We start from the raw sequence: 68,721 nt of genomic DNA, 5'->3' as shown, positions 1-68,721 counted from the left end.
TGTGTGTGTGTGTGTGTGTGTGTGTGTGTGTGTGTGTGTGTGTGTGTTTTTAACATGGAGTTTTGCTCTTGCTGCCCAGGCTGGAGTGCAATGGCATGATCTTGGTTCACTACAACATCCGCCTCCCGCATTTAAACGATTCTCCCGCCTCAGCATCCTGATTGGTTGAGATTACAGCATGCGCCACCATGCCTGGCTAATTTTTGTATTTTTAGTAGAGATGGCATTTCACCATGTCATCCAGGCTGGTCAGAAACTCCTGACCTCAAGTGATCCACCTGCCTCAGCCTCCTAAAGTGCTTGGGTTTAAGGCGTGAGCCACTGCGTCCGGCCTCGATCTGTTTTCTGTCCTTCTCTACCCAACTCTGTGCACTGAGAGGTTGACCTCTGTGAGCCACTTTAACCAGGCTCCATGCCCACTGATGCTGCGTTGCAATGGCAGTGGCAGATGAGAGTGCCAGAGGAGAGAGAGACCAAGCTGTGCATTTCTGGGCCACTCCTGTCCGGGCCACAGTTTGGCACTGGCTGCTTTCCTCATTCTGTAGCAGTAGCCCTTGTTAGTTCTGTTCTACAGCTATAGTTCTTGTCAGGTCTCAATGACTTTATGTTAAAGGCCTCCATCACCATCCTGGTCGTTTTCCCTTAACTCTGCCTTCTATTTACTAATAGCCCTTTCTCGAAGCTGTCGTCAGTCACCTACTTAAATGAGTGATCTTTTTCTTGCCACGAGATTCTGACAATAACAGTCAAGGCCAGGCTCTTCAACTCAGGATAGGGAACCTCCTGCTCATCATCTCATATGCTGATGTATCAAGAGCTGATTATCCATGGCCTGTGTGCATGTGTACAGAGAAGAACAGATCCACACAGCTCCTCTGGGTTCTGGTCGCTGCCAGAGCAACCAGGAGGGAATAGAAATTTCTTTGTCTTTTAGGTTATGAAAATTTCATCTTTGTCTTGCCCACGTGACAAGTCCTTTGAACTTAAAACGTTGTTTACTCTGTTAGCATTATAGTAAGCAAAGCCCATTTACCATAGTCTTCTAGTGGTATAATGATTATAGTCCATTACTAGGCTATAAGCTTGCTTTACCTATCCTTTCAGCAAATATATAGTGCATACATACTGTGTGCCAGACACATTTTAAGTTCTGAAAACACAGAATGGAGCAAAGCAAAGCAAAGACTGTGCCATTGCAGAGATTATAAACTCGCTGAATACAGTTTTGTAGGCAGCAGTGTTTGCTGCTCTCTTCTCTCTGGTACTGTGAGCACTGTGGTAGAAGCTCATTGAATAAATATTAAATGAATGAAGATGAGGACTGGAAAAATTAGGAAAATATAGGCAGCTTACACTTACACAGCATTTCCCTACAGTTAGCTCAGTGCATTTTAGTCCCTACGTGTGTGTGTGTGGGATTTGCAGTATTTGCCTTCCTCACCCCAAACTATCTAACACTGAGAGACCTGTGAACACTCAGTCACGGTTTTGCTAGGCTCCTCTCAGTTCTATGTCAAATATCTGAAACAGTCAGGATGCCAGTCTAACTGTAGTTGATCCAGAATCTGCCCCAAGGCCCCTTCTGGGAAACATCCCATATCTCTTGTTCCACTTCACTGGATGTTTGTTGGGGCAAGTTCTGTTGAGATGCCTGGGCTCATTAGCCTTCCACATGTCAGTCATTTCTCCACTCTCTTCAGCCTCCTCTTCCGCTACGATTCTCTCCATCCTTTTCTCTGGCCCACGTCTTTTTCTTTTTTCACCTTAGCTCTCTTTCCTTCTTAGATGATTGGCCCAATGTGTGTTAATTGAACCTGGTCCATCATGCTATTAGTAGTTACTGGGAGTCCTGTTGACAGATAGGTGATGTGTCAAAAGGCCAATTTTGTAAGATGGAAACTGAAGGAAACCTAAAACAACAGAGTGGGGAATGAGAAGCAAAGTCATTTATTCCAGATACAACTCATTCCCGGTAGGTCTCTGCTATGGCATTTCCTCTTCACACTCATTTTTTTTTTTTTTCGGCTTAAGGTCAAATTTAAAAATGTGCATGCTGACACTCGCATTTGTACCTTCTCTCTGTTGAATGGCTGCTGTGTGGTCAGGGTTTTCCAGCTTTTTGTAATTTTGTGTAAAAATGCACTGTGCCGTGGAATGGAAAGAGCTGTAGGGAAAAAAATCTTGCTCACAGTACAGCTGAACTCAAAGGAATGCTTCAGGCTGTAAAAAATGGCTTCCCGTTCCCTGGGCCCAGCCTATGAGCACTCACACCTTAGAAAAGGTAATCTGGAAAAAGTGAGGTTCGGGAAGGACAGGGATTTTCACATTGCAGCAGAGGATAGCCATAGTTTCTCTTGAGGTTTAATTGTACGTGGGTGGTGCACGATCGTAAGTGCTCATAAATTGTGTACCCTGATATTGAATTCAGCCCCCTCTATATGTGTCAGTGTGAGCTGAGCTGAAGCCAGTAGAATAGGCCAAAATATACTAGAATGGCAGCCAAACTGACGACAGAGGGCTTGAGAAGTCAGCTACGGAGACCAGTGAACCCAGTTATTAAAGTAATAGATTTCTTGTCCTGAGCCTCTACACAGATGCTATATTTCCCCTTTTGGGGTGGAATAGAAAATAAGACTTTACTGCTGGAGAAATTGACTATAGTCTTTAGTTGAAAAAGTAGCATTTGGTAACTTGGAGAACTATTCAGACATTTTAGTTAAAGCTTGTTGCATGGCATTCATAGGACATTCACACCATATTGCAAGAAACCACAGACAGTGGTTTTTTCCTTGACTAGAAACAGCATTATTCATTTTTAGTAGATTGAAGAAAAAACCTTGATTAAAAAAAAAAAACCCTCTGTGAACTAGAAGTGGAGAAAAAAAGGCCCCTCAAACCCTAAAAAGGGAAGTAGTAAGGTGCTAGGCAAATATTCCCCACTACTGCCTACTAACTTTTTCTAGGTGGCAACTTTGATTAGAGTTCAGTAGACAGTGTGTGTTCTTGTGTGTTTTGTTTACATGTGAAGCTTTTTTGAGATTGGAAAGCATAAAGGGAATTAGAGAATAATTGGATTTGTGGGTTGGGCAAATAAAATGGAGATAGTTTGGTTGTAGTTGAGATTTTTCTCTTTATGCCTGATACAATATTTGTTTAGTAAGTGATGCAAAATGTATTGAGGGACAGTTGCCTAGAAATATTCTTGTAAGGATGTAACCACACGTTTTGGAGGTGCTTGTTAGTTCTGGGACAAAGATTTTTAAATGAAACATTCTTAACCTTCTGGGAAATGGTCAAATTGGGCAGGTAACTAAGTCCCATGGAGGTGATAGTTTCCCTGCTGGGCTTCAGTTCAAGGGCTTGTGTGTGGGGTTGGTAGGCGGACTCTTTTGAATACAAAATTATTTGGTGCCATTTAAAATGTTCCCTGGCTAAGTACTCAGGGAAATTATCATAAGCAGTGTTGTTGTTGTTATTGTTTTGTTTTAATGGGGAAAGTGCAAGATGCTTTAGGAAATAGTAAAACAGCTGACATACTTGTGTCATTCAGGGGAACTGAGAATGAGACCCTTGTTTTTGGAAGTTAAGGTGTGTGTATAATCTTATTAGTGAGAGCGTCCTTCTTGCTCATCTAGATCAATGGAATCAGGAGACAAGGCAAGGCCAGGCATGATGGCAACAACAGTGAAGACCCCAGGATGGGGAAGCTGAGATCTGCAAACAGAAAATATTAACAGGTACCAAAGAGAGCTTGTAAATCACTGTCAGAGGAAGGAAGGAAGAAGAAGCAGCGATAGGTTTCAGATAGGCCGTTGGTCCTGCAGCTAGAATATAGTAGGTACTCAGTAAGTATTAGTCAAAAAAATGAAAATGAGTAAAACTAAAAGGTGAGTGGGGGCAGACCAGTGTCACATTATCTCTAAAGGTCTCCAGATAGATTTTTGGGAAAGCAAGTTGATTTTCTTGCTTTTCTTTTCTTTTTTTTTTTTTGAGTCTAACAAAAATGACAGTCAAATTCTTGGTCTTAGATTGGGTACTAGTGATGCCAGTAAGGGTATGAAATTGCTTAGTGTTCAGGATCTAGGTAGAACTTTCAGGGACTGTAGACCTTAGGCAGTAAAGTAGTGTGCTGTACTGGGGACGACAGCAGGGACCTGGGGATGAGGAAGCAGAGACAGATCAGCGGCTCAGGCATGCTGCTCGCTGCTCTGTGGAAGCTCCGTTGCCTAAAAAGGACTCCCAAGGAATTGTTCTTCCATTAACAGGCAGTCCAGAGTGGCCACTCTGCCTGCCCCAGGCTGAAAATATGCTTGGCTTCATAGCATTTTGATGAAAAAAGATAACTTGAATTTCCAAAGCATGAAACATTTTTATTCTTCTGAAAGTGATGCTTTTGCAGAATAAACTGCTTTAGGGTAGTGATTCTGAAATATTAAAAGAAAAAGAATTCTGTATTCCTAGTATTGCCATAAATTGTATTTAGGATAATGTTACTTAAATGTGTACGTACAAATATAAAACTAGAAATAAACTCTTTATGCTTATAAATGTTATACACTTATACAACCAAATTTAATGTCAAATTAAATTCAGACGCATTGAATTTGACATGTCTGTACTTCATTACTATGTGCTATGTGATGACTCAATTTTCCCATTACTTTCCACTATTTTAACTTCTAACAAACTTCGCATGGTGTGCTGTGAAGTCACTGGCTCTTCAGCTGGCTTTAGTGCAACATTTATGAGTTGTAGCCACTTGTCCTTTTCTCAATCATCCACGGTAATTAATTTAGCACATAATGTCAGATAAATAAGAACTGAAAGCCTTATTTGATTAAAATGTCTCAATTATGAATGGCCAATGCCAGTTTTAACTTTCTGACAAAATAATTTATCAAGAATAAAAATGGTGTGTAGGATAATTATTACCATTCGGACATTAGGACATCCATTTATCAGAAATCAGATAGGTTTCTCTATACATTGCAGTTAAACGCTACAACTCAGGTGGTCTTGGTGCTAATGTCGTAAATAGAATTTCACCAAAGACAATGAATAAGTGGCAGTATGGTTTTCAGGTGATTGAGAGTATGCTAATGTTAATTTTCAATTTTAAAGTTTTTACTGAATATATTTCAAATATAGGAGAATATGGAAAAAAAAAACATATGTACACCAAATAAGTTATAAGATGATTTTGCAGTTATTTGCTTCAGATGTCTTTTTAATTGTCATCCTCATTGTTTTATTTTTAAAATTTGTATGGAGAAAAATACTTATTTTTTGTTGCACAACTCTGAATTTTAACACATGCATAGATTTGTGTAGCCACCACTAGAGAAAAGCAGTTTCATCACTCCCTCCAAATTCCTTTGTGCCGCCCTTTAGTAGTCAAACTTCCCCTTACCTCAACATCTGGCTACTACTGATTTATTCTTTGGCCCCATAGCTCTGCCTTTTCCAGAATGTTATGTAAAAGGAATTTTAAGATAGGTAACTTTTGGAGACTCACTTCTTTTACTCTATATAATGCATGTTGTGTCTATCAGTACGTCTGTGTGTGTGTGTGTGTGTGTGTGTGTGTGTGTGTGTGTGGAATGTGTTCCATTGTATGGATGCACCATTCCTTTCGCTCACTGAAGGACACTTGATTTGTTTTTGGCAGATATGAATAATGTTGCTGTAAATATTTGTATACAGGTTTTACGTAGAAATAAGTTTTAATTTACACAGTATAAATGACTAGAAGTGAGATTGCTGGGTCATATCATAAGCATGTGTTTAACTTTGTAACAACTATCAGATGCATTTTCAGAATGTCTGTACCATCTTGCATTCCCAGTGGCAGCGTACAAGAGTTCTAGTTGCTTCCTTTCCTCATCAGCATGTGGTATTGTCAGATTAAAAAAAAATTTTTTTAACCATTCTAAGAGGCATAGGAAGTACCTCATTGTGATTTTACCATTTATTTCACTAATAAATGGTGTTGCATATTCACTCGGAGTTTATTCGACATTCATATATCTTCTTTGGTGAGGTGCTCAATGAAATTTTTAATCTATATATATCCCAATTTTAATATATATATATATGGGATGTTTGCTTTCTTTTACTTTTAAAGTTTTATTTTATAATTGACAATAATTGTACATATTTATGAGGTACAGTGCCATGTTTCAATACGTGTACACATTGTATGAGGAACGTTTGCTTTCTTGTTGAATTTTGAGAGTTCATTATACACTTTTGATACAAGTTCTTTTTTGTTTGATTTTAGTTTTTAAATTGTTTCTGGGTACATAGTTGGTACATAGATTTACGAGGTACATGAGACATTTTGATAAAGGCATGCAATGTGAAATAACACATCATGGAGAATGGGGTTTCTATCCCCTCAAGAATTTATCCTTGGGTTACAAATAATCCAATTATTTTCTTTTAGTTATTTTAAAATGTATTATTAAGTTATTATTGACTATAGTCACCCTGTTATGCTATCAAATAGTAGGTCTTATTTATTCTATTTTTTGTACCCATACAAGTTCTTTTTTGGGTTTGTGTTTTGCAAATACTTTCCTTAGCCTCTGGTGTCTTTTCACTTAGAGGTTTTTTTTTCCTTTTTTTTCTCCAAAGAAATAAAATATTGCAGAAGTAGTTATTTTCCATTCCTCCTCTTGTTTTCCCTCTTTCATTAAACTGTAAAAATGTGGGTATTTATCATTTCTGTGTGTGCTTTTTATGTTTACAACAGATTGATGCATCTATCCTGACTTATTGTTTAATAAGTACTTATTGAACCCCTGCTATGCGTTAGTCACCATTCTAGTGATTGAAGGAAAAATAGACCAGAACTGATGAAAATTTTAGTCCTTGTAGAGCTTAAATTCAAGTGGAGAGACATAAAAACATATTAAATATATTGGTTTTATTACCTGATAACTACTAAAGAGAAAGATAAAATGGGAAAAGGAAATTCAGCATATAATTTAATATTTTTGTTCTTGGCCAGAGAGGGCTTCACTGAGAAGGTGACACTGGGCTGAAGCTCTGGATGAGGGAGCAGATCTCTGGAGGAAGAGCAGTTTAGGCAGGGCTCACAGCAATGCAAAGGCTCTGAGCTTGGAGCATTCCTGGTGTGTTTGAGAAGCAAGAAGAAAGGTCTATGTGGCTGGACTGGAGTGCCCCTGGGGAAAATGTTAGGAGAGAAAATCAGAGGAGTCATGTGCGTATATGTGTGTGAATGTGGAGGCAGTGGTGTGCTGCCCTGCAGCGGGCTTCTCTGGGGGTTAAAAGCCCTGATTTGTAGCATTTCGCCAGTTTCTGTGGTGTAAATGCTCCCACCATAGCCAGTTTCACACTACCATCCTGGTGCATTGAATGTGGAGTTGGAAGGAGATCCCCAACAGCACAAGATTTCATGGCATTTCCCCCACACAACGACAATAGACAGGAGTAACCTCAAAAGCCTAAAGAATAGCACAATGTGTTAAAATAATTAAAGAGGAATAAGATATGAGTATTTCTTTTAAATATAACCTACTCAGTTGTAAGTAGATGTAATTTAACGTTTTAAATTGCCATGTTTAATAACTGGCTTACAAAATTCCTGAAAATTTAACAATTGGTTCTTGGAAGCTGATGTGAACTGGCTGTAGCATTCCGTTGTGTGAAAGGCAACTGGTCGTGTGAGGCCTCTTAGTCTATTGAAGAAATCTTTTCTTTGTTCTCTGATATGGGAAACCATTAATAGTTTTAAGCAGAGAAGTGTCATCATCATTTAAGAAAGATCACTCTAGATGCTGTGCTGACGAAGGCCGTGGGAAGGCAAGGTTAGATCAAAGGAGAACTACCATAAAGTTGTTGGAGGAATATTGTCAAAGGTAATCATGGCTGAAGCCAGGGTGGTGGTAGTAGGGGTAGTGAGGAGTTAGAGGGTTTTTTGCCAACAAATTGGATGTGTGACAAGAAAGTAAGAGGGAAGACAAGGATGATTCCAAAGTTTTGGGAATGAGCAGTTGGGGGGAAAAAGGGAACTGTCGTTTATTGAGATGTAGAGACATTGCGGGGAACAGTTTTTGGGGAAAGGTCAGAAACTCAGTTTTTGATATGTTAGTTTGAGATACCTATTAGACATTCAAATAGAGATGTCAAGTAGATGGCTGGATACAGGAATCTAGAATTTATGTTTGGGCTAGAAATTAGGGATTGATCAGTCTGTAGTGACAGACATGAGTCTGGATGATACTTTCAAGGAAGTCTGTGTAGATGAAAAGAAAGGAGGCTAGGGGCTGGGCCCTGAGGAAATCCATCATTTGAGGGGGAAGATGAGACTAGCAGTAAAGGACTCCGAGAAGTATTAGCCAGCAGGGTAGGAATACAACCAAGAGAGTTGTGTGAGGTCCTGGAAAACCAGTACAGGGGAGTTGGGGAGTTGGGGAGAGACAGCATGGGGAGAAATGCCAGATATAGGCGATGGGGAGGAAGGCAGCAAATCACACTGCCACGTGTGTACCTATGCAACAGTCTTGCATGTTCTTCACATATACCCCAAAACCTAAAATGCAATTAAAAAAAAAAAAAAAGGAAATGCTTCCAGGAGCAGGATGTGACCAACTATGTGTTTCTGAGAGAATAAAAAAAAATGAGATTTAAGAACTGACCACTTTTTTGGCAACGAGTAGGTCATTAGTGAAATTAATAAGAGTACTTCAGATGGGGTCATGGGGGTGACTGAAGTTGAGTAAAAAATGGAAGAAGAAAAGTGGTAGCAATAGACAGTGAATATATACAGTTCTTTTGAGGAGTTTTGTCTTTAGAGGAAAGTGAAAAAGAACACTAGCTAGAAAGCAGTAGAATGAAAAGAGTTTTTTTTAAAAAAAAATTGGAAGCAATAAATAAAAGCATAATTGTCTGGAGATAGGAAAGATCCAGTAGTGAGGAAATAATGGACGATGAAATAGAAATGCTGCTCCTGAATAGGTGAGGAGAAATAGATAAGTGTGTGTGGTAATGAAAATGTCAGTTAATTCTGAGTGGATTCTGAATAGACTCTTCTATCTTCTTATACCAGGGAACCGTTCCCTGCTTCAGGAAATCACTTTGCTGTTTTTCACATCAATATGAATTCGTCGTCAACCCATGATTTAACACCACTGGCAGGTTGTTGTGTTTCTTTAGTCAGCTCGCTCCTCTATTCCCTACAGACGTTTCACGCTGTCCCACTTGCCTTCAGTCTGACTAGTTCTACTGACCAAGGTCGACAGATGACCTACTGCAGAAAGAGACACAATCAGAAGTGAATACCACCAAATTTCTGTGGCTAAATCTATAAACCAGACCTTAATCTACAAGCCTGTTTTCTTACTGCTGGCACCCACAAGCTCCTTTTTCCTGTTATAATGGAAAAGTTGTTCCTCCTTCTCTCCAAGGCGAATGCCCCCATCGGTCTCCCGTCATTGTCCCCTTCCTCAGTCATCGTCCTGTGAATTGTGCCCTTTCTTTCTTGTATTTGTAACGTGTCTTCTTCTGCTGACCCCTTCTTATGAGAGTCTAGACACACTCAGGCCTCTCCCAACTTGTTTCTTATTGGCTGGATAAAGACTTGTCTTTTTGATCATACTTAAATGAGATCTTTTTTTCCCAACCTTGGGATCTTGATCTCTATTTTTATCTAGGATCAGGGCAGACCAGTAGTGACTTTTGGATATGATATCTAACACGTGCCTTTGTCTTTAGGCAGTGCTCCATTGGATTAGTTGAAATTAAAGGTTTCTAAATTGTGCATAGTATAGGAAGGTCTGTAGTACTGTCTTCCACCATGGGAGATCCATTTCAGTGTTTACTTGCTGTACAAGTAAATTTTCCAAAATTTGATCTGAATTCTTCAGTTCAGTTTGGATTAAAGCACAGCTTTTTTTTTTCAGTTCCAGGACAAATAGGGAATGGTCTGCTTCTTTTCTTTGTCCAAAGACTCTTCTAAGTCGTGAATAATTCACAAATCAACTTTAGCCTTCTTGTGGACAAAGTTTAAAAAGTGTCCATTGGAATAAGCCTCCTTTCCTAAGATGAGTTTTCTACTGAGGAGTCAAGCTATGCAAGATAAAAAATGCATGATGCTTAGGAAATTTGAAGTTTTCTTTCCATTTTAAAAAATGTACATAAAAAATAACTTCAATCTAAGTCATGTTTCAACTATGTCCCGAAAGACTGAGAAGTGTTGTTTTCATGGAAAATTACTTACTACAGAAAAGATGCTGTAGCTATATTATAATTTGTGGTAGGCAGAGATGCTTCCCAAGGGCTCTTTAATTTAAGACTGCAATAATGGATAAAACTCTGATATCTGAGATCACATTCTCTAGAGTGTGAGCTTCATTTCCAAGGTTCATAGACTTCCTCTAATTCTGCTGCCAGAACTATTTCAATGGATGCTTTGGAGTTCTAACTGTAGAGGAGTGAGGCAGGAAGAGACAGAGAGGCATGTAGGGGAGTGGGTGGCGGGGAGATTTAAAGCCATATCTGTAACTGCCCTTTTCTGTTACCTGACCCCTCGTTTCTTTTCTTTAATTCAGTCAACTTCAACAGGCCCCAGACACCCTGAACACAAGGTAGAGCCTAAACAAAACATTTTCTGTGTTCAGGAAGCTACCAAAATAGCTTCTGCAAGTTCTATAAAGGGCATTTAGTAAAACACAAGGTAAACAGGCACATAATGAAAGGCTGATGGTGGCTGTGCTGATGAAAAGGACAGAAAGAAAGCGGCAAGTTTCTCCTGGTCAAAATTCAGCTTTGAAGATTGGACTTCTATGTATGAAGCAGCCAGTAGGTGATGAAAAAGACAGAAAGGATACAAAGAAAGGAACACGTTCTTCCTGGTCAAGATTCAGCTTCAAAAAATGATCTTGTGTACAAATCAGCTTTTCAATAAAAGAAGATTGGACCAATGCACCTTTCAACATTAATTCTCTGGGATTCTCATGCATAGGTGAACCCTACGTAAAAGAAGTAATGATGGAAATAAACATAAATAGAATTGATCCATTAGCAGGTGAATTTCACCTTTGTCTGCTGGGTTCTGTGCTCAGCGAGTTCTCTTTTTACCCATATTTAAAACATTGTTTACAAATTTTCAGTGCTCTTTAACTCGTATAGCAAATTACATATGCTCTTTGAAAGAGAGTGTAAGCTGAAGTGATGTGTAAGTTAAAGCCCTTACCTTCTTCCTTCAATGTCTTGGCATTGGCATCTAAAATGAGATAATACTCTTGTTTGGGTCACTGGTGGCAGCTGTAACCGTGGCCCCAATTCTAACAAATTCACCATTGAGTATTAGATCTCTGTTAATCCCACAAGGTGGAAACTGCATCGTTTAGACAGAAGAGAGCATCTGTATAGAGAAGAGTATGTAATATTCTCTGTATCTAGAAAGTGTTTTCTGAATATTTAGGCGTGCGCATGAGCACACACACAGGCCCACGTATACTTTCATGTACATACAGTCAGATGAACAGGTGCCACTGGAGGGGAGATGAGATGCACAGCCACTAAATGTGACATGAAAGTCAAGATGTGATGGGAATGCCAAGAAGAAAATATAAATGGGAATGCGTGGGTTTTTGATTATTTTTTTCTGCTTTTAGAGTCCAGGGCTTCGCCTGGGTGGGGACCCTGCTTTATTCCACTGTCCTTTCTGATCCTTCTTCTCTGCTATGAGTCATCATTTGGCTTGAGACACTGCAAGGACTTTACAAAGTTCTTTACTTAGCAAATTCAGAATATGAAGGTCGTACGTATAGGCACATTCTAACTACATAGCTCAGCTGGAATCCAACACAACCAGTTTAATTCATAAGCCATGCTTCTCAGAACTGACAGACTTCACCTTTCCTTTCATTCTACAGTCTCTTTTAGACTGGATAGGTTATACCATGCTAAATCTCCACCTCTAAATCTCAAAAGCTTAAAATAGCACATTGTATTTTTTGCTCATACCACATGTCCACCAGGGAATGGCAAAAAGACTGCTCATTGTAGCTACTTGGAATCTAGCTCATGGAAGCTAAACCAAACACAGGCCTTTATGATGCCAAAGTCAGGCAAACAAGTACATGGGGAGCTATATCCTGCTGTCTGGAGACGACTCATTTCACTTGCACTCATGTATCTTTGGCTGAAGCGTGTCACAGAGCCAAGCCTAATGTTCAAGAAGCAAGCACAGTCCTCACCCAGGGTTGGGCAGCTGTTGTTGGTAAACAGCCATACTCAACACTGTTTTTCAGTGGTGGGGCTCATCTCGCTAATTAATCCTCCACCCCTTCTGTCTTTGTTCAGGAACTTCTCTAACCCTCCAAATCTCTTTTCAGGAAACTACATTTAGAATCTCTAAACCATTTTGTTTCTAGCAAAGTTTTGCTTCAATAACCTCCCAAGAGGCCAGAAATACAGACACTCAGACACCAGTAAGAAATAGGGCCTCTTGGAGAGTACCATAAATAAAAATTTATCCTATCTTTTAATGAACTGTATCCAATTTGATCCATATTAGAGTGTCTGGGCATCTTAGTGTTTCTTTCGCAAATGTCATTTTGAATGGATGAAACAACGCCGGAGCATTCTTACCTAAAAATGAGTTTTTATTACACACACAAGAATAAATTTCTCTGACGTGCATATGTATTCACCAGTACTCCTGACATCTGATTTCTGGGATGAGTAGTAATTCTTGTAGTAATTTTTCTCCTACATTCTTGATATTCTGATATGGAAAGGAAACCTGGGATAGAAAATGTTTTCATCAGTTTTCTGTTAAAACTTTTTCTATCTCAGTCTTTCTTTCCATATCAGAATGTCAAGAATATAAGAGAAAAATGAGGGGTAGCACCATATTTACAAGAATCTCCTGGGTGTATATTTTTTTATTCTATTATTTCTATTTCTAGTGTCCCAGAAAGTGCATTAGTTTCCAATATTTATAGGAGGGAGTGGCAGTTCTCTCTTTTCTGGATATGCAAAGTTGAAGCTCATGATTGAGCATGCTCTGTGGGGGGTGTGTACAGCTGTATTGTACAGGTAGGGGTAGCATCTGGTTCAGAAGTTCGAGTGGAAAGCCTCTGAAAAAGTCAAACCAACTGCAGAACCCATGCCCACAGGGAGGTAATGTTACTTGTGCATACAGCTGAGGAAATACGCCCACCAGAATTCTTCTGTGTTTGACACAGATCAGATTATCTTCTTTGTGGACTCCTATGGTTAGGACGGAGAGGCGGTGACCAAAATAATTTGATTATAGCATCTTGGTAGTTACATGGCTCAACTTATGTTTATTTTTTTCTTTCTTTTTTCTTTGACATTTCAGACATAACAATGCCAGGGACTGTATAGGAACTGTTTCTTTTGATCTCTCTCCAAGACCACTGGTTTCCTTCCTAGGACTTTAGTCTTGGCATCCCTCTCAGTAGCAAGAGACAGAATTGGAAGTCACTTTGGAATCTACATGTGGGTCCTTCAATCAGAGAAGCAGACGATATCAGTATGCTTTCCTTCATTCACCTACCTACTCATTCAACAAGCATTTGCTGGACATCTTCTGTCTACCAGGCTCAGTGCAGGACACTGGTGACCCGGACACCAATAAGGCACAGGAGAATGAGCCCCTGTCTCATAATCTCATCAAAATACATATGAGGAAGGCACGGTTGTATTAGAGGTGAATGGCCAGTGCTATAGAACATAGGAGTCAGTGATGTGTTTCTTGGGTGAGCCAAGAAGAGCTACACAGAGAAGGAGATGCTTGAGAGGGGTCTTAAAGTGAGTGAGATTTTGACAAGGCAGAGAAGCTTAAGAAGGGTTTCAAGATTCAGGCAAAAGAAACAGCATGGACAAAGGAACAAAAATGAGTAGACATAACATTTTTGAGAACATGTATTTCCAGCTGCAGGAAGCATCCCTGATGCATTGATCATCTATGTTTCCCAAAGATATCTTTTCCATTTCTTCCACAGTTAAAGGTGACACAGGGAGTAAATGGGATGAAACTTCGATTCAGAAGAGGGAGGCCTGAGTGCCATGGTCATAGGATTGTAGTCTGTCTTTGGGGATCCCTACTGCAGGACAGGTAGCAAGTGGACAGGAGCCTAGGCCCACTCACAGCCAGACAGTTGGGAGTTTGAAGCCCTGTCCCACTCCCAGCCATCTGTGTGATCTTCAGCAGGCCTTATCCTCGTCAGGCCTCAGTTTATCCCTCTGTAAAATGGAGATAATCGTACCCTCCCCAAGGACTTGCTGCGAGGAATAACCAACTGAATTAACACATGCAAACCTGTGGGAGAGGTTCCTGAAATACATTGAGCACTTGATGATTGTCAGGTTTTGTTGTTACAATTCTTATTTCAACAGTTTTCAAATTATGTGTCACTGTAATTATTGAGTGGTAGCTTCATTTTCTTGTAATAATTTTTCTCATATTCTTGATATTCTGATATGGAAAGGAAGCCTGGGAAAGGAAAAGTTGTAAGCAATTTTCAGTTAACTAATTTTTGTTGAGTATTTTATTATGAGCAAGGCTCTATATTAGCTACTGAAATAGTACATTGTAGTGGAGAGAATGTTGGGAAACTTGATTGTGGAATAGCTTGGTTGCTTGTTTAAGCATCAGTGTGAATGCAGTTTTCAGAGGATAATAACAAGCGCATGCTGCGAAAGTGGAGATTTTTTTTTGTTCATGTTCATTGTCCTCCTCTTTTTCTTCAAGTGAAGACCTTGCATTTATTTAGGGAAATTATTCCTTTCTCACTCCAATCTTGGGATTATTTTGAGTCTGTGGGATTTATAAACATTGACATGAAAAGGGAATACCGCCTCCCCTCCTCTACTCCCTCTCCCCAGAAAGCCAAAGAAACCAGGAAAGAATGTGGGCAACACTCAAGAGCAGAAGTGAGAGAGAGAGAAATTGACTATTCAACTATCAGAGGCATCAGATCCCTCATTCTCATATTTGAGCCCACTACATCTGCCTTGGATTATTCTTTGATTCTCTGAGCAAACCCAGTATTCTACTAAGTTTTCATTTCTAGTTAAGCTCCATCAGGTTGGGCTTCTGTCACTTGCAACCAAAGGAGGCTGCCTGCCTTGGAGCATTATTGAGTGTGTCAGATAAGATGTAGTACATAGAGTTCTTTGAAAACCTAAAGCACCACAACAAATGCTAACTGTAATTAAAAGAACTGTGAAATACAGCTTCTTTCCTGCCAGTGTTGATAATTATATAAGAACAGAAGTGACAACTGCACTGTCTAAGTAATTGGATTCAGTGTCCAGAGAATACAGTGCATTGAGATGACTTTGGAAGGCTTTAGGGAAAAGGTAGGATTTGAGCTGGGCTTAAAGTATAAACATGATACTGATCAAAATAAGAGAAGGGCTTAGTAGGCATGAAGGATTTTGGGGGCCAAAGCACCATGGTTTACCTCATTAACAAGTATTTACTGGCCTGCTATGGATTGAACATAGGAAGTCAAAGCTTGAAGAGATCTTGGAATCTTCTACAGCTACTTGTAAAAGCCACTTACATGATAGAATACCGAAAGAATCTGCAGTATTAAAGAAAAGTCAGCAGAGCACATTTTACATTCCTGTGGGTCCTCTCTCGCATTGCAAGACCTTCCTTCTTCCTGGTAGCATTTTTGAGACTTCCTTGATGTTTGAGCCAGGTTGGTCTCATGAGTGCATTTTTCGTTCCCTTTCTTTGGAAGTGAGCAGAAATGGCCAATTCAGATGAAAGCTGTCACCCTCTGCAAGGTCCCTTCTTGACTCTCCACCTGCTATCACGTTTTCCCACTCTGTGGTTACTGGCCTTTCCCAGTTCCCATATTCTTAAGCCACTCTTGTGGCAAAGTCTCGGGGCTGGAAATAGAAATCACTCTCCCTGAAAAGCCTGAGGCTGTTATTGTTAAGTAGCTGCAGATTTCCACAGCTTTGGGAATCCAGGACAACAACAGTGCACATTGTTTTTCCCATTATTTCTTTTAAAAATTGTTTATCGTTACATAATAATTTTACATATTTATGGGGTACAGGCAATATTTTGATACACACATACATGTGTAATGTTGAAATCGGGGTGTTTAGGGTTTCTATCATCCTGAACATTTACCATTTCTTTGTGTTAGAAACATTTCAAATCTTCCATCAGTAGACTCTGTCTCAATAGCTCATATTTTCTTCCTTCAAGAAATGTTGTATGAGAATGGTTGTTAAGTTCACTCACCGTAAGGCATAAGAACATCAAAACCTTAGTTCCCTCGTCTACAAAATGTGATTATAACATCTAAGTTTACGAGGCTGTCATAAGAATTAATGAAAACAATGGAAGTGGAGTCACTATATGGAAGCATCCCAATAATAATAAAAGCAGTACAGAAGGTGGAAGAAAGTCTAGTTCTTCTCCATGACCTGCACTCCCTACCTTCGTTCTGTCCTCCTCCTGTTACCTTCAAGATTCTCTAGATTCTTCCTGATGTGTGGGCTCTTAATAATTCTAGTACCTGACAGGAAATTAAGGCTCACAGTTGACTAATTTGCTGGGTGTTAGCACTTCTTATCTCACACTCCTGCCGAATAGACAGTAGAGGCGATGACTACCAGAGAGAGGACTGAGCTTCAGGGTGGTCAGTGGCATGAGGTGGCCATATTCCCACATGAGATGTGTCCCCTGTGGAGATGGGTAAATTGGGTCATTCAAAGTACCTGGCTCTAGAGAAAACCGTGCCAGAAGGAAAGTCTTGCTTTTGATGGCAGAGTCAATCAAGCAGGACCAGCCTGAAGACCAAAAGAGGTGAAGGGCAGGGAGGGTCGGGTGGAGTCAAGAAGGGAGCAACCTGCTGGCTGCCACCTGCAGCTTCTTCTCCTGCTTTCTAATCCATCATTGTGTCTTTGAAAGTACCTCCTGGGGAGAGGCCCTTTGGCAAGAAGGTACGCTGGGCCTGTTCTCATCTTTTCCTCTATTCTCATCCCAGTTGGAAATAAATAACTCCGAGCTGGTTGAGTTCCTAGCAGGTCCAATTTGTTTCAAAGTCCATTTTCTGTCAATTTCATAGGCACATTCTTCCAGGAAAGATGAAACGATTCCATGGAAATGGCTGTGGGGGTATGGCCTGTGGACAGAAATAGTTGAGGTTATTGCCTTATGGGGCGTAAGCTTCAGAAGTACCCGAGAGGTCAAATAGGCACCTCCCTTCCCTTTTTAGAGATGAGAACACTGAGGCCATAATAGGTAGGCAACTTGCCCAGGGTTTCACTCGTAGGTGTCCTGCCTTTCAAAGTCTCTGAAAGGGAACGAGGGCGTATCAAAGACCACCTGCTTCAGGGAAAGAAATGAGATGAGAGAGCTGGTCAGCTGGAACTGATCTTACCAAAGGTTAAGAAAGTGGGAGTGCATAAGCCAGAGCAAGACAGATTTCTCGGAAATCGAGAAACAACAGAGTAAAACCCAAACTGGGACTTGGAGCAAACAAATCAAAATCAAGAGCCAGTACTACATGGGGACATAGTGACGCTAAGAACAGCTGAGAGTGATTTAGGATCAGCATGGTGAAAAACAAACTATCTTCAAGTTAATAAAATCAAATGGGAGTTCTAAGAAGTGAAGGCAGCCTCTGGATTGTTTAATGCCTTCCCATTGCAGGAAAAGCCTCCACAACCTGGCCTAATAGATGTTTTCCTTAGTCCCTGCTGACTCACCCAAACGCAGCCACTTCCAGCTCATCAGATCTAAGGCCTGTGTTCTCTGTCTCTGGAGCTTTCCTCGGGCTGTCCTCTCTGCATGGAATGCTGTTGTCCCTTCTCAGGTCCAGCCAATTCCTCATATCCTTCAAAGACCAGTTCAAGTCCCACCTCTCAGTGAAGCCTTCCACACACCCTGGCTGAAAGCGTTCTCCCTATTTGCTGGTCTCCAGTTGCACTGACGCCTGTTCCTACCTTGCACACAGATTGATCTGTGCGCAAGCATTCTAGGACTGTCTTCTCCCTATATTGAGAAGTCTGTGAGTAATTCATCTATAATGCATAAGGACCGTACCTGTGTGCCTCACACATAGTATGTGCTTAAAAAATATCTGCCAAAAAAGCGGTCATCTGGGGGGGGTACACATGAGAGTAGAATCATCATACTTGGCTTCAGCCAGATTCTCACTAGGAGTATCATGTCCCTAAGTAAGAAGAAATGTAGAGAACAGGAAAGCTTTCAGAAGAGAGCTACAGAGACAGTAAGTTTAAAAACAGGCTCAATAAAGTCAGTTTAAAGGAAAGTAAAGCTTAGGACTTTTCCTGGGAAGTGAGGCACATTTCATTAATCTTTCTCCAGGCCTATAAAGGGCTTCTGCCCAGAGAATTGACAGCAGCTGCTTTTCATCCCTGATTAAGTCAGATAAGTTGGAAATTAATGTAAACAGAAACATCATTCCGATCACAAATAGGGAAAATATTTCTGAGAGACGGTGATTAAACTCTCAGAGGAGTTACCATAGGGATTTGTAGACTTTAGGTCTCCACAGGATTATTAAACAGATTCTTGTGTGTCAAGGCCAGTTTAGTGGCTTCCTCTGGAATGAATGCCACGGAATGAACTTGACAATCTGCTCTCTCACACCTCCCCGTGCTGGCCAGGTGTCCACCCTAAGTGTCCCTGGCAGTCAGTTCCAGGCTACTCCAGCAGGGGGCGGCCACGCACAGTGAAAGCCCATAGGTACAGCTGGCCAGAATGGTTTGAAATAGTGAATCTACCAGGTTTGCAAGTGGACAGGGACCCAGGCAAGGTGTGCAAAGATGAGTAAGCACTTTCCATGGGCGTGCTCAGAAAGCCACCACAAAGCCTCTCACTTTTTCCACGCCCCCTGGGTGTTAAGAACAGAAAGTGCACCCGGTAACTTGGAAAAACCCTCTCTCTGCATTGAGGCACAGTCATTTCCAAAAGTCCTCAGAGTCTGTGCTCCAAGAATTAGGTGGTGTGCCAAGACTCTTGGATCTGCTTCTGCAACCCAAGCATGGTGCATAGAATTTTATCAAAAGAAAAAAAGTCAAAAGGAAGAACAATCGGTGGAGGGGAATAATGTCATAGGTAACTCTGAAGAGCAGTGTCACTTTTATTGGATATTAAAGATACATGGCACACAGGGCATCTGCCTGCCTGTTGTGTTCCCAGGTCTCCTTCTGAGGGATGCTGCTCTAGGTGCGTGGCATTTCCATGAGCTGTATCTGGCAATTGCAGGCTCTGCTGCGACTTAACAGGCCCGGTGTTGGTGGCTCATCTGCAGGCAGTCTCTACGGGCTCCATGGTGGAGGTGCCCCCCGCCTGTGAAGTGGGGAAGTCTAACAGCACCTCCCAATAGGAATGCTGCACATTAAATGGGACAACCAGTCAGATCAGACCCCCTCCCAGGGAGGGTTCAGTGATGAGATTTACCTGTGAGGCAGTGGGCAATTGCTGCAGCCTCCTGAATGAATAAAGCTTGCTTTTAAACCAGTCTTGGAGTTTCTGGGTCCTAGAGTCCTCTGGACTGCTGAAAAGGCTTGTGTTCTTGTTTCTCATCTAACTGTTCAGCACCTTTTCATCCCCTCAATAACCCAAGTACATCTCTCCTGTTCAACCTGTTCGTGTATAGTAAACACCCTGAGATTTCCCTGCCTTGCCACACTTACTCCCTGGCACAGAAAGCTTTTGAATTGTTTTAATTTTGCATCCCCTTGAGGCAAGAGTTCAGCTCAGAAAATCTAGGTAGCTGGACCCCTAGATATTGCAGTGGTGCTGTGTTAAACAGATGCAACAGACATGAGCCCCGCAGTGGAGGAAGAATTACTGCACTTCGTATGTGGCTCCACGTTCTGGCAAAGTTTGAGAGAACTTCCCTTTTGCTGGGTTTCTGCATCATCTGTCTGTTTTCTTTGGGCACTATATGCTCAGGGTTGTTTGTTTTGTGTTGGTGGTATGACTTTAAGCCTACCTCATTCTGACATCCTTCAGATTAGAAATTATGATTTATCTGGAATTGGTTTTATTATGTTACAGCTTAGGCCCACTAGGTTCAATCAATTGAAAACCGGTGGCATTATTCCCAGCAAAAGAGAAGGTTAGCCTGGATGTCTTTCAGTGAAAGACAAGGGATTTTCAACTCTGAGGTTGAACCAAGATGTTGATAGATTGGAAGATGGAGGTGGGAAGATGGAATGCAGCCAGGGGTAGATATCTTCAACATAGTCCCGGCTGTGGAAACACAGTGCTTTCTTTGGGATCATTTCAGATGTCAAACGCAGCAGGGTTGACATCAATACACAGCAGGCCATGGATTATGGCTGCCTCTAATGACTGTGTTCCACTGTGTTTATTGTTCTGGATGTTAATATATAGAGTAAATGATAGTCCTTTAATTGAAGGTTGGAAATGCCTCATACCAAGGCGCCCGGGTGACACATCATTAACCACTGAAGTGAAACCCAAGACACTTGCTGGCCAGGAAATCATAGCCTTGGAGACCATCTTCCTATTTGTGTATATGGTATGTGTAAGAGAGAGCAGGCCCAGCAGCTGGCCTGCACCTTATTGGCAGTTCTTGGTTTTGCTGGGAGGAGAAAAACATCATTTAGAAACTAGCAAGAGCATATTAGTTACACAGGAAATCTCGGCTAATCAGAACTTGAATAAGGCACATTTCTACCCAGTGTATGAATCTAGGAGAGGAGAGAGGGGTCTGCTCTCTTCCTTTCTTTTTAGACATTATTGAAGTGGCTCTTCAAAAAGTTTCTCCAGTTTAATTGTAGAAACAATTTGTGATGCCTCAGTAATAGAGATTGAATTTTGAAGTTTCCTACTATAACTCCTGAGAGAAGTCTTGACAAACTGTCAGACCATAAACGCCCTAATTGCTTCCATGGAAAGGTATTATCATTCCCTATCGCGTCTCTAACAAATAGCCACAAGCCCAGTGGCTCAAAAGGACACAGATTTATTACCTTATAGTTCTGGAGGTCTGAAGTCTGAAATGGGTCTCACTTGGCTAAAACTAAACATTCTTTCTGGACGGTGCAGGGGAGAATCTGTTTCCTTGCCTTTTTCAGCTTCTAGAGGCCACCCATACACTGCGGCTTGGGCCCCGGCCCCCTAGCAATTACATCACTCTGATCTCTGCTTCTGTTGTCACACCTCCTTCTCTGGCCCTCCTGCCTCCCTCTTTCATTGATAAAGAGCCCTGGGATTCCATGGGCCCATGGGATAATGCAGCATAATCTCCCCATATCTAGGCCAGCTAATTAGCAACTTCAGTTTGATCTGCAATCTATTGATGCGGAGGTATGATCATAACAGAAGGCAGTTTCTTATGTCCTAAGATCAAAAGAAATCAGGCCCTGACACCTTAACTATAAAATTCAGAAATGATCTGGATGTATTGATATCTGCAAGTCCGTGGGCATTACAGCTTAAGAATGTATGTTTTGGGCTTGGACAGAAGAGGGTCAAATCCTCACTCTGTCACTGCTGGCCATGGGATTTTGGATAGAATATTCAACCATGCTAATGAGTTTCCTTTATTATAAAATGGAGGTACTAATATGCACCACATAGGATGTTGTAAAATTTAAGATAATACAAATGAGATGTCCACGGTGGTGACTGGCACTCAGTGAGTTTTCAGTAAGTGGTACCTATCAATGGCAAAATCCGCAATTACTTTTGCATCGATCTAATATGTGTTAGGAAGTCTCCCTTCTTTTACCTGACTCCTTGTGAGTCATGGCAGGGATGGTGAGGGTCTGTGCTTATTTTTTAAAAAATCAAAACAAATACCTAAAATTAAGCATATAAGACTTTTATTTAAATGCAGGAGAGCCAACATTTTGCATTGTCTTGGGAAAGAGCTCTTAATTAAGTCCTTTTTGACCTAGTATTACTGTCACCCTCAGGCCTGTGGGTCTGACACTGTGCTGGCTGCTGGAGGGGAATAAGTCATGGCCGCTGGTTTCCAGGCTACTGTAGTGACTGGCCATGCAGGTGCCCCAGCTGACAGCTAAGGAAGCATGAAAGAATTGAGGCAAGGGAGATTGAAGAGAAAGATTATCTGGATGGGGGTGGTAGGAGAATGTTTCAGAAGAGTTACGACTCAGATTGGGCATCAAAAAAAGACATGGAGAAGCTGGGAAAAGTAGAGAGGGCATTTTAGGGAGTGGATCTGGGATAACTGACATGAACAAAAATGCCAGTGTAGGATTTCATGTTTAAAAGGCAGGACAGATGTTTTAGGTAGATAAATTGTGGAGCAGGAATCTGCAGAGGTGGAATGGGATTGGATTAAGGACAGCGTTTATCAAGCTAAGTAGATTTAAGCTTCTGTATCTTATTCAACTTTGTATGGCACATAGTGGGTATTCAATACCATTTATTTTTGTTTCATCCTGACCTTAATTCAACCTAATTTTCTAGACAGTGAGGGACCACAGAAAGATAAGATGAGACACACAAAGTGGCATTGTCAGACCATGGACTAAAACAAAAAAACACAGAAGCCAAGACCAGTTAGGACACATCTCCAATGTCTAGCAAATGAAGTGAAGGTCTCATGACAGTGGGGACGGAAAGTAAGGATTGGCAAGACTAAATAGAAATCTCAGACTTGTTAGCTATAAAATTGAGAACTGATCCTGATGTATTAGTATCTGGAGAGTCCATGGGGCAGGTGTGTAGAGTGGTGATGGTTTAGCTGCTGATGGAACAATAGCATCGATTCCTGAGGTCCAAGAAGAAATAGGTGTCAAAACCTAAGGGGAAGTATATCAGTTACCTACTGCTGCATAACAAACTGACCCATAAATCATTGACTTAAAACAATTCACTTCTCTTAGACAAACCAAGTCACATTGCCAAGTCTGAATTCAAGGAGTAAGGGGATAGTCTTCACTTCTTAATGGGAAGAGATACAAAGTCACAGTGAGAATAGTGTAATTTGTAATCAATCGAGCACACTCACAGTACAGAGGATATTTGGAATGCTCTGTTATGAAGCCTAGTTATTTATATCTTTATAATTTTATCTACATCAAATTGAGTCATAATTGTATGGCAAATTATACAAGCCTGATTTTGTTTTCATTCTAACTTGCCAAGTGTTCTGTAGCTCCTTGTGGATAATACACCAGATGGTCAATGAAAGGAACTAGGTGTTTGATATGGTTTGGCTCTGTGTCCCAACCCAAATTTCACCTTGAATTGTAGTTCCTATAATCCCCATGTGTTGTGGGAGGGATGTGATGGGAGATTATTTAATCATGGGAGTGGTTACCCTCATACTATTCTCATGATAGCAAATTCTCATGAGATCTGATGGTTTTATAAGGGGCTTTTCGCCCTTTTGCTCACACTTATTTTTCCTGCCAACATGTGAAGAAGGATGTGTTTGCTTCCCTTTTCATCATGATTGTAAGTTTCCTGAGGCCTCCCTACTCTTGCAAAACTGTGAGTCAATTAAATCCCTTTCCTTTATAAATAACACAGTCTTGGGCAGTACTTTATAGCAATGTGTGGATGGACTAATACAGTATCCCAGGCTTATCTCATGTATCCCAGGCTTATCTTATTTCATGCAGTAAGATCTTGTCCCTCCAGTGAGCTTCTTGAGGGCCTGATCCACATCTCTGGCTTTTCCTGATGTCCTAAGGAATTAGAAACATGGAAAGCACTTAAATAGTCTTCACATTGGTGGCAAATTTGGGTTTAGGTTTTAATGCTACCATGAATCACAGTAAAAATAAGATGATGGAAGGAAGCAAGCTGGCCTGAGCTATCTTTTTTTTTTTTTAATGGGAAAAATGCCCCCTGCACTCCTATGAGTCTCTTTAAAAGAAAAGCCTACTTTCAGTGATTCCTTTATACCTGCAGTTGCTGCACATATTGACCCTCTGTAGACCTGTTTGATAGATGCAATGTATTGAGCTTGGTGCATCGTGTCCCAGAATTGGGAAAGGGAAAAAATGAAAAACCAGCAGGCCAGTACATTGGCCACCTCACAAAATGCAAGCATCTAGAATTGCTGGCAGGACTCTCTGAAGGCCTGAGTGATTCTTACAAGTAAGCGGCTGGAGATGTAATTATTACATTGTCATTTTATTATTGTGGGAAGAGCACTTAACATGAGCTTTATCCTCTTAACACATGATATGTCGTTGACATATCTTGTGTTAATTACAATGTTGTATAGGAGCATTCTAGAGCTTACTTCATCTTGCTTGACTGCATCTTTACGCTCATCAGTTAGTAACTCCTCATTTCTTCCTCCTTCCGGCCCTGCGAAACTACCATTTCAATCTTTGATTCTATGGATTTGACTCTCTTAGATAACTCATATAAGTAGAATAAAGAAGTATTTGTTTTTCTGTGGCTGGCTTGTTTCACTTAGCATAATGACCTAAGGGTTCATCAGTGTTGTTACATACGTCTGGATTTTCTTCCTTTTTAGTGCTGCATAGTGTTCCATCATATGTATACACCACACTTTTTATCCACTTACCTGTTGATAGATATTTAGGTTGTTCTTACAACTCAATAGTAAGAAAGAAACAACTAATAACCCAATTAAAAGTGGACTAAAGACTTGAATAGACATTTCTCCAAATAAAACATACAAATAATCAACAGATATATGAAAAAATGCTCAATGTCACTAACGCTCAGAGAAATGCAAATAAAACCACAATACGACATCACCTCACATCTGTTAGAATGGATATTATGTATTACAAAAAAATGAAAGATAAGAAGTGTTGGATATAGAGAAATTAAAACTTCTGCACACTGTTGGTGGACACACAAAAAGACACAGTTGCTATGGAAAAAAATGTATAGAGGTTTCTAAAGAATTTAAAAATAGAATTACCACATGATCCAGCAATCCCACTTCTGGGTGTTTATGTAAAAAAATTGAAATCTGGATCTTGAAGAGATAGAAGCACTCCTATGTTTATTGCAGGATTTTTCACCGTAGCCAAGCATGTTGTCTTTTTACCCCTTCTGCAGTACCGTTTAGAGGAAGTGAGAATGCTGAAGATGAGCAAGCCCTGGAGTGGAGCAGTGGTCCCATTAGGTCTGGTTCTAAAAAGAACTCTGCCATCAGCAGGCTGTAATCCAGGAGGATCCAGGCTTCTCTCTTTGTCTTAGAGCCACTCCTCTTCCTGGGGCTTGGCTCTGGAGGTTGGTGAGAGACAATGTTGCTGAAGGGTGGAAAGAGCAGGGAGGATCATGGGGCAGTCAGAATAGATGAGGGCATCTGGCAACCTGACAATGACCTGGAGGAGTTTGGCTCAAGCCAACCTGGCCCTGGTCCAGGAAGGTGAGTCCAGAACTTGGAATGCAACGCAGGTTTCTCTCAGGTCTGTTTTCTTTCTTCTCTCAGAAACACTGACACATTCGGGCCCAGCCCCGCAGTCCTACATGTACAACACCTTCCTTACTTTCCTCCCCAAAGTCTTGAAATGGAACTCCTAAGTGATTGAGCAAGGTCAGTTAAAGAAGAAAAGGAAGATGCACTTTCACTGCATTTTAAATGTCATTCTCTCAGTCAGAAAGGATTCCTCATAGGAACTCTTTTTCTTAAACAACTGTGTATCAGTTGATTCCTAAATGTACTTTGTATGTTGCATCTCTGTGCCTCTGCTCAGATCATCCTCCCTGCACAGAGAGCTCTCTTTTTCTGTCTGGTGGCCTAAATCCTAAATCCTATTTTAGCTCCACTGCACCTAGGATGACTTTCCTAATTACTTTAGATCGTTGATGTTTCCATTCTCTGAATCTCTTAGCTGTTACTATCCATACCATTATCCAGCACATGATATGTATGACTTCATGTTGGCATTTATTTTCTGGTGTTTAAATCCTGTTTTCTGTGTGAGTCTTTTAAAATCCAAGTCAGTGCTTTATACTTCCATATCTTTCCGATCACACTCGCCTACTGCCTTACACGTAGTAGGCTCTCAGTAAATGTTTGATGCCCATGGTACTTGAAATGCCATTCTCTTTTCCCCTGATCCACTGCCAGCACGTCTTCTGAGCATTGATCAGCTTTTGACCGCTCAGATCTATTCCATCTTATAGGTAGTACTCTGATTTCCACTGGGGACAGCTCTCACTCATGGTGTGTCCACTTGTTGGGAAGTAATTCCAGTGCCTGCTTGCCACTACGAAATCCCAGAGTGCAAGATCCTTCCTTTCCTTGCCCATTCTTCAAACTAGATCTCTGGCATGTAACCTAAATTTGGCCAAGCAGCTGCTCTGATCCAGGTCTCTGAAACTTGAGTAAGGGATTGATGGTTTGAAGCCATCAGTGCAGGGTGGTGGCAGAAGCATCCCAACCAGACTTGTCTTGCTACACCAAGGTCTCTCTCCTTCCTTTCCCTGGCCTTTTGGAGCTCCTGGTTATGGTACATTGTCAGGCCTGGCTGTCCTACCGTCTGTCAATCATGTGAACCCGCCAACTACCAAGTCCTTCCAATGAAATCTCTTTCAAAGTAGCTAGAGGGTTTGAATGGATTTTTTCTTTGTTTATGTTGTTCAAAATGAAGGAATCCTGGCTGATAGACAACTTACTTCCAGCCCTTATCAATCCTCTCCTGGGATACTACAGTAACTTACCGGATTCTGTATCTTCCATGTTACTATCCTTTAGTAAGTTTTCCACATTCTTTCCAGAGTTTTAGATGTAAGAAAAATTTAAAGTAAATGCTGACTTAGTCTTATTTTTAAGATAAAAAGTCAACTCCTAAAATTTCTCATGTTCACATGTCCTGTGTCCATGCTCCAAAATTGTGGTGTATGATGCAGTGCAAAGAACATGACATTTAACTTGATATCCAAACTTGAAACAAGTAGCTTAGCATGTTTATTAAACCTTTTCATCATTAGTTTTTTCTTAAACAAAATGGAGAATGTATACCTTCTGGAGTGCTTGTAAGAGTCTGACGGGATAATGCAGCTCCAGCTTTTGCAGCCTGATAGGTTTTCAGTAGATGTTAACTCCCCTACCTGTACTTCCTTCCCTAGTGGGCTTGCTGCTCCATGCTGGATCTTGATAAACTTTGGATGAGCCTGGATGCTCCAGAGGTCCCTGGGGTTAAGAAATTGGATGCATTGGAGAAGTGCATACAATGTCCATTTGCAATACAAACAGCATGCCCATTTGGGTAATGCATTATGTTCCTCCCTTTGAACTGTCTGTTGAGATGCTGCTGGCTCTCACTACAGGGAAAATGGCTGCTAAGCCCACTGCTACAATGGTCATGATTTAAATTATATTGCTCCATGTTCTTGGGAATCCGTTCCCCTCTCTGGGGCTGCATGCTCTCTGCTGAGTTTTCTCGCTGCTCTTGATTATACATAAAGGTATCCTTGTGAGCTCTGGTAACCATGCCAATCACTTCTTCCTTTGCAAAATCAGAAGAGGGAGGAGAAGAGCTTTTGATGTTTTCTTTCTCCAGCTGGGACTTGGGTCGCAGCTGTTCCTGGGCTGGTAAGGCTGTCTGTTCATGATGTTCTACCAATGTGTCATTTTGCAAGCGACCACTGAACTGGCTGTTCATCATGGTCTTCATCGCACTTTGCATTTCAGTTAGCATCCTCTGTTTTTCACGCTTAGGAATACGACCAAACCGAACAGCATCTCTTGACATTCCAACAGAGAGACACTTTTTGAAGTGACATTGCTGACATCTGTTCCTATTCATTCTCATTATAGAACAGTTTTCATTCTTCAGGCACTTCTGGTACTGGATGTTTTGTTGAATACTTCTCCGAAAGAAACCCTTACAGCCTTCACAAGCATGAACTCCATAGTGGAATCCTGATGCCACATCCCACAGACTTTACACAGTAGAACCATGCCACTAAATTTTGTCACACCACTATGACTTTTTGTCATCCATTGATGGGATATGAGTTGTTTATTTTCTACAAGCTGTAATTGATGCGGACATTGATAATATCTTCATGTTTCTGAGAAGTAATCTGTATATTGTCGGGGAGGGGATAATAAATATTTCTAACCAAGAAAAAGAAAAAAGAAATTGGATGCAGCATCAGGGCATTACGACACTTTGTTTTATGGCATGATAGTCATACGGGGCATTTTAGAGAGGACAATGGGGGAAGAATCCAACGTTGTGTGTTGAAGCAAAAGGATTGCCATTTGCAGCATGTTCAGAACAGCTCTGGTTATACAGGTGGAAGAACAGGACGCTTTATTATGATGCAGTCAATCTCTTAAGCAAGTGTTCTTTAAAGTATTTTGATTGCAAATTGCAAAAAGTAGTTGCAATTCAGAGCCAGATGCCATGACTATTTCTTGGTTGTCAGCCTACTTTTAGCAGATAAAAATGACAAGATGAGCACTCTGTGTGGTGGTACGTGGAAGTAAATGTCCCTACCAAAAGCTATGTGTACCTATACTCATTTTCCACGGAACCCTCTTAAACTCTTCATGTTTGAAATGGCTTATTTGTTCCTGCTGCCAAAGATGGAAAGAAATGTGAGCTAATTATAGAGAGGGAGTTTGTCTAACAGAAGGGCTTTTCACTAGAAGCTGAAGGGAGCTGTTTCCCTTTTGCATCCATAATAGCTTGATGGGTTTGAAAAAATACACAGTGTCATCTAATAATTTCTAACTTGGACTCACTTGAGAAAATATAAAATGAAAGGAGTTTTAGATTACAAGGTAGGGTAAGAATATTTGTGTTGACATGTATGCTAAACTAGGAAAATGAGAATCATCTCTGCTCCACTGGGGCTTATAAGCCAAAATGAACACTATGGATCTGCAAGTAGCAGGATAGACTCACAGAGGCGGTATCACTTTTTGAGATAACAGGATTCTGAATGTCAACCAAATCTATGAGAGTAACCTGCACAGGAGTGTTTTGCTCTGGCAGTGAAATTGTAAATTACCAGCCTAAAATGATACTCAAGGGGAATGGCAGAGGGTGTTGCGGGAGGAGAGTATTTTTATTTCAATGTAATTAGGGAAGCTTTCCTTGCAGAAGTGATGAATGCTTTCTTTGAAGCATTAAATAAAATCTCTATTCCAAGATCTTGGCAGTTATTTCCAGGAGCTGAACTTGTTCCCTCTGCCACTTCTCTACACCTCTCCCAATTGTTCCAGATCCAAAGAAGCCGTGATCTCAGCTGTGAAGTGTTCAGAGTTCTAAGTTGCAACTCCAATGAGGCTCTCATCTTACACAGTACCACATCCAAAAGGGGCCCAGGACTTTTCTAGGGATCTGTCCTCAAGTTGGAAGCAGGGGCTTTCAGGGCCAAAAGTGTTTTTTGATCAGAGGAGCCAAGCGGGGTTACATCCCAGTCCCCTGAAGAGGCCACAGAACATCAGATACACATTTTACCTCATAGCGCTCAAGTTTAGGCAGTGCTTTGGACAACAAATGTCTCGGGTGGAAATTGCATGTGTGCTGGCTGTGAAAATGAAATTTAGAGTCTTCCTCTGTCCTTGAGAGCAGGAATTCCGTTGTTTGGCCCATATGACCTAAATTTGACTCTGAATATCTTTGGACACCACTAATAACCATAACTATTGAATGGTGGGAAGGTGACGACATGAATTTCCTCAAACTCAGCGGGACATTCCAGAGGGAAACCGGATGACTCCAGTCTTAGCTCTTTTTCTGCTTACCTATTATGGGGAGTGAATTTTACCTCAACTGGTTCTGGAGCCTTCATTTCTTATCTCTATTAGATGTCAGGAAATGTCTCTAAGCCCTAATCACCCAATGATATTTTATAAAGCACAACATCTGAGCTTCCTTTTTCAGTTGAAATGTTGAGGACTGAAGTGGGAGATAAAGACCTTGTTTCTCTGGCTGCTGGCCAACCTGAATTAAAGAAGAAAAACAGCTTCAACAGAATTTCTTTTGAGGTCATCCAAAGACTGTTTTCTGGAACATAAAAAGCAACTGTATTCCATTACGATTTTGTTAACTGTTTGCAGTAAAGTTTGAAAGTGTTTGACCTGATCTGAACACCAGTTAACCCACAATCTCTGTTTCATACATCCATCCTCACCTGGTGACATGCTCTTATTAATCCTTTGGTCTAGTTGGGTATCTACTGTGTGGTGGAGCTGAAACAAAATTTTACCCTGTGTAGAAATCTGGGTTCTCCATCTTATTAAAAGATGAAAATATAAGATGGGATATGAAGCAGAAGACAGGACTTTGGTATCCAGTTCTGGGGCTTGAGGACATCCTTAACCATCAATTTTATATATAAAATGGCAACAAAGACTTGTGTTTGTCACCATCATTGAAAAAATCAGATGAGATAATGAATTAAAAGTGCTTTGTACATCAAGAAGTCCTGTTTAAACAAATACTACTTCTAAACAAATGGATGAATGCAACTCCTAATATAGACATGCCAGAAGCAATCTTTAAGGATAGATCTAAATTTTGAAGGAATGGAAAGTGGCTCAATCTTAAGTGTCTTTTCATATGACTTGCTCTTTATTTGGACATTTCTGAGAACTGAAACTGTTACTATATTGTGAGTAACTCATACAGTAATTGGAGATGTTCTTGGTGCTGAGTGATAAAGTGACCAGGGTGTTATTTCCAGATGGAATTTCCACTGTCTGCTGAATTTATATTTTTGTTGGCTTGACTCTTCTATTGAAATCTCCCTGACATCCTGTTATTAGGAAATTTGGGGATTATTTTCCCTTCTGTAAAATGGGGATAATATGTCCTAGGGTTTTTGTGAGGTTTACAATGAGATATTTTCTGTAAAGCACTTATGATGGAAGGTTGTCCACAATGTGTATATAATAAATGTTAGCTATTACTACTATTGTTAGCATTAGTTTGATTACAATTATCACTGGGTAAATCACAAATGTAATGGCCACATTCTTCTGTTTGACCAGCCATTGACTAAATTAAGCTTCAAGTGCTTTTGGAAGGAATAGCATGTGAGATAGCTAAGAAAAGTTGATAAAATTGTATCTCTTTGATAGTAGAATGACCAGTCATTGAGTGTTTTTTTCCTTCTTTGATTGACAGAAATGCCAGCTCCCCGTAAATGCAAGAAAGCACAGATGAACAAATCAGGTGCTTCACAGTCTGCTTCTCAGTCACATGTTCTGGGCAAGAGATTCCAATTCTTCAGAATAGCCACTTCTCAAGTTCAAATGGGGTCATCTTTCCTCTCTGGCACTGGCAGTGAGTGCTAGGGTAGTCTATACTATGTTATGGCAAATTAACTTTAGGGCACAAGCCAATTTTTTGTTTCTATAGAAACATTGACTGTGAGAAGATGATGGTCAATGTGTTTTAAGCACTTCCTATTTGCAAGGGACTGCTCTAAGTACTTGATAAAGATCAACTTATTTAATCCTCAAAAACACTCTATGAGGTAGGCATATTTAGCATCATTTTCCAGGCAAGGAAACTGAGGCTCAGAGATGTTAAGTTATCCAGAAGTAAATGGTTGTGTCAGGATTAAATCACCAGCGCCTTCATTCTTGATCATTACTCTCTGAAACAAGGGCTAAGGTAGAGTGTTTGGCTCTGGAGCAGGGCAACTCTAAGCAGGAAACATGCTCCTTCACAAATGTGCTGGATTCTATCTTATTCAGGTAGAGATAAAAGGAGCCTTTATGTGTAAACTGAATCTTCTCTCTAGGGTCTTTTGCTGGCAGGGTACCAACATTCACAGACAGAGATAACTCTTGTTGTCTGCGGCTGCCATCTTTCATTTCAGACCATACATCTGGGTTGAGTGGTCGAAATAATGGCAGATTATATACTGCTTTCATTTTTTCCAACTCCGCAAAATAAGAATTTCAGAGTGAGGAAAGCTTCCCAGAGAGAGAGGAGAAACTTGGTATGTCATGGAGCTGGTAAGTGACATAACTGGGGTTTGAACCCAGAGCTGGGGTTTCAAGCTCCCATCTCTACACCATAAGAAATAATCCCTAGTCAGTCTGGGGTTGCAGGTGGTGTCAACAGATTATAAGGAAAAGCCACCTGTCAGGTCAAGAGTAGTGTTTACACTTTTGGTAGTGCCAGAACAGACAAGGGAGTGGCACAGAGAAGGGGATACTACCACAGAACAGAAGCGTGTCATTAAATGATGCACTGAGGAGAGCAGTGTCTCTGATGGACAAAGGCCAGCTTTAGACCACCCGTAACACTTTGACTTGGCCTGTTGTTTTAGGTGTTTTTGCTCATATATTTCCAGCCATGCCCGTGCAAAGGACATGAAGTCATCCTTTTTATGGCTGCATAGTATTCCATGGTGTATATGTGCCACATTTTGTCCAGTCTATCATTGATGGTGACACTGCTGTTTTAGGTGTCAGTGTAAATGTTGGTTTCTCTGCACAGCCTGTCCTCACTGCCCTCCTTCCCCAAGCACATACTGTATTCCATTCATGGTCCTAGAGCACCCTGCCCTTCCCCATTCACAGCACTATTTCATTTACTCACTCTTTCAACAAATATGGACTGAACTTCTATGCGACAGCTAATGTTTAGGTGCTGGAAATATATGAGTAAAACAGACCCTGTCCTCACAGAGTGAGATGAAGAAGTCCCATGAAGAAAAGCAGAATAAAGCAGTAGATAGAGACAGAGGAGAGAACGCCCTGCTTTCTAAAGTGGTCAGAGAGGGGCTGAGTGAATGAGGGGATGGGGAACATTGCAGGTGTCTGGGGGAAGAGCTTTGCTGGTCTGGAAATAGGCACAAGGGCTTTCCTTGGTGCCTTCAGGTATTTCAGCAGACACCATGGCCAGGAAATAGATGTGGCTAGTGTTGAAGTTTAAAAAACAACTTTACTAGAATTAATTGTTGAGAGATACCACCACACATGTTCCTCTGTACAATTGCCCATCCAAAGCAGCCAGGCAGCTTTCTTCCACTTGGTGTCATTTTCCCTGAGCACCCTCCCTCCTGCTCTGCCACTTCCTCTCATCCCTTTGCTTAAAGGACCAGATGGTGACTTACCTCTTTTTTAATATATTATTATACTTTAAGTTCTGGATACATGTGCAGAATGTGCAGGTCTGTTAAATAGGTATACACACGTGCCATGGTGGTTTGCTGTACCCATCAACCCATCATCTACATTAGGTATTTCTCCTAATGCTATCCCTCCCCAACCCCCTACCCACTGACAGGCCCCGATGTGTGATGTTCCCCTCCCTGTGTCCATGTGTTGTCACTGCTCAATTCCCACTTATGGGTGAGAACATGTGGTGTTTGGTCTTCTGTTCCTTTGTTACTTTGCTGAGAATGGTTTCCAGCTTCAGCCATGTCTGTGCAAAGGACATGAACTCATCCTTTTTATGGCTGCATAGTATTCCACAGTGTATATGTGCCACATTTTCTTTATCCAGTCTATCATTGATGGTCATTTGTGTTGGTTCCAAGTCTTTGCTATTGTGAACAGTGCTGCAATGAATATATGTGTGCCTGTGTCTTTATAGTAGAATGATGTATAATCCTTTGGGCCTATACCCAGTAATGGTATTGGTGGGTCAAATGATATTTCTAGTTCCAGATCCTTGAGGAATTGCCACACTGTCTTCCACAATGATTGAACTAATTTACGTCCCATACACAGTGTAAAAGCATTCCTATTTCTCCACATCCTCTCCAGCATCTGTTGTTTGCTGACTTTTTAATGATCACCATTCTAACTGGTGTGAGATGGTATCTCTTTGTGGTTTTGATTTGCATTTCTCTAATGACCAGTGATGATGAGCTTGTTTCTTGGCCACATACATGTCTTCTTCTGTGTTTTGCTTTGTTTTGAGACACAGTTTCACTCTTGTTGCCCAGGCCAGAGTGCAATGATGTGATTTTGGCTCACGGCAACCTTTGCCTCCTGGGTTCAAGCAATTCTCCTGATTTCAAGCTAATCCCTCCTGAGCAGCTGGCATTACAGGCATGAGCCATCAAGCCCAACTAATTTTATATTTTTAGTAGAGATGGGGCTTCTCCATGTGGGTCAGACTGGTCTCAAACTCTCGATCCCAGGTGATCCGCCTGCCTCAGCCTCCCAAAGTGCTGGGATTACAGGTGTGAGCCACTGCGCCCATCCCAAATATTGTCCTTTGAGAAATGTCTGTTCATATCCTTTGCCCACTTTTTGATGAGGTTGTTTGTTTCTTGTAAATTTCAGTTCTTTGTAGATTCTGGATATTGGACCTTTGTCAGATGAGTAGATTACAAAAATTTTCTCCCAATCTGTAGGTTGCCTGTTCACTCTGATCATAGTTTCTTTTGCTGTGAAGAAGCTTTTTAGTTTAATCAGATTCCATTTGCCAATTTTGGCTTTCGTTGCCATTGCTTTTAGTGTTTTGGTTATGAAGTCTTTGCCCATTCCTATGTCCTTAATGGTATTGCCTAGGTTTGCTTCTAGGGTTTTTACAGTTTTAGGTGTTATGTTTAAGTCTTTAATCCATCCTAAGTTAATTTTTGTATAAGGTGTAAAGAGGGGATCCAGTTTCTGTTATGTGTATATGGCTAGCCAGTTTTCCCAACACAGTTGTTAAACAGGGAATCCTTTCCCCATTGCTTTTGTGATGTCTGTCAAAGATCAGATGTGTGACATAAAAGATGTTCTGTGTTCTTAAGCCTCATGCTCTACCACTTCTTCCCTCCCAATTTTTGTCCCAGTAATGCTGTGTTGCTTGTAATTGCTCACATGATGCAAGCCATTTCATTCTATAGAGATTTAACATGGTGTTTTCACAATTGAGTATGCCCGTCTCCACCTTTCTTGCCTGGGTAACATAGATCCTTCAAAATCCAGATTGGTTTCCGATTTTAGGACACAGTAAAGCCTCCTTTTTCTGTGCTCATACTATGACCCATGCAGACTTCCATCATGGCTTTTAACACCTCTCATTGATTCATTCCTCAAGCTTACTTTGAACACGACCTCTGTGCTAGGTAATGCCCTCTGCTGGGCAATGTCCTCAGTGCTGAGGAGACTGCACTGGCAAAACCAGATAGTTTCCTTCATGCAAAAAAATGTATTTTAGAAAATATTTGCACAAACAAATTCTTAAATGACAGATGTGAAAAGTGCTGTGCAATACAACAATGTGAACGCCGAGCCTCCTGGGTAAGTCAAAGAAGCTTTCTGCCATGGAGGATGCATGTAACCTGTCTCTGGAGGGCTGAGCTTCACTCACACAGGTGAAGAGAGAAGAGGAAGGATGATTTATTGAAATTATTGGTTTACCCATCTGTGGTCTCATTCAGTGCTTAAGTTGTGTCAGGAGAGATACTGTATATATTGCATTATTGTATCCCCAGAACCTAGTGCAGTGCGTGGAACATTTATCAATGTCTGTTGAATAGAACAAAGCTGCTGAATGGTTTCCTGGGTTTACTGGAGGACGGAGAGAATGGGGCAGGGCTCGGCTGTCGGCATCCTGGAGGAGGATGCTGAAGGAGGGAGGCAGAAGCTATCCAGCACCGTTCAGCTGCCCTTCACCCCAGTCTTCCCACCACCCAACTGGAGTTCAGGAAAATGGCCTCCTCCTGCTCCCTGAAGGCCTCCAGGGCTGGTAGGGGCAGGAGCCTGTGGCTGCCTTGAGCAGGCTGAGATATCCCAGGCCCCTTGCCAAGGGACCTTCTTGTGTGCCTCAGAGCTTACAGAGCCATCCTGCGCTGCTGTGTCCACTGTGTTCAAAGTACAAGGTCTTATCAATGAGTACCATAAAAGCTGACTATTTGCAGTCCCTGCTGCAAGGCAGGAGGAGCTCCTGTCATTTATTTACTTCCTGTAAACCTCTTCAATTTCCTTTATTCAAATTGTCGTTTATTCTCTCCATTCTTACTACACTGGATTTCTCAGAAGAGCTTCCAAGATTCTTCCCACAATTACCGTGGGACAACAGTAAATAGTCTACAATTTTCAAGGGCTCAGTATCTTTTAATCCTAAAAATGGCTTTATATTGACCTTTTGCCACCCAGCTGTGGTGTGATGGAAACTGGGGGGCCCAATCTGAGGGCAAAGTGCCTTGTAATCCTGGATTTCAAGAATGAGCCTCAATTTATTTTCATGTCAGCTCATGATGATGACTTGTTTCTGAAACTTCGCAGTAGCAGTAGTTGGAATGAGTATTCTTAGGGCTACACAAAGAGAAGTTTGAAAAGTCCTTCAATTTGTCTTCTTAAGTTGACATAGAAGTAAATAGAAAATAAACAGCAATCTATTCTTTTTTAATATTAAAAGAGAAATTTATTTTTAATACAATAAAGTAAGAATTTTCTTATTTCTAGCCTATTTTCAGCTAACAGGTAATAAATTTGTTTTGGCTTGTGGTCAAATAAAATATACCACTTGTGGCTATCATCCTTGTCATAAGCCTCTTTGTAGCCTTGAAGATAGTTTCCCTCACCAAGAAAAATCATCCCTATTATTTAAGCATTTTACCCCAACCTATTTCATCTTAGTCCCTAAGCTTTTTCATCTTAGTCCCTAAACTAAATGTTTAAAAAGTAGGTTAAATTTCAAAACTGACCCCAGGTCAAGTTGAGAATGAGATGCAAAGTTAAGCATATGTCTCTAAATTTCTACATAGCTTTCCAACTTGTTCTTTCAGGCTGGCAGGAGTCTTTCTGGGTTGAAGTCATGGATTGGTACATATATTTCTGGAGAAACATATACCATGACTTGCCCATTTTCTAATAACAATCACATTTTCCAATAGCATATAATCTCAAATTCTTATCTCCAGAGGACAAATGGCATACGCCTTAACATCTGGCAGTGGCTGGATTACTTTCACATTGGAAAACTGTTGTAGACAGTGGATGGGTCACCCTGAACTGATGGAACCACAATAAAGATTGCAGAAACAAAATAATAGTTTAAGTTAAAAAATGAAACACTGCCAATTTCTTGAGCTGTTATCTAGGGTTTTAGTGGTTAGGTTATTTGTATCTCCATTACTTCTGTACTCTGGATACAGAGATTCCAGGGATTAGCGGTTGGCAATAAAGTTTCATTGTAGCACAGTGAGAAATGTAAACAGCATTACAATTTTTTTGGCAAAACAGAACCAAGCTCTTTTTAATTATGTCTGTGTGGGAACAATGTAACCAACAAAGAAAAAATATGGAGATAGTCTTGTGTTTGGAAAGCAGATGGTAGTGGGATGCATTGTTTTGTGTGATGTATTGATTTGGGACATGTATGTGTTCTTAGTGTGTCTGTTTTGAACCCCCTACGAAGTTTCTGTCTATAGGAGGAGATTCAGTGTCACTAATACTTTATGGAATTGACTCTGATATTGGGGTATATTGCTTGATTTTTTTCCTATATTTTAAATAATCTAAGAAGGAGACGCTGAAAACAAGCTTTTCAGTTTCATATTTTAGTTTTACCACTGAGTGCGTTGCCTTAATTAATACAATTGTGTTGACTTATGGGTTTATTCCATTTCACTTACCCTTTGCAATGAGGAAGTAAAACAGGAATTTATAAATAACTCAAAGCTTAATTACTTATGTGAGGATGGAAAATATATGATTTAACACACACATCGGGGGAAAAACAAGGTTCAAATAATAAATATGTTTATGATTAATGACCAGAGGAAATTCCATAGCAGGCACATCCAGGCTCACTCACACACAAGGCACGCCACTGAACATCCTGAACATCCTTCCCCATCCATCTCTTCCCCAGCCTCTATTCAAATGCACATTCCCCCAGACAGAATACACACACAGACAGATGATAAAATTGGTAAAGAAAGCTCATGTCAACTAAATGCCAGATTTTCATGGGAAAGGTGATTAATTGGATCAGCTACAAATCTCTAAGGCAGGTCATTGTAAATGGAGCGGGGTGAGGATGTTGTTAGAATTAAAAAGGCAAGAAAAAGCCATCAACAGTGCATGTAAGGCTACAAAGTCATGGATTTCCAAGTTGACTTACATAATTGTCCCAGGTTTCAAGAAGGGTTCAGTGTATACTGGTGCCAACGTTAGTCTTAATAGGCCAAATCAAACTTGGGAACTGGGAATCAGAGCAAAATTGTATGAGCATTATCATTCAGCTGACTGCCCTGGAAACGGGGAGCCCCCCTCTGTGATGACCAAACAGTGTGGCCCAGATAGGCCTGACTGTAAGGGTGATTCCAACCTCAGTGGCTCTATTTGGAAGAGGGCCTTCCCCAGACCTCAATAAGGCAGGCTGCAATTGCTCAAAGATTTCCCAAAGAACAGAGTTAGATTCTACTATATTGTTTTATTTGAGTGTTAGGTAATAATCATTTGGTGTGTCAAGAAAGTACACATAGTGCTTATTGGAGTGTGTTCTTTTGGGTGGTTATTTTGCATATGAATTTGTCTGCTTTTTCTTGCCATGAATTTATTTTTTATTGGTTTACTTATGATATTCTTTTCAACCTTATTGGTTGTCCAAATCCAAAGTCCATTCCATTTTGAGATAGCTGGATATCCCAGCAGCAGAGGGAAATTGAGGATACTCTGCTTTCTTCAGATTTACCCATGGGACTGGTGATTTATCTTTCTTTACTTATTTTGACTTTTAATAACTGCAAGAATCCTTAAGTGGACTAATTTTAAAAGAATTAGCCCAGCCCTGGCAGAAAGCAATGCATATTTGGAGATCTCCCCTGAGACATAAAATGTTTCCTGCTAAATTGAATTCAATTGACTTGTATGAAAACAAGTTCACAAGGCCTAAGACTTTGGGAAGCCATAAACAACGGGAGGCATCAAGTGGAATCCATCCTTCCAATCTTGGGGTCACTGGTTCATGTGGCGCCAGTGGGGTGACGGAAGGGTCATAATGCGTTTAAAAGAATCACCAAAGTCTGGAAGAGTGGTCCCTTAGGCTGATGGTGTGTCACTAATTTCATGGTAGGCACCAAGCTGTGCCCACACCAGCTGATGCCAAGAAGATAAAGAGCAGATGGAAGAGCAGGATGTCAAGAGCGGGGTGGGTTCAGAGGGAGTTTGGGCTCCTTACAAGGAAGAACATCTACCATGAGTGGATAATGACTGCCAAAAGAATGACAGGGGAAAATTAGGCTACTGGGCAGCCACTTGGAGCCAAAATAAACAGCACAGGGTACTTCCTCCCTGAAAAACATGTGGAACATTTTTGTGATCACTCAGAGTTGGCATCAGAGTACAGGGTGATACCATAAAACAATTTGTTATTATAACTGTAAATCAAAAGCCTCCATTCCCACATTGAATAATGGCACTCTTTGCTCTATTCTTAAGTGCTATGGTGAATATATACTGAACCTAGAATGGTGTTTGCTCACAGTTGAGTAAATGAAGGGAAGCATTAGAAAATTAATGAAATGCTCTAAATTTTGAAGAATGAAAAGTGAGGATGGTCGTAGGAGTACTCATGGTGGTCTAACATAGCACCTCACATGAAATAGGCACAACAAATAATTGTACATAGTAGATACCCAGTAAAAACTTTCTTGATTAATAACTGAATGGATAACAGGCTTCAGGGTGGGGAGGATCACTCCTTAGGAGATGCTTTTTTCCTCCTCCAAAAGGAAACCACGAGCAAGAGAAATATAGAGTGACAGACACAGGTGAGTTCATGCACTCATTCAACCCATATTAAGAGCACGTGTATACCTATGTAACAGACCTGCACATTCTGTACGTGTAACCCAGAACTTAAAGTATAATAATAATAATAAAATAATAAAGAGCTTTTTATGTGCTTGGCACTATTCTAGTCACTGGGAGTAAAGAGATAAACAAAAAATATCCCCAACTTCATGGAATACGCATTCTAGTGAGGAAGACCAATCATACAAAAAAGATCATGTATCTATATATGTTCACTAGCTTTAAAAGCTTGGAAGAAATCAAGGCTGAGTCAGGAGATAATGGGTGATGAGCATATGGTGGCATTTTCATGGCATGAACAGGTAAGGTAGTGATCATTTGAAATCAGGATCTGGAGGTGACATTTCAGAAAAATAAAACAAATATGAGAGAGCGACCATGGAGAGACCTGGGTAAACAATGTTCCCGGCAGGGAAAATAGCAAGGTAAAGACCAAGAGGCAGGATTGAGCTTGGTAAGCATGTCTAACCTACAAGAACTCCAGGCTGGTTGAGAGGAGTGCAGGAGGGAGACAGTGGAGGGCATGAAGTTGGAGAGACAGGCAGGGGCTGATGATGCACAGGCAAGGCTGGCTACTTAGAAGTCTCAGTGCAAAATGAAAACGTGAGGCCCCTTGTTCAAAAAGCAATACAAAATTGCTTTAGAGATTGCTAAAATAGCAAACTTTTTCTTTTCTTTTTCTTTGCTTTTTGCAGTCTCTCCGTCATTGTAATTTTATTTGCTGTTTATGTGTTACTCGCTTGGGTTTGGGACAATTCATGGAGGAGTATAGACCCTCGTGGGCACCTGGGGTCCCTGTTTTGGTACTTAGTGTATGCAAAATCCCGTGACTTCTTGGACTAAGCAAGATTCCTCCTGCCACTGGGCCACCAACCTGCCCTACCGGGCTTCAGGGAGAGGAAGTCAGTCTCCTCTTTCCATGGACCCTCCCCACCCAATGTGCTGGGTGGCACCCATGGAATTGCACCTGCTGTGTTATGACGTGCTAGGTACCTGGATTAGGGGGAGTAAGGGGCTTGCCCTGCTGCCTACCCCACCCTGTCTCCCACTGCCTGTCAAAGTGTTGTGGTTGTCTCTCCAGTCTAGATCTTTTCCAGTTGCTAGTCATCAGCTGCCATGAGTCAGAGAGAGTGAGGGGGAGGCCAACTAGGGCCTAGGACACCAGGGAGGAGAGAGCAAGCAGCCAAAACCCGTCCTAGAAAGGCATAGAAGAGGAGGGAGGCAGGATTGCCCATGAGCTGAGGCTCCCAGCACTGAGTGCATGCTCCATTGTTCCCCTGTATTTCACTTACAAAGCTCAAATTCAGAGGCCAATTATTGACAATTCAAAGTTATCAACAGTAGCGCATTAAGTACCAAGCACAGAACTCTTCTGGCACATAGTCTTGAGTGATTTCGCTGGTCAAACTCCACGCTGTATGGCACAGGTCATGGCAAAGGCTCTGAGCTTTATTTTAAGTCAGATGGATAGATGGGGAATGGGTGGTTGGGGAGAGTGACAGGGAAAATGATCTGACCAATGTTTTAAAGAAATTTTCTGGCCAGGTGTGGTGGCTCATGCCTGTAATCTCAGAACTTTGGGAGGCCAAGGCGGGCAGATCACCTGAGGTCAGGAGTTTGAGACCAGTCTGTCCAACATGGATAAAACCAGTCTCTACTTAAAAAACAAAAATTAGCTGGGCATGGTGGCACACACCTGTAATCCCAGTTATTTGGGAGGTTGAGGCAAGAGAATTGCTTGAACCTGGGAGGCAGAGGTTGCAGTGAGCTGAGATCACACCACTGCATTCCAGCCTGGGCAACAGAGCATCTCTCTCCAATAATAAAAAAATATAAGATGACGAAGTTGTCCCAGCAGACCTGATGAGGATGAAAGAGGGAAACCAGGAGGGTTGTGAGATGATGGTGGCTTGACTTGAGGCAATGTTGACAGAGGTAATGAGATGTGGTCACATTTCATGTGTGTCATATGTGTTTTGTAAGAAGGACTTCTAAGTTAGTTTTAAATTATTTTGGAAAAACTGTTCAACATGAGGGGATGTTTCTTGTAGACCTGAGGGCAGAAACCACTGACAAACACTTCCATATGTGCCACCATGATGGACCAGGATCAAATATTTCCAGGATCACAAATGGTAGAAAACAACATTTGGGTACAAAGGAGACAATTATTTTAAAATGAAAATTTAAATTATTTTTTTATTAAGAAATAGTTTTTCAACCAAGCAACTGTAAGTGCCAAGATTGCATGATTTATATAAAACGCAACTTTGGTCTGACAGTAACAAATGAATTTTACAAAAGAAAATACTCTGGCCAGGCGTGGTGGCTCATTCCTGTAATTCTACCCCTTTGGGAGGCCGAGGTGGGCAGATCATGAGGTCAAGAGATGGAGACCATCCTGGCCAACATTGTGAAACCCTATCTCTACTAAAAAATACAAATATTAGCTGGGCGTTGTGGTGCGTGCCTGTAGTCCCAGCTACTCGGGAGGCTGAGGCAGGAGAATTGCTTGAACACAGGAGGTGGAGATTGCAGTGAGCTGAGATTGCATCAATGCACTCCAGCCTGGCGCCTGGCAACAGAGAAAGACTCTGTCTAAAAAAAAGAAAGAAAATACTTAATACTTTGATCTCAGTTCCAGGGCATACAGAGAAAATCTTTTGCTGAATGTTCACCAGGAAAGGTGGTAACCAGCTCTTCAGTCTTAATGCTAGAATCTTGATTTGTTCACTCTGTCATCTCTTTGAAAGCTGAGTAGGAAAGATGTACTCAGGAGTTTGGCTTGGGGCATCTCCAGCCTGAAGTCCCAGCTCTGTCTCAGCTGTTTATCGGCCCCAGTGAAGCTGTTGCTAGCGTGCTGGTCCCCTTAGCACAAACACCAGCCCAGAATGCACCATGTCAGCTCCCAGCTTCCCCCTGTAGGTGGCCTCTCCTCTGCCTGGCTCTGCCTGTTTGGAGGGATGCCCACCTTTGTATCTCCTGATGGTTTTTCTTTTACTTGTCAAGCTGAAAGTAGCCAACTGGGAAGAGAAGGTGCTCTTTTCTGGGATATAATAATAATCCTTATTTTTGAAAGTGCTTTCAAAAGCCTTATTATTTAATCGCTATTAACATTTCCCAGCGGCATTAACTATCTTGACATAGTAAGAGGTGGATGGAGATGAATATTGGAAGGAAATTACATTGCCTTTCAAAATCTCACAGAGTCAGAGTTACTGCATGATCGTTAATGAGTAAAAAGTCAAATTTCTAGAAAAACATGAAGGGTAAGGAAAACTATTACCAAGCTTGTATGCTTGAGTTTATTCACCTAAAACATTAGGGCTCTAGAGTCAAAAGTGTGTGTTTCATTCCTGAGTCAATGATGCTGTAAGATACAAATGATGCATGGTGGCAGAGAGAATTTTCCACTATGCTTCCTCACGTGGCAAGAAAATGTTTGAGGTGGTACAAGAGGCCAACCACACATTTTGTGTGCGGACCCTGATCTGTCAAGTCCTGTGTTTGTCATTTTAAAACTTTTCTTGGTGGGGTATAATGTGAATCTGCAAATGTCCCAGTTCCTTTCCCCCATGTGAAATCCCAGGTTTTGTACCCTGGGTATTTTCAAAACCTGATTTCACTGGATTAACATTTCTTTTCCCGGTGTTAGAATAATGAGTGTCAGTGTGGTTGCAATATACCAGTTTGTTTTCCTTGTGATGCCCTCAAGGAAAGGCGGTGTGGAGCAGCCTGTGGTCCGTGGCCACAGGCAGAACCGTACAAAGTGGCACATTGTCCAAGTGCAGAGACAAATCCAAACTCAGGGCTGGTCCTGTCAGTTCAGGCAGCTCAGAGATGTGTTTGGCAGCACAGCCGGCACCTTTCTATTAAGCCCAGACGTGTTTCCATGGCACAGGAACTGTGTCATTAACTGCTAGGGTGTTGCTATGGCATTCGCATGTTATTAAGAGCTTGATGTATATAGAAATGGAAGCATTTTATATGTTCTGAAGGAATTATCTACTGGTTATTTTTGTGTTGACAAGTCAATATATCTGAAAAGAATCATTGTAATTTAAGTTATTGATTGAATATAACTTACTGTGTTGAAAGGATGGATATCTTAATTGTCAAATGTGAAAGGGCTCAGAGGGGATTCTGACAGTCACCTTTCTCAATATATCTCGTGCTGACATCAGAATAAGAATTTTGTTGGCTACTGAAGAAAATCTCACTTCTCCATCAGCATAAAGAGATTACTGCAGATGCTAATCCAAAAAGAAATTTGAAAGAAGGTGCTCCGTGTGATGCTCTTGGGCAATGGGAAATGTAAAGTGTTCCCGACCCTGTTTTCCTAGATCCCCCTTGTCCCTACTGTACTATCAGTACACTGGTACAGGGACCTCTAGCTCCATGTGCACACTCCAAGGATCTGCACAGGAAACTAACACAAGTCTTCTCTACATCTTCCTTGCAAACCAGTGTTGCCGTGGGGGAGAGTAGCAGTGTGCAGGCTCCTTTCCCAGGGAACACACTTGTGCCTAAGCACTACCTCCTCATCTCTTTTTTTCCTCCCCTACTCTGAGAAATCTTATCAAGTCTAGTCTAGAGCAAGACAAGAAGCTCTGTATTATGCTTTGTATATACATCTATTAAATCTGTGTTTGATGCTAAGGATTTCAGTCTGTTTTGAGACTTAAAAGCTGAAAATTGGTTTATTCATTCTGTTATACTTCTGAGATCTTACTGCCATAGCTGGTGTCTACATTACAGATGAAAATTATATGGGAAAAAAATGAATGAAAAAGAAAGAAAAAAAGGACACGTCAAAATAGTCTGTTACCTGTTTGATATACAACATGGTCAGGCACTTCTAGAACATAAAATACTATGGGATATGTTAACACAGCTTGTACCTGTGTAGCTAATTACCTATAGCATCATTTACCCATCAGTTACCCATATGGTCTGAATTCATGTGATTGTATATTTTTTTTTAGAGCTCACAGAGACTTCAGAGTTTATCTAGTCCACACTGTTGTTGTTTTTTCCTTTCCTTGTCTCTTTTCAACAGTAGGGAATTGAAGAACAGAGAATATAAGTAACTTTGACATGGTAGCAGACATATTTAAAGGCAGAATCCACAGTAGAGCTTGGCCCCTAAGCTTCTATTAGTGATCTCTTTCTGTGAAATCTTGATGCATTGAACGCTACAATGCCAAGTCTTCTACTTCCTTGGCATCACCCCTCATGGCTTCCTCCCTTGAGAGGGACTCCAAGATGGGAGCACACTGAGTGTAGACTAAGGGCTCAGTGTGTAAGAAATGATTCTCTGAGCCCATGAAATGGCCTCAGTGAACAAATGTTTAGTAAAGAGAAAGTCACTGGAGGGATCACTTGGAAAATTCTGTAAAAGACCATCTAGTTAAATCTGCAGGATTCCAAGATCTAGGCTACTCTGAAAACCTGGTAAATGCTACAAACCCTTTCCCAGACAAATGCATGTTTGCATGAAAGTCTGAACATACATTTAAATGGTTTGCAGATCACCTAAAACCCAATGTATGAGTCCATTTTAAGAACCCTATTATAGAGATAAGAGCACTTTTTGAGATAGCAGGTAATGCTTGGGAAAACACCAGGACAGTCACCTTCGCCAGAGCACCATCCTGGTCATTGTAGTAGATGGAATAAGTATAAACAGGTTAGTGCAAGGGATATCTCAGAGGATGGGGAGCAGAAACGTTTGGATTTTAAATATTTTAAGAGTGTGAGTTTTGATAGAAAGCTGCACCCACCCTTCAGTCAAAGTCATTCTTGATGGGAGATGGGCTACAGTCTGCCTGGCCAGAGCGAGGTTAATGAGGGCTCAAACAGAGAAAGGGCTGTGCAATTGAACAAAGACAATCTTGTTGGCTCCTGAGTTCTATTTGAGCTAATAAGCCATGTGGGAGGGTGTACCTTTGGGAGAAGAGAGCTGTAAACTTCCTTAGCTTAGCAGGAAAGAAGGGGACATTGCTGATTTCCAAGTTCTCTGGTCCTTGGAGACTTTCTTCAGTAGTAGTAACCATAATGAAAATATGTAAGAAGCTGGATCTTGGAATTTATATATCTCATTACTTTGAATCTGAGTCTCTTAATAGGCAGGAAAGGAAGCTGGGGTGAGGGTGGGGGGTTCTGAGATTGGGGGACAATGTCCCTCACTCACTATGTAATCAGTAAATACTCTGCACCCTGAACATGACAAACCCTCTGCTGTGTGTTGGAAATAAATAATAAAATAGTGGACATGGTCCCTGTCTTTATGAAGTATAAATTCAATTAGGAGATGTTGACAAGCAAACTGACAGTTGGTGTAATGTAGGAAGTGGTACATGGGAACCCCAGGGTGAAGTGTTCCTAACCAAGTCTGCGGCGATACTTCTTGGAGGAAATGGAGACTTGAAGGGTGGTTGAGGTTAACCAGGTGAAGAGGGAGGAACAGGGCCTTCCAGGTGGAAGAAAATGGCCATGTGACAGCACCAGCTTCACAGAAACTGAGTGAAGGAGGTGAGGGTGAGGAAGGGAGCCAGAAGGGATGAGCTACTACTGTAGGCAGGTAATAGACCACAGAATGAGGTTTTGTAGGATTTTCTAAAAGGTTTTGGCTTGAAAATGAAAACAAGAAAGGGTATTGAAGGGTTTTAATGTGGAGAGGTGACCCAGTGTACCATTCATCCTGGTGTGACTGTATCAGGAAGAGACATCATGATGGAATCTCATGTTAGTATGCATTCGCCAAATTCTCTTGTCTCTTAGACCTTTAGTGTAGGAAGAAAACAGTCGTCGTGCCCCATGTACCTGTTTAGGTCCCCACACAGATGCATCTTACCTGCAGCTTTGGGTGTAGATTTTAGAAATGAATCAACCTTTGCACAGTTTTGTTTCCCATCTCTTCCAATGCAGGCCAGTGTTACAAGTTTGATACTGCTAAAGATGGTACTGTTACTTGGCGGCCCTTCAGAGAGAATTCTTATGTTCCATCCCATGGAAGATAGAGAAGTATGGGAGATAAAACTGTGGACTGTTTCTCCCCTTGCCCTCATTCATGAATCCCCTCCCACCTGACTCCCTGGAAGGAGAGACTCATCTGATTGCTGAGACAGAGAATAGGCTCTGACCACATGTGACTTCACTTGTCCTTGGTTCTGTTTGGAGCCACCTCTTGTCAGGATCCCACTGCTCTGCTCATGCATTTGAGGCTCACCCAGGTGTACTCAGCCTTTGCAATGGGGAGATCTGGGCTTCCAAGTGTAGACTTTGCCTATGGGAGATTGATTAGGAGCTATGTTTTTGCTGTAGGTCAAGCTGCATTCTAAAATTCAGCTAGCTTAGTCATAAAGCTCATTTTTGCTTTCATCTTTCTGATTCCTATACTCATCTCATATTTGGCCTGAACTCAAGAGGGAAATAAACAAATGTTACCATGTAGACCCTCAAAACTCTGAATATTAGCATCAATGACTTTTCCTTATCTACACATGGATTGCTGGTTTCCTGTCTGATCTTTGCTAAAATCTGGGTGTAGTAATAGACTTATCCTTGTTGATCTAATTAATTTCTTAACCCTTACGAGAAGGCAGTCTTCAAAGTGGGAGAAATCTGGAGAGGGAGGAACTGTGAGACTCCCCACTACCTCCCACACTCACCTTAGCTAACACTTAACTTCTATCCCTTCTCCCAAGAAAGAAATGAGAGAATGATTAGCTTAAAGATGTCTCTTATGCTGTCCATTCACAGCATTTAGGAAACTACATGGAGAGATTAGAAGGTAGTAGACAGAGCATGGAGGGGAAAAAACAAGAGATCTTTCTTACCCTCTTATGTCATCCAGTGTCCAGGGAATTAGTTTTTGGATATTCACTTTATCCCTGGCTCCATCTTATTTGACTAACCTTATCTTACCTTTCTTTTAGTTTCTTGGTTGTCTTAAATCTATCTTATTTCACTACATGCGTCTTCAGACACTTCTTAAATCATGTTAGTAACAAAGTAGGAAATAGGTAAATAAATAAAATCTACCCTAACTATTCAAGGCCCTTCAGAGCTGCTTGGCTACACAATCTGCTTTGACATGTAGAGTTTCATAATTTAGAAACACTCTATGAAACATGGCAAAGTCCCACATAAGTGATTTCTAAAAGTTATTAATATTGGTGTCATCCTCTACTAATAGATTTTTCAGTTATGATCTTAAGTTCAATTCATACTTAAGTTAATTTAATCATTAATTTTAATAGCTATTCTATTTCTAGGATATGTCCAGAGACCAGACTCTATTGGTCCTTGAATCTCAAGGTATAGTCTAATATTCTTTTGGAAATATCTATGGGCAAAGTCTAAACACTCTTTATTAGTCAGTTCAGTGTCTCACTGAAGTGTTTTCCAGATTTTGGAGTGCAATCTTGGATGATTATGACTCATTTGAAGACGGGATGGGGCAAGATGAGCGTCCTTAGCATCTACCTGCTGCAAATACTAGGTTGGTGTAAAAGTAATTGTGGTTTCTGCCATTACTTTTAATGGCAAAATTACTTTTGCACCAACATAACATTAGTCAATAGAGAAGTATGAGAAAGAATTTTGGAATTAGAGATGGTGGGAACTCAGATATTAAGCTGAGAAGCCTACATTTCTTCAAAAACATCATCTGGTCTGCATTTAGAAACCATTCAGTCCAACAGTGCTATCCTTTGGAAGACTATCTGTTTTAACAAGTGTTCCTGTGACTTTGTCTTCAGCAAGCTTTTATTTGGTGGCTACTGTGTTAGGTGCTAACCGTATCTCCGCCCAGAGTTCTGGCTCTGGTTCTAGTTCCTTCGTAGAGTTTTATGAGGAGGGAAATTTGTAGGCTGACTCAATGGTCCTGTATTTCAGTTCACTATTCTTTATTCCACAGACACAATCTTATACCTGATTGTCCCTTTTACCCCGAAATTTACAGTCTCATGTCTACATATATTTGTTTTCTGAGTGTACTTTCTTGTAGTCCAGAACACATATTATGCATTGACTGAGCATTTTATTCCTTGATTATTCTTGTTTTCATCTCTATTCTTGTTTACTTTTCTATAATTGCCTATAAGTATGTGTGTGTGAGTGGGTGCACATCCACACCCACACATTTCCATACGTCTGCTGAGTTGGCAGACTGGTAGGCATTGGGAGGAATAAAATACCACTTGGTAATAACAGATTTGGTAGGAAAACTTTTCCCTCTTTAAGGGTAAAAAGGAGGAACCATGTTCCATATTGAAAGAATGGTACATGTAATTATCATCCCAGCCGTAAATAAAAATACCCCACTGTGGTTAGGAAAAGGAGTCTCATAGCCCTGGGCCTCCAAAAGAATCAGATGCCCATTTCTTTCAGGGGTCATAGAAAGTGAACCTTGCTTGACCTCAAGGGGTCATGAACATTTTTACTGTTGATTGTGGATCATCTGGGTTGATAGTCCAAGACAGTGACTTTCCTGCTGTACAGTCACCCTGAAACAGAAGCAGAATAAGCATGTACTCTGTGACTGTTTCCACTTCCTTTGAGCCAGCGCGATATTGAACTATTCCTGAAATCACTCCAAACACAACTGCCAATTGCATTTGCATCTCTTCCTATCCCCAGTTCCCACAATTACCAGCAAGTGTGGGAGTACAATATGATTGTGCAGCAGATTGTACAGCCCATAGCCTCTCCTCTCCTCTTCACCTTGGTAATATCAGGTGAGTAAAACTGGCCCTCTATGCCCTTCCCCTCCACCACACCAGCGAACCCTGAGATGTGGAATTGTACAGAAAGAATGTGTATCACCAGCTGGTTGTAATTAACTGAAAACAATTATGACTACCTGTTCTTTTCTGGGAACTGTGCTGGGTGTTAGTGAGACCAATATGGAGAGGAGAGACTCTTCCTGGCAAGGAAGCCATTCATTCATTCAATTCTTTATTCATTTCACAATTATCGGTTGCTTACCACATGCCAGACAGTGTTCTAGGTGCTGAGGAATAAAGCAGTAAGCAAAACCCAAAAAACTGATTTTCTCATGGAGCTTACATTCTAGTATGGGAAAAGAAATAATGAACAATAAACATAAATGAGTAAAATATATCAGGTTATGATAGTCTTTTTGATGTGTCTATTTGAACAGACTGTAGTCCTTAATTATCCAGTCAAACACACATCTAGATGTTGCTGTGAAGGTATTTCATAGATGTAATTAAAGTCCACGATCACTTGAATTTAAGAGATATTATCCTAGAGAATCTGAGTGAGTCTGATTCAGTCAGCTTGAAAGGCCTTAAAAGCAGGACTGAGGCTTCCCTGGGAGAAGAAATTCATGTGTAGAACAACAGCTTCAGCCCATGCCCGAGTGTTCCAGCCTACCCTTATGGTTGGCCTGACCTGTGGATTTTGGACTTATTTATGCAGCCGCCATAATTGCCTAAGCTAATCCCTTGCAGCACATTTCTTCATGTCATCCTTTATGATGTAGTTTATTTGGAATAGAATGAACGTCTAGCTTTTTGGGGTACATGAGGTGGTGTCTCCCAAGAGTGCCTTATATAAAAAAGAGGCACTCTGAGTCTGTAGTTCCTGGTTCTAGTTTAGCATTTTTGCTGAACAGCAAGGGGTTACATTTCCACATCTTCTTGAAATAAACAAAGGCTAGAATGAATCTTTAGTGATTCATTAATTCAAAAGGCATTCTTTTTCATTGGCTACTATGGGCTAACCATAGATCTAGGTGATAGGGCAATATCAGTGAACAAGTAAGGCGAGTTCTTATCTTTGTGGAGGTCACTTTACTAGTGGGGAGTTTAGATGGAGCAAATAACATTTATTGAACAGTTTCTATATGCAAGCTCTCTGTCTAGGTAATTAAATGTGGAGCAGTCCAGCAGAGGGTAACCTGTGGTGTCCCTGCACATGGGAGGAAACTTGGAATGGGGACTGTGGGCACATGGGAAAATACTGGACTCTAGTGCAGCTGGTGATGATGGTAGAGGGCTGAAGGATGCAGCTTGAGTCCCAGCCAGGGACTGTGGTTCACCATGAGAAGTGAAGATAAAGAAGTCTTCAAGGAGCTAGAGTTTGGCTAAAATATTAAGGCAGAATTCAGTCTTGGGGAATAAGTCTCAGATATGTGCATCAGGTTTCTAGAAGTATGGTACTATATACAGTGCTAAGAACATCGCTTGGTGCATAACAAGAATGAAATAAATATTTGGCTAGTAAATAGAAAGAAAAGATAAAATTTACAGAGAATGTGATTTGATATTCACATTAGAACTTCCGAACCAGAACTCTGAAGTCTTCTCATTAGGGTCAAGATTTCATCCAAGGATTTGGAGAGACCTTTACTCTGAGACAGAAGTCAAGTAGCCCCATTGTGGAGATGGTTGAGATTTGGAAGAAGGCTCATCTTGACTAGCGTGACATGAGGCCCACACTTTGGTTCACAGGCATCACTGCTACCTTCTTACCTGGATACACTTTAGTACCACAACCAGTGGGTAGGACAATTTGAAGTGGATAAGGACTGTAGTAGTTGTTTTCAATACCATCAGCTATTCTTCTTTCCATGGGATAATATAACCACAGATAAACTGGAAGCTATTTGGGGAAGATTTCCTGGGCAGAGCTGAAGTCTGCTAAAGCCTTATCAACTTTTGTATTAATTTAGCTATGTCCAAGCTATCACTTTCTGCTGGGATTACAAGCATGAGCCACCATGCCCAGCCATAATAGTTACTTTATGGTTAATTTATCAGTCAACATTAAAATGATGTATGGGTTTTTTAAAATTGCATTTTAGGTTTTGGGGTACACGGGAAGAACATGCAAGATTGTTGCATAGGTACACACATGGCAGTATGATTTGCTGCCTTCCTCCCCATCACCTATATCTGGCATTTCTCCCCATGCTATTTCTCCCCAACTCCCCACCCCCCACTGTCCCTCCCCTATTTCCCCCCAAAGACCCCGGTGTGTGATGCTCCCCTCCCTGTGTCCATGTGTTCTTATTGTTCAACACCCACCTATGAGTGAGAACATGAGGTGTTTGATTTTTCTGTTCTTGTGTCAGTTTGCTGAGAATGATGGTTTCCAGGTTCATCCATGTCCCTACAAAGGACACGAACTCATTGTTTTTTATGGCTGCATAGTATTCCATGGTGTATAAATGATGTATGGTTAATGCTGTTTTTATTATTATACCTTAAGTTCTGGGGGACACGTGCAGGTTTGTTACATAGTTATACACATGCCATGGTGGTTTGCTGCATCCATCACCCCGTCATCTACATTAGGTATTTCCCCTAATACTATCCCTACCTTCAGACCCTACCCTTCTGACAGGCCCTGGTGTGTGATGTCCCCTTCCTTGTGTCCATGTGTTTTCATTGTTCAACTCCCACTTATGAGCGAGCACATGCGGTGCTGGTTTTCTGTTCCTGTGTTACTTGGCTAAGAATGATGCGTGAGCTCATCCATTTTTATGGCTGCATAGTATCCATGGTGTATATGTGGATTTTCTTTATTCAGTCTATCATTGATGGGCATTTGGTTGGTTCCAAGTCTTTGCTATTGTGAACAGTGCCACAGTAAACATACGTGTGCGTGAGTCTTTATAATAGAATGATTTATCATCTTTTGGGTATATACCCAGTGATGGGATTGCTGGGTCAAATGGTATTTCTAGTTCTAGATACTTGAGGAATCACCACACTGTCTTCCACAATGGTTAAACTAATTTACACTCCCACCAACAGTGTAAAAGCATTCCTATTTCTCCACATCCTCTCTGGCATCTGTTGTCTCCTGATTTTCTAATGATCATTATTTTAACTGGCATGAGATGGTATCTCATTGCAGTTTTGATTTGTATTTCTCTAATGACCAGTGATGATGAGCTTTTTTTCATGTGTATGTTGGCTGCATAAATGTCTTCTTTTGAGAAGTGTTTGTTAATATCCTTTGCCCACTTTTGGATGGGCCTGTTTTTTTCTTGTAAATTTGTTTATTTGTAAATTCTGGATATTAGCCATTTATCAGATGGGTAGATTGCAAAAACTTTTTCCCATTCTGTTGGTTACCAGTTCACTCTGATGACAGTTTTTTTTTTGCTGTGTAAAAGCTTTTTAATTAGATCCCATTTGTCTATTTTGGCTTTTGGTGCCATTGCTTCTGGTGTTTTAGTCATGAAGTCATTGCCCACACCTATGTTGTGAATGTTATTGCCTAGGTTTTCTTCTAGGGTTTTTATGGTTTTAGGGCTTATATTTAAATCTTTAACCCATCTTTAGTTAGTTTTTGTATAAAGGTGTAAGGAAGGGATTCAGTTTCTGCATACGGCTAGCCAGTTTTCCCAACACAATTGTTTAAATAAAAAATCCTTTCCCCATTGCTTCTTTTTGTTAGGTTTATCAGAGTTCAGATGGCTGTAGATGTGTGGCATTATTTCTGAGGCCTCTGTTTTGTTCCATTGGTCTATATCTCTGTTTTGGTACCAGTAGCATGCTATTTTGATTACTGTAGCCTTGTAGTATAGTTTGAAGTTAGGTAGCATGATGCCTCCAGCTTTGTTTTTTTAACTTAAGATTGTCTTAGCTATAGGGGCTCCTGATGGTTCCATATGAAATTTAAGGTGTTTTTTTCCAATTCTGTGAAGAAAGTCAGTGGTAGCTTGATGGGGATAGCATTGAATCTATAAATTACTTAGGATGGTATGGCCATTTTCACGATACTGATTCTTTCTAACCATAAGCAAGGAATGTTTTTCCATTTGTTTGTGTCCTCTCTGATTTCCTTGAGCAGTGGTTTGTAGTTCTCTTTGAAGATGTTCTTCATATCCTTTGTAAGTTGTATTCCTAGGTATTATATTATCTTTATAGCAATTGTAAATGGGAGTTTACTCATGATTTGGCTCTCTGTTATTGGTGCATAGGAATGCTTGTGATTTTTAGACATTGATTTTGTATCCTGAGACTTTGCTGAAGTTGCTTATCAGATTAAGGAGATTTTGGGCTGAGATGATAGGCTCTTCTAAATATACCATCACTTTGTCTGCAAATAGAGACAATTTGACTTCCTCTTTTCCTATTTGAATACCCTTAATTCCTTTTTCTTGCCTGATTGCTCTGGCCAGAACTTCCAATACTATGTTGAATAGGAGCGGTGAGGAGGGCATCCTTGTCTTGTACTGGTTTTCAATGGGAATGCTTCCAGCTTTTGCCCATTCAGTGTGATACTGCTGTGGGTTTGTCATAAATATCTCTGATTATTTTGAGGTACATTTCATCAATATCTAGTTTGAGAGTTTTTAGCATAAAGGGCTGTTGAATTTTGTAGAGGGCCTTCTGTGAATCTACTAAATACCATGGAGTTTCGTCTTTGGTTCAGTTTATGTGATAAATTACATTTATTGATTGGGATATGTTGGGCCAGCCTTGCATCCCAGGGATGAAGTCAACTGGATTGTGATAAATAAGCTTTTTGATATGCTGTTGGACTTAGTTTGCCAGTGTTTTATTGAGGCTTTTTGCATCAATGTTCATCAGGGATATTGGCCTGAAATTTTCTTTTTTAGTTATGCTCTGCCAGGTTTTGGTATCAGAACGATGTTGGCCTCATAAAATGAGTTAGGGAGGAGCCCCTTTTTTTCTGTTGTTTGGAATACTTTCAGAAGTAATGGTACCACCTCCTCTTTGTACCTCTTGTAGAGTTCAGCTGTGAAACTATCTGGTCCTGGACTTTTTTTGGTTGGTAGGCTATTAATTACTGCCTCAATTTCAGAACTTGTTACTGGTCTATTCAGGGATTTAACTTCTTCCTGGTTTAATCTTGGGGGTTGTAAGTGTTCAGGAATTGATCCAATTCTTCTGGATTTTCTAGTTTATTTGCATAGAGGTGCTTATAGTATTCTCTGATGATATTTGGCATTTCTGTGGGATTGGTGGTGATAACCCCTTTATCATTTTTTATTGAATCTATATGATTCTCTTCTTTTTTCTTCTTTACTAATCTGGCTAGTGGTCTATCTATTCTATTGACATTTTCAAAAAATCAGCTCCTGGATTCATTGACTCGTTGAAGGGTTTTTCATGTCTCTATCTTCTTCAGTTCTGCTCTGATGTTAGTTATTTCTTGTCTTCTGCTAGCTTTTGAATTTGTTCTTGCTCTTCTAGTTTTTTAATTGCAATGTTAGGTTTTACATTTTAGATCTTTTCTGCTTTCTCTTGTGGCCAATTAGTGCTATAAATTTCCATCCCCACACTGCCTTAAATGTATCCCAGAGATTCTGGTATGTTGTTTAGATCTCTAAGAACTTGTTTTATGGATCTGGGTGCTCCTGAATTGGGTGTGTATATATTTAGAATAGTTAGCTCTTCTTGTTGCATTGATCTCTTTACCATTATGTTATATTCTTCTTTGTCTCTTTGAACCATTATTGGCTTAAAGTCTGTTTTGTCAGAGACTAGGATTGCAACCCCTGCTTTTTTTTGCTTTCCATTTGCATGGTAAATATTCCTCCATCCTTTTATTTTGAGCCTATGTGTGTCTTTGCATATGAGATGGGTTTCCTGAAAACAGCACACTGATATGTGCCAAGAAAAGACAAATTATCCAGTTTGCCAGTCTGTGTCTTTTAATTGGGGCATTTACATTTAAGGTTAATATTGTTATGTGTGAATTCGATCTGGCCAATATGATGCTAGCTGGTTGTTTTGCCCGTTAGTTGATGCAGTTTCTTCATAGCATTAATGGTCTTTATAATTTGGTATGTTTTTGTAGTGGCTCATACCAGTTGTTCCTTTCTATGTTTAGTGCTTCCTTCAGGAGCTCTTGTAAGGCAGGCCTGGTGGTGACAAAATCTCTTAGCATTTGCTTGTCTGTAAAGGATTTTATTTCTCCTTTGCTTATGAAGCTTAGTTTCGCTGGATATGGAATTCTGGGTTGAAAATTTCTTTAAGAATGTTCAGTATTGGCCCTCACTCTCTTCTGGCTTGTAAGGTTTCTGCTGAGAGATCTGCTGTTAGTCTGACGGGTTTCCTTTGTGGGTAACCCAACCTTTCTCTCTGACTGCCCTTAGCATTTTTCCCTCATTTCAACCCTGTTGAATCTGATGATTATGTGTGTTGGGGGTGTTCTTCTTGAGGATTATCTTTGTGGTGTTCTCTGTATTTCCTGAATATGAATGTTGGCCTGCCTTGCTAGGTTGGGGAAGTTCTCCTGGATCATAACCTGAAGAGTGTTTTCCAACTTTGTTTCATTCTCGCTGTCACTTTCAGGTACATTGATCTAATGTAGATTTTGTCTTTGGACATAATCCCCTATTTCTTGGAGGCTTTGTTCATTTCTTTTCACTCTTTTTCCTCTGATCTTGTCTTCTTGCTTTATTTCATTGAGTTGATCTTCAGTCTCTGATATCTTTTCTTGCACTTGATAGATTTGGCTATTGAAACTTGTGTATGCTTCATGAAGTTCTCGTGCTGTGTGTTTCAGCTCCATCAGTCATTTATATTCTTCTCTTCACTGGTTATTCTAGTTAGGATTTTGTCTAACCTTTTTCGAGGTTCTTAGAATTGTTGCATTGTGGTAGAACATGCTCCTTGAGCTAAGAGAAGTTTGTTATTACCCACCGTCTAAAGCCTGCTTCTGTCAATTTGTCAAAGTTATTCTCCATCCAGATTTTTTCCCTTGCTGGTGAGGAGTTGTGATCCCTTGGAGGAGAAGAGGCATTCTGGTTTTCGGAATTTTCAGCCTTTTTGTGCTGGTTTCTTCCCATCTTCATGGATTTATCTACATTTGGTCTTAGATCTTTGCAGTCAGTGACCTTTGGATTGGGTCTTTGAGTGGACGTCCTTTTTGTTAATGTTGAAACTATTTCTTTCTGTTTGTTAGTTTTCCTTCTAACAGGCCCCTCTGATGCAGGTCTGCTGGAGTTTGCTGGAGATCCACTCCATGCCCTGCTTGCCTGGGAATCACCGGTGGAAGCTGCAGAACAGCAAAGATTGCTTCCTGTTCCTTCCTCTGGTAGATTTGTCCCAGAAGGGTGCCCACCAGATGTCAGCCAGAACTCTCCTGTATGAGGTGTCTATTGGCCCCTATTGGAAGGTGTCTCCCAGTCATGATACACAGGGGTCAGGAAGCCACTTGAGGAGCCAGTCCGTCCCTTATCAGAGCTCAAATGCTGTCCTGAGTGATCCGCTGCTCTCTTTGGACCTGCCAGGCAGCTGAAGTTTAAGTCTTCTGAAGCTGTACCCACAACCACCCCTTTACCTGGGTGCTCTGTCTCAGGAAGTTAGGAGGCTTTCTTTATAAATCCCTGATGGGCTGCTGCCTTTTTTCATAAATGCCCTTCCTGGTGAGGAGGGAATCTAGTGACAGAGTCTGCCTGCAGAGGCCTTGCTGAGCTGCCGTGGTCTCTGCCCAGTTCAATCTTCCAGGTAACTTTGTTTATACTGTGATGCTGAAACCACCTACTCAAGCCTCAGCAATGGTGAATGCCCCTTCCCCCACCAAGCTTGAACATCCCAGGCCAAGCTCAGACTGCTGTGCTGGCTGCAAGACTTTTAAGCCAGTGGATCTTAGCTTGCTGGTTTTCACTGCGGGGGGAGTGGTGGGACCCACCTAGCCAGATCAGTTGGCTCCCTGGCTTCAGCCCCTTTTCCAGGGGAGTGAACAGTTCTGTCTTGCTGGTATTCCAGGCACCACTGGGGTATGGAAAAAAAAAAAAACAACTGCTGTGGCTAGCTCGGTATCTTTCCAAACGGCTGCCCAGTTTTGTGCTGGAAACCCAGGGCCCTGGTGTTGTAGGCACTGGAGGGAATCTCCTGATCTGACATTTGTGAAGACCATGGGAGAAGCACAGTGTCTGGGCAGGAGTGCAGGGTACAGTTCCCAATGGTTTCCCTTGGCTACAAGAGGGAGTTCCCGGCTCCTTGCACTTCCTAGGTGAGGCAATGCCCTGCCATGCTTCAGCTCACTTTCCTTGGGCTGCATCCACTGTCCAACCAGTCCCAATAAGATGAACCAGGAACCTCATTTGGAAATGTGGAGATCACTTGGCTTGTGCATCGCTCTCACTGGGAGCTGCATACCGGAGCTGTTCCTATTCAGGCATCTTGCCAGCAGTCTGGTTAACGCTTTTGGTAGGCTTATTTTTAACTTTGTTTTGTGACATATTTTTACTTTTTTGTACTTGAAATGCATTGTTTGGTTTCAGTTTTTAAAATTTTGTACATATTTTGCTCTCTTAAAAAATACCAGTTTTGCATATATAGATACAGTTTTGCATATATAGTGTTTATAGTGTCATATATGTGTGTGTATATATATGTGTATCAGATGAAAACATGGTGCTGGTGCTGGCGCTAGAGAGGGGCAGTAGGCAGAGCATGGAGAGCAGCTGCTACCAAGAGGAGGTGTGAAGCCAGGACAGAGACTGTGACTTCTGCCATTATTTATGCTGCCCCCTGGTGTGGGTAGCTCCAGGTCAATGAATATCAAATAAAGCCAAGAGTAATAAAAAGTTAAAGGTGAACCTTGCCCCATATGGGGGCTGGGCAAGAGGTGCTGGCATCATCAGAAGATCCTGACAGGTGGCAAGGATGGCATAGGCTGGGGTAAAGGGAATGATACCTGCCACAGCCAACACTAACTGAGCACATCCTCTGTATGAGCCCTGTGCTGTGAGCTTTATACACTCTACCTCACTTTTTCCTCACATGGCCCTGAGAGGTACGTATCATTATCCTCACCATTTAGATGAAGATACTGGGGGCTTAGCAAGATGAGCTCACATCTGAGAATCATGCCTGTCATGTAGTACATATCCTACAGGTATTTCTTAAATGAGTAAATAAATGAATAAAGCCACCCAGGTGGTAACTGGAGATGTAAGATTGTGTTCAGACTGACTCCAAAGATAGGCTTCTTATCGCAGTTTTTCTTCAGGGGTTTTATTCTGGCAGACAGCATGGAGGCTACTGGAGTCATGTTTAGCAGTTTTGTTTCTGAGCAGGGAATGTCTGAGCTCTCACTTAAGTAAGCCCGGCTGCCAGAATACACTGGTGGAGTTATGTTACGGACCAGGAGTAGCCTGCTGCCTACTGGTTATCTACATGAAGGAATGCTGTTTTGCTATTTCCCTCCCACTGATGCTGAAATTGAAACGGGGAAGAACTCCAAGTACAACGTATCGTTCAAGGGGATGAGGGCATCCTCACGGGATCACACTGAGGACCTGCTGAGAACACGCTGAAATCATTATTCTGGCAGATCAGGAATACCTTCTCATCCACAGCCAGCAGCCACGTATGCTGGGCACACACTGTGGTCTGTCGAGTTGGGTTCTTCCAGAAAGTGGGTTCACCGTGGATATCTGATGGTCACTCCTGCCGGGAAGGCAGTCATTTTTTCGTATACCATAAACTTTAAAAAATATCAGGAAACAAGGACTCTTGGCTGGAGATGTGCCTTAAAGACATTCTTCCAAGAGGTCTTTTGCAAGAGATGAGCACTGTGACTCCAGGAACAGAAAGTGCATATCACACCCTCACCCTTGGACCTGCAGCATGCTCAGAGCCTTGGTCAAGATTTCTCCTGCGTGTTGGTTGATCAGGCTGTGAGGTTAAGATTCAGTTTTTTAGAGAAATCGTGTTATGCAGTCAGGGCAGGGTGTCAAAATGGTGTGAAAATGGTTCCTCCCATTTTCACCAGAAAGTGAATTCTGTGAAAAGAGGGATTTGTTTTTCTGGTTTCAATATAATGTAGGCCTGATTTAGAAAATCAGGATTGGAGACTGATGAGCCATTTCTCCAGATTGAGGTTCATATGGTCCTGCCTGAAAAGGCATCATTTCTCTTACATAGGGGACTTGGAAGACAGAGAAGGTAGAGGCTTCTGGAGCCAGGAGATGCCTGCTGCAGCAAATGGCCAGAAGAGAGAAACCATATGGCAAAGGGACTCTGGCCCAGAGGCATTCCTGCAACAGCAACGGGGCTAAGTGAACGGCACTATTGTTTCAAAAGTGTACTTGATGAACTGATTTTGGGTATACATGATTTTAAGAGGCATACTGACCATTGATCTGTTTCTTAGGCTCACAGCCGGAGAGACAGAATCCAAAAACCCAGTGCAGAATTCTTTGTCTAATCCCTTGGCCATTTTGTCAGAACTGCCTCTGAGACACTGATCGAGTTTCTTTCAATGACTGAGAAAAGTATTATCCACTTGTGTTCAAATATCTGAAGTTCTGCGTGCTTTCTGCTGCTTCCTGGACACTGGTCTATTTCATCTGCTTGCAGGGCCTTAGATTCAAATGTCTTTCGGATCCAAATCCCTAGTCCAGATGTTGAAATCTCTGTTCCAAAAGATACCAACAGCATCTCAACCCTGATATGCTCAACTCATGGTCACTCTCCCAAAACACACTTTCCCTAGGTTCTCCAACCCAGTGAACGGCACCCCCACTCACTGTTCAAGGCTGAAATAAACCACACGGGATTCCCCCCTATCCCTCATTCCCACATCCAACCAGCCAGCAAGGTATGATCAACTTTAATTTACCAATCTGCGGACTTATCTCCTCGTGTCTTATTCTATAAACACTACCCTGGTTCAGGCCTTCATCATTTAAACATTTTATTTATTCATTTTGGTCTGGACCCATTAAATGGCTCCCTAAAGGGCCACTGTCCAAAGGGCCAATCAGAAGGAGTGTTCTGCCTCCCAGATCTCCTGTCGCTCCTCAGCTCACTGGTTTGCCTCCAGTGAGGTGTTTGCAGTCTGATGTGCTTGAGTCCCTGGATTATTTCTCAGGCTCTCTCCTACCTCCATTCAGTGGGCTCCCATGGTACACACCCCTATGGGCCCACACTGCACAGGCTCCCACAGACCCTTGTGACGTTCCAAATCTGGTCCCTTTTCTGTCTGACACACATAAATTCACCCTCGAAGGCTTACTTTATCTATCGTCTTCCTGGTGCCTCCAGGTGCAAACAGTGTGCTCTCCTTCCCATCCCTATGGCATCTACATGAGACAGTAATCACCGGACTCAAAAAAAGAAATAGTGCCACACCTCCATCTGCCACCAGAGTGAAACACTGAAGGCAGGGATATTGATTTAATTATCTAACATCTATGACATGCTCTAAGAAATGCTTCCTGATTGAGTACAGGAATGAAGACACTGTGTCTCCTTTTTCTTTTCACATCTGTAAATCCTGTTGGAAAATAATCCTTCCTTGTATTTGGCAGCGGCTGCTGCTCCTGTTTGTTTTCCCTCATGGTTTCCTCCTCTTTTGCTCTTTGTGACTCTTTCCTAAATGCCTCCCTCCCCACTCATGCCAGGCTCTTGTGGTGCCCTCACTTACACAAACCTGGTAATTGGTTTAAAATCTGGTCTGAAAACCACCCCTGAAAGTGGAGGTGCCCCCAGCTACCTGCAGATTATCCAGGAGTCTGCTATGAGGGCGCATTACCTACTTTGAGGAGACAAAACCGCTTGGCTCAGCATTGGATTCTGAAGGAAATAGCTGGGCTGGGTGACTCAAAGAGTTTGCATTTTGTGGCCACTGCTTTCATAACAAAAGCCCCATTTTAGCCACCTGAACTTAGCTGACTTCAGTTTGTTGTTAGGAAGGCTTTCAGGGCTCACACGGCAACAAAGAGCTCTTCTGTGTTTGCTTGGGTGGGAGAGAAGCATGCACCCTGGAAGATCCAGTCCAAGTTTATCCATTTTAAGGAATAACAGGAAATCTTACTCTTAGCGAACATTTGCAAACCCAAGTCCCCAAATGGGACACAATCCTCCATGTGGTGACACCGTGGCAACCAGACATTCCTATCTGATTGGAGAGTATTGCATTTCACATTCTTGTTTCCCCAGGAGCCACCAATGCTGGGCTACCTCAGCATCCTCCCAATATGAGTAGTCCCTGATTCAGGGGTTTGCTTTCTGTGATTTTAGATACCCACGGTTAGCTGCAGTTGGGAACTATAAAATGAAAACTTCCCAAAATAATTAATTTATTCATATTAAATTGCTCACTGTTCTGAGTGGTGCCATGAAATCTCTTGCTCACCAGCCCAGGATGCAAATCCTCCCTTTGTCCGGCGTATCCGTGCTGTACACACCGTTCACCCATTCATCGCTTAGTACTGTCTCAGGGCTCAGTGGTATCCAGTTTCAGGCATTCACGGAGGGTCTTGGGATGTTTCCCCTTCGGAACGGGAGGCCTGTTGTAATCAGCATCACTGAATCACTTAATAGATGTTTAGTTCATTAATAAATTACCAATTTTAAGTGATTTAAAAATATAAACATAGTAAAAGAATGAAGAAATAAGCTCGGGGCCAGTGGCGCAACGGATAACGTGTCTGACTGTGGATCAGAAGATTCAAGAATGAAAAAATAAACTTTATCAGAAAAATAATTGTTTTATTTGATAATTTTTTACCAAGGAATTTTGCTCTCCTCAAGGATAGGTAAATCTTGAGTCTTTGGTCTTCACGCTGTTCTCTGTGAGGCTGATGGGCTGATGTCTCACTGTAGAGTTCAGAGCTCCTTCAGATAAAAAAACTGGAAAGGATATTGTCCTTCAAGGCTGGAAGGCAGGATGATTCAACCTGGGAAGTGGAGCCAATGGCCTCAGAATACACTGCTTATGTTTACCCTGGAAAGTAATATCATCTGTTGCAGCATTTGGGTGTGGTGTTTAAAGGTCCAGTTGTGGCACTGGCTTTGTTTTCTGAAGAAAATCTTCAGGCTCTGGGGAAGGGTTGAAGTCTGAACATCCAAGCCTTAGCCTGCATGGTCAGCCCTCTTAAGAAATCCTGACCTCTTATCTTCCAGCTTAGGCATCTCCACACTTTGGCTTTGCGTGAGAGATTTATTCAGGCGACTTATAATACGAATTGTATTACTGGGATATACTATTTACTTAGGTCCCTTAAATCATACTATCGTTCTTCATTGGCAGTAGAGTCATGAAACAATATTTTTACCTCATTTCTCCTTTCACTAATGTGTATGGGTATTTTTCTCTTCAATAGCAGAATATTTAAGTGTGGGGAAAAGCAGCGTTTATAGCTGGAATCCATTTCTTTGAATAGTGCTCTCAAAATAAGCACATTCAGTGGCTAAAAGTTGATAGTATTGAATATTCTCACCATTTCTGTCAACAACAAATGAACTTCAGGAGATACGACTTTAGCCAGCAGTGACTGTGTCAATAAACAACATGCAGGCTGTCACTTGAATGCTGCCTCCCTTAGTCAAGTAACTATACCCTTTATTTATATCTATCTCTCTCATAAAGCAAGACTTGAGTAAGAGGAAAAAAATTTAACTCTGAAGACTAGATTTTTTAATGATTAAAAGTAAAGAAATTTGTCAAGCACATCTTCCTCATATATAAACGCTGTGTATACTGAGTTGATTCATATTCATTATGTCTGTGTTATTATATAATTATCATATATAATGTTATTTCTTTATTGGTACATAATAGTTGTACATATTTGTGGGGTACAGGTGATCTTTTGATACATACACATAATGCATAATGACAAAATTAGGGTAGTTGGGATATCCATTACCTCAAAGAGTTATCATTTCTTCGTGTTGGGAACGTTATAATTCTTCTCTTTTAGCTATTTTGAAATACGCTATAAACTCTTACTCTACTTGCCCTACTGTGAACACTAGAACTTATTTATTCTATCTAACTGTATTTTTGTACTCATTAGCCAACTTCTCTTCATCCATTCAACACTTCCCAACCTCTCATAATCACCATTCTACTCTCCACCTCCATAAGTTCAGCCTTTTTAGCTCCTACATGTGAGTGAGAACATGTGATATTTTACATTCTGTGCCTGGCTTGTTTCACTTAACATCATGTCCTCCAGTTACATCCATGTTGCTTCAGTTGATGGGATTTTAATTTTTTATGGCTGAATAATATTCCATTGTGAATTTATAACACACTTTCTTTGTCCATTCATCTTTTGATGGGCACAGATGTTGATTCTGTAGCTTGGCTATTGTGAATAGTGCTGGAATAAACAAAGAAGTGCCGATATCTCTTTGATATACTGATTTTCTTTCTTTTGGTTACATATCTAGTAATAGGATTGCTGGAGCATAAGGTGGTTCTATTGTTAGTTTTTTGAGGGGCTTCCATACAAATTTACATTCCCATGAACAGTGTATGAGAGCTTCCCTTTCTCTGCATCCCCATCAGCAACAGCTATTTTCTGTCATTTTGATAATAGCCATTTTAACTGAGGTGAGATGATACCTCATTGTGGTTTTGATTTGTGCTTCCTTGATGATTAGTGATGCTGAGTATTTTAAGTAAGTTATTTCAATAGTTTTAAATTTATTTCTGGAAATAATAACATTATTATCTTTTTTTTTTTAACCAATATTGTGTGATCAGTTGCTGTTTAATATTTCTGTTGGAGATTAAAGGAAGACTTCCTCTCTCTGTATTAGTCAGAATAAGCTAGGTTGTCCTACAATAACAAATAATCTCTGAATCATAGTTGTTTAAAACAACAATAACAATAGCAACAGTTTTTTTTTTTTTCCCCCACTCAGGGGCATGTCCACTGAAGACTGGCTCATTGGAAGTGAGGAGATGGGGATACATTCTTGAATATTCTCACTAAGTGGAATCAGATGAGTTGTGGTGATAATTAATTTTAGGTGTCAACTTGACTGGATTAATTGGTACCCAGATAGCTGATAAAGCATTACTTTAGGGCATGTCTACAAGGATGTTTCCAAAAGGGATTGGAATTTGAATCAGTGGACTGAGTGAGGAAGATCTGCCCTCACCCAATGTGGACGGGCATCATCCAATTGGCTAAGGTCCTACTAGAACAGAAAGCCAGAGGAAAAGTAAATTTGCTCGTTCCCTTATGGAGCTGGGACAAGTTTATTCTCCTGCCCTTGGCCATCAGAACCCCAGGATCTCTATCCAGCCTTTTGAATCTAGGACTTGGACCAGTGACTCCCAAGTTTCTCAGGCCTTCAGCCTTGTGGTGACCTTCAGTTTTGAGTGAAAGTTACTCTGTTGACATCTCTGGTTTTGAAGTCTTAGGACTTAAAGTGTCTCATACTACTGTCTTCCCTGGTTATCCAGCTTGCAGATGGCCTGTTGTGAGGCTTCTCAGTTCACTATAGCCTCCATAATCCGGTGATCCAACTCCTATCTCTATCTCTATCTCTTTTCATCTCTTTCTATCTATATCTTATGATCTCTGTCTCTCTGGAAAACTCTAATCCTATGATGGAGGCTTATCTTTAGGAAGGGAGTGGCAAACCATGTGCTGGCTATGAATGCTTCAACCCACAAGTGATCTTCATTCATATTTCTCTTTTATTCATTATTTTTAAATAGATCTTCCTGTTTAGAGCAATTTTAGGTTTACAGAAAAATAATGCAGGAAGTACAGGGAGTTTCCATGAACTGCACTCGCTCCCCTTCCCCTGCCAGAGTTCCCTCTCATTAACATCTGCGTTAGTTTGGTACAATTTGTTAAAATTGAGAGGCAGTGTTGATAACTAAAGTCCATGGATTATGTTAGGGTTTACTCTTTGTGTTGTACCATTATGTTCTCATATAGAATATTTTCGCTGTGTTAAAAGTGTCCTGTACTCCACCTCTTGACACCTCCCCACCCTCTTCCTCCTGGAAGTCACTGATATTTTTATTGCCTCCACAGTACTGCCTTTCCAGAATGCCATATCACTGGAATCCTGTAGTATAGAGCCTTACCATTTTGAATTGGCTTCTTTTACTTAGAAATATGCATTTATGTTTCTTCCATGTCTTCTTTCTTTTTTGTGAGACAGGGTCTCTCTCTGTTGTCCAAGTATGATCTCTCCTCATTGCAGCCTTGACCTTCTGAGCTCAAGTGATTCTTCCACCTCAATCTCCCTGGTAGCTGGGACTATAGGCACACACTGGAACACTGAGCTGATTTTTTTTTTTTTTGTATTTTTTGTAGATAAGGGGTTTTGCCACATTGCTCAGGCTGCTCTGGAACTCCTAAGCTCAAGTGATCTGCCCACCTTGGCCTCCCAAAGTTCTGGGATTACATGCATGAGCCAGTGCATCTGGCCCTCTTCCACATCTTTTTGTGGCTTGCTTTTTTAAAAAATAACTGAAAAATATTCCACTGTATGAATATAACACAATACTGCTCTGAATCATATTTTATGGACCAAAGTAAGCCATATGGCAACCCTAAATTTAAGGGAGTCGGGGAAGGGTAGTCCAGTCATATAACTGGAAGAAGAAAAACTAGAACTATTTTGTAAGCAGCACTAATTAACCCTTCGCTTCCATATCTTGAATGAAGTAACTAGGTTATGCTCACCATCAAATCTTTTTCAGGTGAAGTGAGAGAGTTTTAACTTAACGACAACGTGGACCCCCAATTTTTGCTAGGAAAAAAGTAATAAAAGGAGCCAGACCACTCATATTATATATATATGTGTGTATATACATATATATACACATACATACATATATATACACATTTTAAACACACACACACACACACACACACACACACACACATATATATATATATATAAAATGCAGAATATGATCTCAAAGAGTGGCTGCAGGCTACCAACAAATCCTCTGTGTCGACCCTGAATACATGTCAGTGACAATGTCTTTGGAATTCTACAGGGGCCACACCTTTGTCAGAGGCTATATGCACTTATTAAAGTGAACGAAATATGGCCTAAGAAGGACTCCATACTTCTGTATTTAAGTCCTTGTGGACAAACTGTAACCTAACTTAATAGTCAGACAAGATTGAAAACCTAAGAGTATGCGCCAGCAACGATAGCTGAGTCTTGGCCAATGGTAGCAGCCATAATTCAACCGCTCATACACTGCTGAGTGTTCAAACCGTGTTCCAAAAGGCAAATGCTGAGCTGTAACCAATCCAGCTGTTTCTGTACCTCACTTCCGATTTCTGCATGCCGCTTCCCTTTTTTTGTCTATAAATTTGTTCTCACCACAAGGCATCCTTGGACTTGCTCTGAATCTGCTGTGATTTTGGAGGCTGCCCGATTTGTAAATTGTTTTTTTTCCTTGCTCAATTAAACTCCGTTAATTTAATTTGTTTGAGGATTTTTTTTTAACACAGTATAGTCTCAGAATATTGCTCAGTATTCTCTTGGATATAGACAGAAGTGGTAACAAATCAGGTAAAGGCCAGTCCAGAAAACAGACAACCACTAGTTTTTCTAATAAAGAATACTTAATATAGGAATTGAAACACTGAAAGTAGGAGGAGGAGGACCACTGAGGGATCATGGAGCTAGCAGCTGCAGGAAGCAATCACCACCCCTAGGGATGAAAGAACAAAAGAGATATGTGAGGTGCCTGGGATCCGGAAGCTCGGAGCATGGCCCCGCAGAGCTGGAAGCTGGGCCAGGAGGGAGGAGTGTTGCCCGGTGGAGGCAGGTGCATCTGGAGACTCAGAGCAGGGACCCTCAAAACAGGGACTTAGCATCTGGGGAGGAGGTTCTCGTTGACAGATGCTGTTACTGAGGGAGTGAGTTGAAGTTCTTGCAGTGAGAAAAATAACTGCAAATTTGAGCTAAGGGCTGCTGGGATAATATTGACAGGACCAGTAAGACAAAACAAAACAAAACAAAAACACAGAAGGAGCCAATCCTTTCTTCCCGATTCCTTCCAGACTCCCTCTAGTGCCCCCTATTGGCAGCCTAAGAGAGATCCCTCTGGCAAAGCCGAAACATGCTTCGCAGAGGCTCAGCAACACAAAGCTGAGAATGAAGGGTGAGTGTGGAGCTTACACGCAACAGCTTACTCATCAACACAGATAGTAAACAAATATTTGGTCCCTGTCACTTATGCTAATATTTGCTCATTACGGCTAGAAGACTCTAAGGAAAGCCTAGGCCAGAGAAAGAGTAAGATCTGATATTGACATGTCCTAAAAGCTTCCCTTTTTGGTAACTGACATGCTCATCATCCCTGGTCATCAGAGAAATGCAAATCAAAACCACATTGAGATACCATCTCATACCAATTAGAATGGCAATCATTAAAAAATCTGGAGACAACAGATGCTGGAGAGGATGTGGAGAAATAGAAACACTTTTACACTGTGGGTGGGAGTGTAAATTAGAAATACTTAATGTTAGGTGACGGGGGATGGATGCGGTAAATTACTATGGCATGTGTATACCTATGTCAAAAACCTGCCCGATCTGCACATGTACCCCAGATCTTAAAGTATAATTTTAAGAGGCAAAAAAAAAAAAAAAAGAATAATCCCAAAAGTATCATCTGGAAGCTCATCCAGCTTGCTTTTTGGCCACCACTGAGTAAGAAGTTAGTTTGAGTTCTTTGCTCTTGCTTTAAGTAGCTTTTAGAGTCCTTTGAGACACTTGTACTTGGGATAGAGACAAGAACAGCTCCATGATAGTCTTGGCTTCCCCGGGGTATTTGGAGCACTTAACTATCCATTTCCAGTTCTGAATCATCAAATTCCACTAAATAGCCAATGTAGCCACCACCCGTTCATACTTTGCTTTCTTTGCAGTCTTTCCTGTTCCCATTTCTTATTTTCATGTATTTCTCTCTTTTCCCTGTTTTAAAATCCTAGCCCTTCTTCTTTCTTGCCATTCCTCTGCTTTCCCTGATACCCCTCATTCCTCCTGGGGGACAGCACAGTGTACTTGAAAGAGCTTGAGTCCTGCCCAAGAAGGGCCTAGGATTAAGTCCTAATTCTGATGTTTACTTTAATCTCAGGCAAGTTATTTTTCTTTTTCATTTTTTAAAAATGGAAATAATTGCTAGGATACATGTACCTGTAAGAAGTAAATGAGAGAATGTGTATATAGTGCCTGACAGATAATAGGTGCTTGTTAAACATTTGCTGCCATCTCTCCTTTTTTCTTTTTAGTTGTCAAATGCACTCTTAAGTACATCTTTTGAAAACCAA

At 41.1% G+C, this 68,721-nt stretch overlaps 1 pseudogene; it reads right to left on the bottom strand.

Moving 5' to 3' along the window:
• Nucleotides 1-26,751: 26,751 nt before the first annotated feature.
• Nucleotides 26,752-27,962, bottom strand: LOC116538687 (annotated as a pseudogene).
• Nucleotides 27,963-68,721: the final 40,759 nt, after the last annotated feature.

Source organism: Sapajus apella, unplaced genomic scaffold (assembly GCF_009761245.1).
Source record: "Sapajus apella isolate SASKATOON/1434 unplaced genomic scaffold, GSC_monkey_1.0 scaffold122, whole genome shotgun sequence".
NCBI classification, from domain to species: Eukaryota; Metazoa; Chordata; class Mammalia; order Primates; family Cebidae; genus Sapajus; species Sapajus apella.
Note: the sequence above shows the minus strand (reverse complement) of the source record. Positions and strands in the feature narration are given on the sequence as shown.